General features: G+C 46.1%; 1 protein-coding gene, 1 long non-coding RNA gene and 4 gene segments (V, D, J or C); 1 reads left to right on the forward strand and 5 right to left on the reverse strand.

Annotated features, from left to right (window-relative positions):
- Nucleotides 1-4,973: 4,973 nt before the first annotated feature.
- On the reverse strand, nucleotides 4,974-6,163 carry LOC125148951 (immunoglobulin lambda variable 1-40-like). The segment is given in 2 exon segments: nucleotides 4,974-5,901; nucleotides 6,014-6,163. Coding segments are annotated over 2 exon segments (438 nt in total).
- An 8,380-nt stretch (nucleotides 6,164-14,543) lies between these two features.
- On the reverse strand, nucleotides 14,544-15,192 carry LOC125149391 (probable non-functional immunoglobulin lambda variable 1-50). The segment is given in 2 exon segments: nucleotides 14,544-14,971; nucleotides 15,085-15,192. Coding segments are annotated over 2 exon segments (486 nt in total).
- Nucleotides 15,193-19,306: 4,114 nt separating this feature from the next.
- On the reverse strand, nucleotides 19,307-41,134 carry LOC125148992 (uncharacterized). The gene is made up of 3 exons (XR_007145770.1): nucleotides 41,124-41,134; nucleotides 40,963-40,972; nucleotides 19,307-19,420 (listed from the first exon to the last, which is right to left on the reverse strand). It is a non-coding gene; the product is annotated as an uncharacterized LOC125148992 (long non-coding RNA).
- Nucleotides 23,990-24,682, reverse strand: LOC125148938 (immunoglobulin lambda variable 1-40-like). The segment is given in 2 exon segments: nucleotides 23,990-24,429; nucleotides 24,541-24,682. Coding segments are annotated over 2 exon segments (552 nt in total).
- LOC125148964 (immunoglobulin lambda variable 5-37-like) lies at nucleotides 34,479-34,991 on the reverse strand. The segment is given in 2 exon segments: nucleotides 34,479-34,801; nucleotides 34,923-34,991. Coding segments are annotated over 2 exon segments (318 nt in total).
- Nucleotides 41,135-68,061: 26,927 nt separating the features above from the next.
- LOC125149392 (uncharacterized) overlaps nucleotides 68,062-72,089 on the forward strand; it is an 8,083-nt gene continuing 4,055 nt past the window's right edge. The window contains 3 exon segments of the mRNA XM_047828290.1: nucleotides 68,062-68,212; nucleotides 69,388-69,483; nucleotides 71,018-71,164. Of these exon segments, the coding sequence (XP_047684246.1) occupies nucleotides 68,062-68,212; nucleotides 69,388-69,483; nucleotides 71,018-71,164 (394 nt within the window).

The raw sequence follows: 72,089 nt of genomic DNA on the forward strand, positions 1-72,089 counted from the left end.
ACCCCAGCATCTTTTCTCTTCAGCCCTAAAGGGATCTCCTTGTCTGTGAGGCAGGAGGTGAGGAGAGGACTCAGGACAGGACAGAGAAGTCCCATCCTCCCCTCCCCAAGGGTCTTTTACCCTAGACGCAGGTAGCATGGCAGGTGATTTGTTCATTGTGCGAACTTCTCCAGGTGTGGGATTGACTGTCCCTACCTGAACACCACCTGGGCATTGACTCCATGGGGTTGGAGGATGAAACATGGAGCGAGGGAGTGAGTCAGAGCTGAGGGCTCATGTGGCTCCAGGGGCACAGGGGCTGCAGAGTCACACTGCCGGGGGACACTGCCTGATGAGTGTGCGAGAATTATTAGAGTAGTTCCCTAATCGGTCAGCTCTAGAAGCTTGTCCTCATAGGACCGGTCCCACAGTGCCACCTGCTGGGCTTAGACACCAAATCGTCCAGTCGTTCTGAAACTTCATAGCACTCTTGGAATGATGTCCAGACTTTTGCAATTGGATCTAGAATGCCTTCATTCCCAAATGCAGTAGGATGAAGAGATGCCCTCTGTCTATTTTAGGAATGGTTGCAATTTTTCTGGGTCACCGACGACCTCCGTGTGGTTAAATACATGGTGTATTGATTGCACAGTGCTAACGCTACCAGGTATTACCTGACATTGGAGTTTGCCCTTCCAGGTGCCTGGGGTCAAAACCAGTCTAGTTTCATCTTACACTTAATGAAAGCCTTAAAGTTCTCAGAGTACCAAGATGATTCAAACTCATAATAGTTCTCTTGGACTTGTCCTCTAGTGTAACCTTTGTTGCGGTGGGGGGTTTAGATTCTCCTGATAGATCCCTTCAGCCCACACTGCAAGGACTTTTGATGCCTGTCTTTGCCATGAGGACAGGATGCTGTCAGGGAAATGTGTCTTTTGCTCCTTATTTTTCAGCATTCACGTTTTCCCTTGAAATTTAGCCTGGCAAGTGCTTATATATTTGACACTCTGATATACTTCATATATCAGTTTTGTAATTAAAAATTTTTTTAATATTTATTTATTTTTGAGAGAGAGAGAGAAAGAAAGAGTGGGGGAGAGGCAGAGAGAGAGGGAGACTCAGAATCCAAAGCAGCTTCAGGCTCTGGGCTGTCAACACAGAGCCCAATGTGGGGCTTGAACTCACAGACTGCTAGATCATGACCTAAGTTGCAGTCAGACGCTTAACCGACTGAGTCACCCAGTCACCCCCATTTTGTAATTTTCATCACTATGAGGATAGGTATAAACAGAACATTACTATAAATGGAGGCCTCCTCCCTTCTGAGGGGTTTTTCTATCTCTCCTGGACCGCAAACACTCATGACCTATTACTCTATGTGTAATTCATGGGGGTTGGGTGTCTAAGATCTGGGTCCGCAGAATAGATGTATACCCAACATCTTCCCAACAAAGGAACCAGAAGGAGTGAGCAGTAGATATTGAGGGATTAAACTGGGGGCAGCAAGCTCATGGCACGATGGCACTGAATATCGAGATGGATCTGGACCTTGGTTACACCTTCACCATATTAAGTCACCAATCCACGGTCACAGTGTTCTCTCACGTATTTAATCTTTTTAATATTTTCAGCAATCTTTTGCAGGTTTCAGTTTGCAAGTCTCTTGCTACTTGTTTATTTTGCCTCCTAAAATGATTATTATTCTTTTTGATGCTATCCTACATGGAATTGGTTTTAAATGTCCTTTGGGGCTTCTTGTAGGCATAGAGAAAACCACCCGAGTGTTGTAGGGAATTACTATGTGAACTCCTGTAGGAGTTCTTAGACAGACCCAGGTTTGTCAGGGGTGATGATAGAGTCTGCTCCCCATTTTGGAGCAGTAGGAACAATAATGAAGCAGGAGGGAGTATGAGAGGGGAGTTCTGCGTGCCTGACCATGAAATGAGCGATCTCACAGGGCAAACTCTGAGCATAGGACGGCTTTAAGAACTAAGTGGATCCTGTGCTGCCTCTGTTTCTTATAGGGAAACAGAAAAGCACAAAGATTTTTTTTTCATTTGGGAAATAATAACTCATTTATATATTTCAGAACTTGTATACTTATTTGTGAAACATATATTTCATAAGCACCAGCTAATCTCTGACTGGTACAATGAGGGAGTAACACAAAGGGTCAGGAAGGAGCCGTCTCTGTGTTCCTGCCCCAGTGGTTCCGTCAGGACTGAGAGGAGAGCTCTGCTTCCAGAACTCTGATTCTTCAGGGTTTGGCCCCTGGGAGAGGACACCAGATCTCCCAGCACCCAGCACCTCTCTGCTGGCTGACCAGTTCTCACTCCTTCCTCCAGCCTCCAGCATCTCTCCACACCTCCTCTCTGAGCCCTTATTCCTCTTCTCTTAGGTCAACATCATCTAAAAGAAGCCCTCTAGCTTTGACACCCACCTTGGACTGTTGGATTATTTGAAGGTGGAGACAAAAAACATATTCCACTCCAATTATTCATCTTTTCTTTTATATTTACACAGGGATTGTGCAGTTAATAACCTATAAGTTTCTGATTATAAATTATTCCCTGGTAATTATACTTTTATTTTATCGATTCATTGCTACATTACTGAGGCATTTTTAAATACCCTTTAACAAGTTATAGAAATCATTAAGTATTTGTCCTCTATAGTAAAAGACCAGTAACCATAAAGTGCATGTTTTCAAATACAAGATAGTATTCGACATGTGTGTTAATGTCAAGTGTATATAGGTATCAATAGCATATGACACATACACGGACAAACATTCAAGGATGTTCACCAGAGGGTCATTTATGTTTAGGGCTCATGGGGACCATCTATATGAATCCGTAGGGAAGGAGGTTGCCAAAAACCATCAGTCCTTCCTAGGATGTGTGGGCCTGTCCCACCTCTGGGAATGACAGGTGATGAGAGTGAGGGGAAATGAGTCAATCATGAGATGGGAAGGAGCTCAAAGATTTGGTGGATGCCCTGGAGAGGAGAGAAGGTGAAGCAAGGAAGTGAAGGGGGGGGATTAGGAGAATATCTAAAGCAGAGAGAAAGGACCCCCCCTGCCTGGTTCATTGCAGTTTCCCCACACAGAGCCCCTGCCCCTCCACAGAGGAGTGTCTGAGGAACCTGCAGAATGTGGCGGAATGAATGTCTGAGAGCATAAGGAAGATGGACAGGCACAGAGAACCTGTAGGAAGATTGATCCAGTCACAGCTCAGGCCACTCTCAGGTCAGAGACGCCCCTGTGAGCTGAACAAGCTGTCATCGGTCACTCACCTGTGTCTCCCATTTTGGGAGATTTCCACCTCCTGACTCCTCTCGGGACAACCTACAGCCTCTCTTCCCATCGGAAGAGTCCCGCCCTCACCTGCCCTCCCTGACATTTGGTCACCTGGGCAGGGACCGTAATTGTGCTGACTTTGCAGCTCCTGCTGCTCTGGATTCCAGAGTAGGAGCAGATGGCAGTTCTGGAATCCTGCATGGGGTGGGGCTGGGGGGGGTGGGGAAACCACGTTCTGCAAGTGAGGGCAGGAACTTCTCTCTGAGCTGCACTTGGGTAGCAAGTAGTGTTCTCATATGCATTGTATTTTGCAAATTAACATGGAGCCATACAGAAAATATGACAGTACAGCCTCCTGAGGGCCACCATGGGGACTGAGGACAGGATTTCTCTCCTTCTTTCCCTTCGTTCTTGGGAATGGAGTCATTCATGCAGATATGGGGCATGTCTGGCCCCTGCATCACTCTGGGCTGATGATGGTTCTAGTCAAGGGAAAGGAAGAGATGATCTGGGTTTCCTATGGGCTGAAGGAAGATCAGCACCCGGTTTTTCCATGGGATTAGAGGGGTCACAGTGCAGGAGAATCATACTTGGGGAAGGGGTCGTTGCTCCCAGGCCTATTGAAGCAGGCTCGGGCTCTTCCCATGTGTAAGAGAGGTGGGCATCAGTCTCTGCTCTCTTGTCAGGTCACAGCGCCCCCTGGTGTCCACAAAATCATAACGTGTATTTGAATCTAATTAGTACTTCAAAATCAAGTTTTTAAATGCAGAACAACCCACTTACTAGCTTTTGCATGGAAGTGAATAATACACAAGTATGCAAATGGGAAATGGCATGTGCACAAAAATAAAAAGTGGAAAAATCATACTGTCAACCTCTTTCAATAATAAATTAAAAACATAATTTAAGAAGTAAAAAAATGAACATTCCATTAAAAAATGAATAAACAGACCATTAAAACAGTTCCAATAAAAAATGAATAAAGAGACCAATTTCCTTAGAAAAAAAAGACAATATTATTAGGAAATATTCCATAAAAAGGCATAAGATGTGGTTAACTGCACAAAATACACTAACAACTTTCAGAGCTCATAGTTTCATAGTTTCATTTGTTTGCACTTCTCTCTCTCTCTCTCTATGTACATATATATATATTCTTATAGAAAGAAATACATACACTTGATATATAAAATACTGAAAAAAGGGGGTGCCTGGGTGGCTCACTTTGTTGAGTGCCTGACTTTGGCTGAGGTCATGATCTCAAGGCTTGGCTCTTGACTTTGAGCCCCACATCCCGCTCTGACCTGACAGGTCAGAGCCTGGAGCCTGCTTCAGACTCTGTCTCCCTCTATTTTCCCCTCTCGTGCTCACGCTCTGTCTCTCCCTCTGTCATAAAGTAAAATTAAATTTTGTTTTAAAAGTACAGAAAAAGGAAAATTGTAGAATATTATGAAATATTGATGCAAATGTTCTAAATAAGATATCAATAGTGAGAATCCATTATCAGACTAAAATAGTCATATAAAGTGACTATATGTGATTTATTGCAAATATAGAGTGGGATTCCGTATTAATAAATCTTCTAAGATAAGGCATCATATTAGTAAATAAACAGATGAAAATCCCATGATCTCAGTAGACCTTGAAAGATTCTTTGAAAAATTGAAAGCAAAGTCCTAATAAAAACCACATAAAATGGAAACAGATAGAAACATTTATATTGTGATAGCACATTCCCTCCTAGACATATAGAACTCACTCCCACAACCAGGGAATTAAATAATGGGGTGGTGGAGGGGAGGACATTTCTGCAAGGTGAACAGGCTAATGTGACCTAAACACCATTATAACTCAACATCCTTCTGCAAGTAAGTATTAACAAAGTGAATAACAAATAGCAAGTGAATAACAAAAATCACTGGCTAGATCTCAGCACTGATGGGAATGGACAGGGACTCATTTCAAAAGACCCATGTGTATGAATCAGCCATAGATACTCTGGATTTTGTGACCCTGTTTCTGCCCTAATGTGACATGGTCACTGTCCTCAGGGTGACCTGTTTCTGGCGCCCAGGAATTTGCGCTCAGTTTGAGAAAATCAGAAAATATCTTGCTCCACAGGACAGGCTTCAAGGAGAAATTTAAGAGAATGTGGAAAGATTTGTAGACAAATTCTTTGAGGCGGGTGACAGACCTCAGTTGATATCAAACAAAGAAACAGCTGATGGGGCCAAAATGTCAGGGCTACACAGCAAGTCCCATTTCTGTGGGGACAGCAGGTTTTTGTCTCACTTCCCCATGAGCCTGGAACATTGTGTAATCACTGACAGTTAAGTGAATGGTCTGGCAGTAATAATCTGCCTCGTCCTCAGCCTGGAGCCCAGTGATGGTCAAGGAGCCTGTGCTGCCAGACTTGGAGCCAGAAAATCGATCTGGGACCCCCGAGGGTCGATTGCTATTGCCATAGATGAGGAGTTTAGGGGCCTCTCCTGGGAGCTGTTGGTACCAGTTCACACCATAAATACCGATGCTGTTGGTGCTTCCACTGTAAGAGATGGTGACTGTCTGGTCCAGGGCCCCAGACACAGATGGCGGCTGAGTCAGCATAGACTGGGCCCAGGACCCTGGAAGGAGGAGAGACAAAGAGAGGGTGAAGCTGGGGTCTGGAGAGAAGAGCAGAAATTAAGGCACAAGTGTCCTCCCAGGAATGCTTCCCCTGTCCCCACATCTAATCACCTGTGCAGTGAGCAAGGAGGGTGAGGAGGAGAGGGGACCAGGCCATGGTGGAGGTCATCACCGATCCAGCCTTCTGTGGCCCCACAGCTGAACAGAGCCTCCCCCAACCTGTTCCTTCCCCTTTTCATCCTCTGACAGAGGGAGGGCCCATCTATGCAAATGAGATCCCCAGCTCATAGACACTTCACCGCCTTGGGTCAGGTCCCTCTGTGTAAGGATGTTAGGGTGGTGGTTGGGGAGGGGCTCTGATAGGCTAGGGGGTTGGGCAGGCAGAGGGCACAGGCAGTGTCAGGTGGCAACTCCCAGCTCTGATCATCCCTGACTCCTCAGAAAAAGGCGACATGCGCCTCCTGATGTCCGGGCCTGGACACAGCATATGTGACATGGCGACCAGAGACCATCAGAGAGGGTTCCTGCCTCCTCACTGCTCTGCCCACTGTCCCCTTCCTTCCGGCCAGGCCGGATGTCCCCTATGTGACCTCCCACCACCTCAGGGTGCACTTTGCTCTACTCAGGCTCCACGTAGTGAGTCCGTCCACGGTTCCCTTGGCTGTTGATGGGGCAGGACTGAGGTGGTGACTCTGGCACAACCACACAGATGAGGATCAGGGCCAGAGCAGCGATGGGTCCACATTGACGCATGGCCAGTTCTGTGCAGGAGGCTGATTTCTTCCCTCTTCCCTGGTTCCTCTCTGGGCTCAGAGTTCTCTTTCCCAGAAGCTCCCTCAGCACTGAGGAGACAGGGAGCCCTTTTCTCCAGGATGTGGGTAGATGCCCTCGTATGCCTTCCTAGGGGGGTTACACACTGACCATCTTTTTCACCTGTCACTACTTCCACCTCCATGAAACAACAGTTCTCCACACACTGTGGTTACTGCTTCCCTCCTAGGATCTGTCCCCCAGCACACAGACCCAAGTCTGCAGGAGCCCGAGTGTGGCCCTGACCTCAGAGCATGAAGGGCAAACCTGCAGGAAGCTCCAGGAGGGAAGGAGTGACAGCTGCGGGTGTTCTGACGGGGACCTCGTCACAGACTTTATGTGTCCGTCACCACTTGGACAACTGCTACCTCAAAATGAATGTGGGTGATTTTACACAGAATTCAGCCCCGTAAGAATGATTTAAATCGACTGACATTGTCATTGTGAAGATGTAGGTACATTCACCAGTGTATTTTCACAGGTTCATGCTTATTGCTGAGACAATATGGACTGAAATAGTGCTTGAAAAAATAGATGGCAAAATGATGGAAAGTAAGTGTCATCTAGTTCTCGGTTGAATAGGGGTGTTTCTAAATTATTTGATGTATCGTCATCATCACCATCACCATCATCATCATCATCATCATCAACATGCATTTTATATAGTTGGTCTTGTCCTGCAAGTAGGAGGAGGGCCCAACATGGTGTCCAGGGGAACACCACGAGGAGCCTGTTTGTCTGAACTACAGAGCCGTCTCCGTGATGGAATGACTAAACACAACTTCCAAGATGGACTGAGGAGGGGTCAGACTCATCTCTGAGGTGTGCACAGGTCTGGATTCTCTTCTTTGTGTCCAGTATGTTCAGCATAAATCGTCCATTCACCCACCCATGACTAGAGGAATGAATTTCTATTCCCCAAGGCCAACTTGACCCAGAAGTTTCTGTCAAAGATCCCACATGTGAATCTAGGTGAGGTGGAGATAAGGGACGCTGTGTCCCTGAGGTCACAGGCCCTGCGGCCCTCCCTTGGAACAGATTTTCCAAAAGAGGTCCATCCTGGCTGAGGGGTTACCGGAATGTCTGGGGGAGTGACGACACTGGTGAATGTTTGCTGGGCAGCAGGTTCATTTGAAACACAGTTTTCTTTCCTGTTCCTCTTCTCCAGACCCCATGGGGACGTGCGGTTGTGTTCTGATACGTCCTCATCCATCAGCGTCTTCCTAGGACATCCTGGGCTGTGTCACTTTACAGGCATAGCATGTGTGTTTGTCCTTCTTTTGTTCATGGAGAGATCTTTCCATAGAAGGGTCCCCACTGTAGGTCTCCAGGTAAGTTTATCAACGAAATGAGGCTCAGACACAAGGTCTGTAGACCAATTGGATTTTGTCCAATTTTCCTCATTATCTGAGACACTGTGCGTAAGCATAGCTGCTCCCACTGCTACCTTCTATTACACAGTAAGAGTCAGCCTCGTCCTCAGCCTGGAGCCCAGAGGTGGGCAGAAGCCCTGCATTGGCCGAGGCATCTTTGGATCCAGAGAAGCGGCTGGGGACCCCAGAGCCCTGGTGCTTATTTAAATGTGAGTAGAACCTACGCAGATAGGGAGGGAGGGCTCCCCAGTTTCTGCTGGTACCAGTATATGTGGTAGCTGCCAACACTGAAGCCACTGGTCAGGGTGAGAGCAGGTGAGTCTGGCAGGTGTTTCAGGAAATGCAGACAGGAACGGTGGCTGGGTCACCACAGGCTGGGACAAGGAACCTGCAAACACAGATGCATCAGAATGAAGAGAACAGACAAGCAGCTGTTGCTTAGGGACCTGGGCCAGAGGGATTTGACTCAGGCTGGAGGCCCGCCCACCTTGGGGGACTGGGTCCTGTCCCTACCTGTGCAGTGACAAAGGAACACAAGGAGGACAGGGGTCCAGACCATGGTGACACAGCCCCTCCTTAGACCACATTGCTGGGGCTGGGCTGCCCCGGGTCTCTCTTATCCCCTGTCCACAGGCCTCACGGAGGAGGGGCTGCTCATGCAAAGAGACCCCCAGACCTGGTCTCACAGCACCCCTTGCTGCTCTCTGGGCAAACGACTCATTTTTTCCCATTACTTCCAAAGCTCTCCTTCACCTGCTTCCCCCATGCCTGTTTCCACCACGTGAGAAAAACCCTCCAGGGAGGATTGAGGTGCAGTCCTGGCGCACTTGCCCTGATCAGGGTTCTTCCTTGTGTGGGGCTGTAGCGGGAGGGACAGGCGCAGTCCTGACCGGACAGCCTACGATTCCCTGTGCAGCTGATGACAAGACACAGGGAACAGAGAGCAGAAGGGATCTGCCCCCGCAGGGGGCTCAGATGAGGCGGGCTGACTCTGGGTGATGAGTGTGAACAGGAACTTGCTGAGCGGTCACAAACCTTCACAGAGGAGGACACACAGATTGTGAAAATCTGGGCCCTTCCAGAGCCAGGCAGATAGGACACAGTAAACTCTGCGGAGGCTGCAACAGGTGTGGGGACAGTGCAGGGCAGCGAGTCCAGCGGGACCACTGCGAAGCCATCCTGCGACTTCCTCTCCATGTGCTGGGAGATTTTTAATCATGGCTGCACCTCTGGTCAGTACTGCTCATGAGAGATTTATCTCCAACTTTCGTACAGAATTTCACACAGGGAGGCCTACAAGGGGACATTGGGGGTCAGCTGGAGGAGGATGACAGCAAAGGAAACAAGGAAGGGAGAAATGGTACTTGTCCCCAGGTGGGACACAGGGAGTGGACCTATTGGGCCCCAGGCTTTGGGGGAAGGAGGGATGGTCCAGAGTGTCAGGTGAAGGGAGGGTGATGCCCACAGAGACAGGCATGCCTTGATTGACACAGGTGACGTCAGGTGAGAGAGCAGGTGGAGGGCAGGTGATGGGTCTGTTGTCACTTGTTATATGACGTCCATGGTGTGACATGTGACGAGGTGTGGAAACATCACAGACAACCAGGGATGAGGGACACCTTTCCTTCCCTCTAGGAAGGATGCGGGCATTATATTAACTCCCTGCTTGAGGACTTAGTCTGCATCATCCATCCATCCATCCATTCATTCCTTCATTCACTCACTTACTCATTTTTTAATGTGTTTTATTTTAGAGACAGAGAGCACATGGGAGTGGGGGAGAGGGGCCGAGGGAGGAGAGAATCTTAAGCAGGCTCCATGCTCAGTGAAAACCCAACATGGGGCTCAATCCCACAACCCTGGGATCAGGACCTGAGCCAAAATCAAGAGTCAGATGCTGAACCAACTGAGTCACCCACGCGTCCTATTCCTTCACTCTATAAAAAGATTTACATGGAATGTCCACATGTGTCAGGCAGTGGGAATATAATGGGGTCAAGGACAGGGCCCAGTCACTGGAGCAGAAGGAACCGGGGAAACAAACATGCTGGAGATGGTCCAATGGGTACAGAGAGTTTGAGGACTATTTTATGTTCCAAGAAATGCCAAATGTTAAGAGGTGCGAATCTCCCCAAAAAGTATTCCCTCCCAGCATGCAGCTGGGGGCAGAGGTAGTTGTCTCTGTGCCTGCAGGGACCTGCAGGGGACAAAGACTCTAATGTCCTCAGATACCTTAGCTGTGACTTAATTGTGGTCCAGATGGAAGAGGATGCAGAGGGAGGAGGGCACGGCCCCTGTCCTGGGGATGGCACACAGCAAATGGTGGCGGTGGCCCTGGAGGTGCAGACTTCGGTGACCCCCACCCCAGGAGACCCTGCAGGGAGGACACCAGGTGACTGACAGACCCACTGCCCCTGGGCAGCTCCAGGCAAGCATGAGCTCAGAGGTTTCTGAGCCAGGCCTTACCTGGGGGAGGCAGACTTCTCTAATGTCCCCAGGCCCCAGGACCTTCGTCATCCCTGCTGACATGCTCAAACCTCTGGTCCCAGACACTCCTTACCTGTTCCTTCCTCCCTTGTCTCCTTTCGTGATTTAGACTTAGGCGTGCGGGTTCTTCTTCCCACTCCAGCTCCTTCCCCGGTGATCCGACACCAGCATCCCTGCCTGACAATCATGTTCTTATCTAATCCTTCCCATCACCTGATTGTCGCAGGGCCAAGCTCAGGTCTCTGAGGCTTGTTCCTGTGTGACCAGTGAGAGGGCAGCATGAGGAGGACAGCAGACCAGGTGATGGGGACACTGCTGTCCTGAGATCCAAGCTGGGGCTGGGTGACCAGGCCTCTTTTGTCTTCTCTGGTGGCCTGAAAGGGGAGCACTGCTCACATGAACTTTTTCCTGTTAAACAATCTGCTCCGTCCTGAGCATGAGCTGAAGTCCGAGCTTAGTTCTTAGATAGACTCGAGTCCGAGGGAGAGTCTCAGAGTTTCTCCCATGAGAGGTGCCAAGGAAAAAGCAGCTGCTGGGATCTTCCACAGACCTGAGAGCAGGACGCTCTGCCCAGCCAGAGGGGACACAGCTGCTGAGACCCCGCTGGCCCGCATGGACACCAACGCCCCAACCCTGGCAAATTTGGGGGATTACACAACAGATGGACCCCACTGTCCTGACCTGAGGGAGGCCCACATCACCTCCTATGCCCACTGGTCAAACTGCAGCTCTGGGTAGAAATGATGTTGGGGTCAGTTCAGACAGCCAGTTGAGGACAGCCTGTTAGTCCTCAAACACCCATGCACTTGGGGTGACCCAAGTTCCTGACATACATTGATTGCTTTCTCAGATATAAAATCCTTCCCAAATGAGTAAGTAATTTTTTATTCTACCATAGTGTGACTATTAGGTTTTGAGAAGTTTTTACTTTGCACCATTAAAAAGGCATATCCTGTCACAGAAAATTAAATTATGCTCCAAAGCTGAAGAGGTGAAAAGTGTGGGTAGCTCAGACAACAGTAACACACGAACTCCCCCACCTGTTTCTCTCCTTCACAATCTTCATTGCACACAGACTAGAAGCATCTGGCATGTGCTCTGGATCCAGCTCCTGTCTGTTCAGATGAAGAAATATTCAATATTAATTTGGTCTCTGTAATCAAATTAATAAATGAGACCATGGCTGTTAATGCCATTTGAATAAGAAGTATGTCACAGGGAGCAGTGAGGTCTCAGGGACTCACTGCTGGTTCATACATTTGGGAGGTGGACGCCCTCTCCATCACTACAGGCAGAGAAGAAAGAAGGAAGCACAATCTTCCTTCTTAGCGTGACACTGGGAAATGGACTCACCCTGACACAAGGGGGATGGGGGCACGTGGTCATGAACCGCTGGACACAAGTATGGAACCAGGGAGCCTCCTTTCCTTGGTGGTGTTGACTACTCCCCCCACCATAATTTTCTCCCCTGCCCCTAAGGGCTGAGCCAGTCTGAGCCCATGAGGAGGTTCTGGTTGTAATATCCCATAGATTTAGATCCTTGTGGGATGCCACTATCCATATACAGCATGCAGTGACAGTCAGCTTCATCTTCAGGCTGGGCCCCTGAGATGTGAGGGTGGCTTTGTTCCTAGAGATGGACCTGGAGAAGCCATCATGGGCCCCAAGTGGGTGGGTGGTTGTCTGGTAGAGACAGATCCAGAGCTAAAGGCACAGGTAAGTGTGGCCATCCGTCCTGGAGACCCTGCCAGTGAGAGCTCCTGGGTCACCACAGTCTGAGAATCCACCCTCAAAACCGTCAGGAGAAACCAGTATATTTATGAGAGACAAAAGTCAGTTGAGTTTGAAATCTTTAAGGGCAGAATGACTTTTCTTGGGGCTCCTGACTGGTTCAGTTGGTTAAGCGTCCGACCTTAGCTCAGGTCACACTCTCATGGTTCATGAGTTTGAGCCCCACATCAGGCTCTGCGCTGACAGCTCAGAGCCTGGAACCTGCTTCAGATTCTGTGTCTCCCTCTCTCTGCCCCTCCCTTGTTCATGCTGTCTGTCTCTCTCTCAATAAATAAATAAACATTAAAATATTCTGTAAAACATGAATGACTTCTCTTACACCCTGGAGTGATTCCTAGGAAGTAAACCCTTCTTTAATGACCCTGTGTTTTTCCTGCAATGCACCCCACATTACTGTGGCGACAGACAGGAGATGACGGTATAGGTTCATGAACTGATGAGTCAAAGGGGAGGAGGGATAAGGGGAAGAGTGGAATTTGGGAAAAGAAATGACCCTAGGCCTGGAGATGTAACATGACATTAATGAATAGAGAAAGAACATTCAGGTGGGACACTGACAAAGAGAGTTCCAAGTGTGGGAAAACCAGGAGACTTCATTTGTGACTCTTAATAGTAAGCTTTGTGTCTTTCAGAGGCAGAGTCACAGTGGCATTGGAAACAGGCAGACAGTGATCTGACTCCCTGTGACCAGGACCCTGTGAGGTGGAAACACTCAGCAATGACACAGAGGTGATTGAGGGAGCCTGAGAGCAGGAGCAGCCCCATATGGACTGTGTGGACAAAAGAGTGCTTCCTATACTGGCCCCTGAGTCTGTTCCTCACCCGACAGAGTGAGAGCAAAAGAAAAGGTCTCAGGTGCGTGGTGGTCTAGAAATAGTCACCATTAAGGTTTCTAGAAAACGTTTACCTTCTAAAAACCTCTGGAAATAGGAGGCCATCAGAGTAGGAATATGTTTTCTGCTTTCTACTTCTCATGGGACTATTTGCATTGCAGGTCAGAACCTCATGCCTCTGAGGGTGTGTGGGGCTGGAGTTGATCTGATGCAGGGGCATCAGAATGGTCTGGGGGCTGAGCTGTAGTTTTATGAGACATAGAGACCCTGGCCTGTGTCTCCTGTGCAGATTGTCCATAGTCCATGCTCTGACCTGAACAACACGGAGGATGGAGGAAAGATGCTACAAGTGGCTGGGACTTCTTTGGCGAAGCTTCCATCATTTTCTTCTACCTGGACCCCAACTCTCCCAACTACACGGTTAGTCAGTGAGTCCAGGTCCCACCAGACAGTCACTGTGTTACCCAAAGCAATAGGTGTCCCTTCCTCGGTTGCCATGATGGTGTCAGGGCAGAGGGTGGGGTGGTTTGATCCAGTCATCCTCAAATCTGGGGTTTCTTACCAGTGGGTCCGTAAGGGCCAGTCTCTGTCATCCAGATGTTATGTTGTGTGGACATTACCTGGGACTGCAGACACATTTTCCCCATGTGGGAAGTCAGTGTGTGACACAATACATTTGGCTTATGTGTCCTCTTTCTTGCCCAAGACGGTGTCAGCTCTCTGAGCATGGGGACCCTCCCTGTCATTTCTGTACTGTGATCTGAGCCTCGAGCCCACATAGGTCATGTAGTGAGGGTTCTCTCAATGCCACGCATGTAGAGCATGTGAACGGTTGACTATCCTCAGTCAGGCACAGCTATGTCTGTATCGCTGGTTCTGTCCTGGTGCTTTGATATGGACTGAACTGTGTCCCCGTAGATTCCGATATGGAAACCCACATTGTGACTTCATAGACTTTATAGAAGTGGTGGACACAGCATGGGTGAGCACACGTGGAAATGCCACGTGAGGACCCAGGACGAATGTAACCATTTGCAAGCCAAGGAGAGAGACCTCAGGGGACATCAAACCTGCCCCCACCTTGAACTTGGACATTTAGCCTCCAACACTGTGAGAAAATAAATATCTTTTGATTTGCTCACCCAGTGGGTGGTATTATGTTATGGCAGCCCCAGCAGGCAGGCACAATCCTCAAGGACTCTGTCCCCAGGGCAACCTGTCCCATCATCCAAGAATTTCTGCTCAGGTTGCATAAAACAGAAAATGTGCTCCTACAGGGACAGGGTTTGGTGTCTGAATTGAGAGGACAAGGACACACACTCAAGAGAAAGTTCACTGGTTTGGGTTTCAGACCTCCGTTTTAGGGAAGCAGCTGTGTTGGCAGAAGGTGGGGGCTGCACAAGGAAAGCGCATCAGTGTGGGGACAGCAGGTTTTTGTCTCACTTCCCCACGGGCCTGGAGCTCTGTGTGAGCTCTCAGACTATCATCCCATGCTGAGCAATAATAATCAGCCTCGTCCTCAGCCTGGAGCCCAGTGATGGTCAGGGTGCCTGTGCTGCCAGACTTGGAGCCGGAGAATCGTTCAGGGACCCCCGAGGGTCTGCTATCATCCCAAAGGATTATGGTTTTGGGGGTTGTGCCTGGGAGTTGTTGGTACCAGCTCACAAAATTGTTACTGATGTGGGAGCTGCTTCCAGTGCAGGAGATGGTGACCCTCTGGCCCAAGGAGCCTGACACCGAGGGTGGCTGAGTCAGTACAGACTGGGCCCAGGACCCTGGAAAATGAAGAGATACAAACAGGGTAAAGCAGGGGTCTGGACACAAGAGGGTGGAAACAAGGCCCACGTGTCCCCCCAGAGCCCCTTCGCCTGTCCTCACATCCAATCACCTGTGCAGTGAGTGAAGAGGGTGAGAAGGACAGTAGACCAGGACATGGTGGAGACCATCACCAGTCCTGTCTTCTGTGCCCCCACAGCTGAGCAGACCTCCCCTAATGTCTCCCTTTTTTATCCACTGAGAGAGGGAGGGCCTGTCCATGCAAATGATTCCCCAGCTCTCTAAGCCCTCACTGGACCCGAGTCAGGTGCCTCTGCCTGTGGATGCCAGGGGGTGGGCAGAGGAATGGCTGTGTGGGGCCAGGCTGTGCGGAAGTCACAGTTATGAGTCTCAGCAGAGGGCACAGGCAGTGCAGGTGACAGGTCTCAGGTCTCATCACCCCTGAACCCTCAGAAATGGGCACTGTGAGCCCCCTTGTGTCCAGACTCAGAAACATCATTGTGCAAAATGGTAACCAGAGCCCATAAAAGGAGCTCTTGTCCCCTATTGCTTTGTCCACTGCCCCTTTCCTAGGGCCAGGCCAGGTATCCTTCTGGGTAGCGTCCCATATCCTCAAACCAGACTTTCTGCTCTTTTAAGACTCCTCTAGAAAAGCCAGGCCATGTTTCCCTGTATGTTTCATTGGTCAGGACTGAGGTGCTATTTCTAAAAAATGCCACTTAGATCAGAATCATGTCCGGAGCTGTGACGAGTACCAAAGGACACGTGGCCCCTTCTGTGTAGGATTCTGTGTTATTATCTGCTTCCTCCCTGGTTTCCAGATCTCTCCTGCTCTGAGGTTCCCACAGCCTGAACAGAAGCTCTCCTTCTGTCCTCAGTGCTGTGGGAAGGAACAACTCTGTGTATTCCTAGGGGCACTGTCCACTAAAAATCTATGCCATCTGTCACTATGTCTGCTTATTTGAGACAACAGTTCTCCACACACTGTGGTTAGTAATTCCCTCCCAGGATCTGTCCCCCAGCACACAGACACAAGTCTGCAGGGGTCCTGTGTGTGGCACTGAACCCAGAGCCCAAGGACAAACCTGCAGGAAGTTCCAAGAGGGAAGGAGTGACCGCAGCAGGTGCTCTGACAGGGATCCAATGACACAGTTTATGTATTAGTCACCACTTAGCCAAGTGTGCACTTTAGAAATGGACAACATACACAGACACTTCTCTAACAAAGACATCCAGATGGCCAACAGGCACATGGAAAGATGCTCAACGTCGCTCCTCATCAGGGAAATACAAATCAAAACCACACTGAGATACCACCTCACACCAGTCAGAGTGGCTGAAATGAACCAATCAGGAGATTATAGATGCTGGAGAGGATGTGGAGACATGGGAACCGTCTTGCACTGAGGGTTGCAAACTGGTGCAGCCACTCTGGAAAACAGTGGGGAGGTTCCTCAAAAAATTAAAAATAGATCTACCCTATGACCCAGCAATAGCACTGCTAAGAATTTACCCAAGGGATACAGGAGTGCTGATGCTTAGGGGCACTTGTACCCCAATGTTTATAGCAGCGCTTTCAACAAGGGCCAAATTACAGAAAGAGCCTAAATATCCACCAAGTACTGAATGGATAAAGAAGATGTGGTTTAAGTATACAATGAAATATTACTTGGCAATGAGAAAGAATGAAATCTGGCCATTTGCAGCAATGTGGATGGAACTGGAGGGTATTAGGCAAAGTGAAATAGGTCAGTCAGAAAAAGGCAGATATCATATGTGTTCACTCTTATGTGGATCCTGAGAAACTTAACAGAAGACCATGAGGGAGGAGAAGAAAAAAAAAAGTTTGAGGGAGAGAACTCAAGGGAGAGAGCCAAACCATAAGAGACTCTGAAAAACTGAGAATAAACTGAGGGTTGATGGGGGGGTGGGAGGAAGGTGAGTGTGGGCGATGGGCATTGAGAAGGGCACCTGCTGGGATGAGCCCTGGGTGTTGTATGGAAACCAATTTGACAGAAAATTTCATATTGAAAAAAATACAACAAAATAATTTTAAAAAATAAATGGGTGTATGCTTCTGTGTAAAAAAATTCTCTCAGTGACATTGATTGAAACTCAATGAGAATGTTCTTATGAAAATGCAGATACAATCACTAGGATACTTTTCACAGATCTGTATTTACTACAGAGAAAAAGAGATAGAAATTGTAGGAACAATGTAGAAGGGATGCTTTCTCCTGGAGGTCGAATAGAAGTCGTTAAAGTTTTTCAAAAATCATGTTTTCTTTGTCATTAGTATAGCATGGTGGAATTTTTCTGCAGGTAGGAGAGCCCGACATGATGTCCAGTGAAATCCCATGAGGGACCTATTTCTATGAACTTCAGAACCATCTCTGTGATGCAATTACCAAGCACTGAGGGAGCTTCCAGGAAAGAGCGATTTGGGGTCAGACTTGTCTCTGGGGTGAACACAGCTCTACCTCTGTTCTTTGTGTCCAGCATATTCAGGATAGAAAAAAAGCTCATTCAGACATCCATGAGTAGAAGAATGAATTTCTATTATCTGAGGCCAACTGGGCTGAAAACTTTCTGTCAAAGATTCCATATGTGACTGGTGGAGAGATGGCAATAAGGGGAACTGTGCCCCTGAGGTCACTGTCACTGTGGCTCTTGGGTGGGACAGAAGAATTTTCAGCAGAGATACAGATTGGTGCAGGTGTCACTGGAAAGACTGAAGCAGTGACCCTCGCATGAGATGAGAGCAAGAATCAGATGATGAGGGGATTTCCTGCCAGTCCAATATCTGTGACTTCTCCTCCCTAGAGATGAACTCTAGAGAGTGGAAATTACTGTAAGATTTTACTTCTCTCTGAAATCCTAACATAGAGATGAGGTTCAGACCTGAAGATCCATGGGGAGAGACTGAAGGCCTGAAGGAGGCAGGAGCAGAAGGGAGAAGAGGAACCTGTGTTGGGAGGCGGAGGGGATGAGGTGAGTCTGAAGAAGTTGTGACTCACTTCTTGTCAGATGGTGAAAGAGAAAATTGTGTCTATGACCAAGGTGCTTATTAACATATTGAGTTTAGTGTGTCGTCAGTAACACAAGAGTCACAGTTTCTGGCCTGAGATTTGTGGATGAACATGCCTATCTAGTTCACCTTGTCCAGTTGAGACAATACTACTGTGTGATCTTAGAAACTATATAGGAGTCTCTGTGCCCTGGATCCTGACACAGAGTTTCTGAAATTCTTACCATTTCCTAAGTGACAAGAGCACTAGAAGCGTCTTAGTTCTAATGATGTGACTCTGGGTGGGCTCCTGGATGGCTCCTGGATGGGCCTGGTCCCCAGAAAGACCAAGCCTTGATCAGAGCCTGTGAATATTCACCCCCTCATACTTGAGACAGGGAGGGAAGACTGACAGTGCAGTTAATGTCCAATCACGTCTACCCAAATCCTCAATAAAATCCCAAAGTAAAGTGTTTGAAGAGTTTCTGGTTTGGCAAACACATCCACTCCCAGATCAGATGCACCTCAACTGCACGGGGACCGAAGCTCTGGTGCTTGAGACGCTCCCAGACTTGACACTAGGGGTCTCTTCAGTACTTGTTCACTTGTCCCCTTCATCATATCTTTAATGAGCTGACAAAAGGAGTCAGTGTCTCCCTGAGTTCTGTGAGTTGATCTGGCAACTTAATGGACCTGAGGAGGGAGTCGTGGGAACCTTCGACGTGTAGCCACATTGGACAGAGGGTGCAGGCAATCTACTAGTTTTGTTGGCATCAAAATGGGGAGCAGCCTCCTGGTGCTGAGCCCTTCAACTGTGCATCTGAGACTATCTCCAAGCAGTCAAACTAAGCCTTAAATTCAGTTAAATTGTAGGACACTCACTGTGTGTCCCAAAGAATTTCTAGATGTGGGAAAACAGATACAAAACATATAATTGATGAACATGAGTGTGTGAAGTGAAGTATTCTGTGAGTAGTAAACGAGATATAACTAGAGGGAGAGACAGAGATTTTGGTCGTAAAATAGTTGTTCTTACTAAGTTTCTCCAGACCCGGGGGCATGTGCAGTTGGGCTCCATTCCCTGATTATGTGGGCTCCTGGGACACGTGTGCTGTCTCAGGCAAGAGCATCATCTGTGTGTCTGTCCTCCCTCCTCAAGGACAGCTCTCACCACAGAGGTGTCTCCCCTATAGGAGCCCCCACAGAAGCTTCCCAATAACAGAGGCTCAGACACAAGGTCTGTGGACCCAGGGGTTTTTGTCTCACTTTCTCCATATCTGAGTCACTGTGAGTAGCCAAAGCTGCTCCCACTGCCATGAGCTGTAGCACAGGAAGAGTCAACCTTGTCCTCAGGCTGTGGCCCAGAGATGAGCAGAAGCCCTGCATTGGCCGAGGCATCTTTGGACCCAAAGAAGCGGCTGGGGACCCCAGGGCCCTGGTGCTTATCTGAGTCTGAGTAGAATCTCAGTAGATACCTAGGAAAGGTCCCTAGTTTCTGCTGGTACCAGTATATATGGTAGCCGCCAACACTATAGCCACTGCTCAGGGTGCAGGTGAGTCTGGCTCTTGTTCCCAGAGATGCAGAGAGGAAGGGTGGCTGAGTGAGCACAGGCTGGGACAGGGAACCAGAAAACACACACATCCTTTGCAGATTTGGCTAGAAATGGAAACCAAAATTCAGGATTCTGAGCAGAGGGGGGTGTTGTGGGGAGCACCCTGTGTCCATAAGGCCTGTCCCTACCTGTGCAGTGAAGGAGGAGTAGGAGGAGGAGCAGCGCCCAAGTCATGGTGACAGAATCCTGGTCCCCACACTGGGCTGGGCCACCCCAGGCCTCCTTTTCTCCTCCACCCTCTGCCACAGGAGGGGCTGTGCATGAGGTCCAATGAGGACCTCCAATGAGGTCCATCCAGTGCCTACCCAGCCCCTCCCTCAGCCCTGGTGCTGGAGCTCAGCTCACACCACACACTGCAGAGGATGGGGGTGGAACTCCTGCCCGGGGAGCCCTGGGAGGTAGCACCTGCTGTGACAACACAAAGCCTCCAGGTCTGGTCTCCTTTGAGTGATTGGTCCTCACTGATCAGCTGTGTAGGGACCACAGGGCTGTCCCACAGCGCATCCTGTTAATCTCACATGGAAAAATGAAAAATGAATAAAAAGAACTTGTAAGTGGTACATCTTAGTAAGAATACATTAAATACATAGTTTCTTAGAGGTTACAAAATTGGCTGCCCTAGAAATACATTGACTGAATAGACCAATTTCAATATAAAAATGGAAAATGTTATTACAGAACCACTCCACAGAAATACATTAGGTACAGATGTTTTCACAAGGGACATCTAACAAAACCTCAGAATTTAGATGATTCCAATTTATATGCTTCATATTTTTTCATAATATAACACGGTATTGAATATTTCTTACTTCTTTTAAAAATGTTATAAAACTCATAAATACACTTTCAAAATACTTTTCACAAAAAGGAAAATAGTAGAAGAGTATCATGAAATATTGATAGAAATATTGGGTACAAAATATTGACAAGGAGACCTCAATACCATGTTTACAAATTGATAGTATCATTAAGTGTGATTGATTCCAATGATATGAATTGGGTTACATAATAAGAAAGAGTTTTATATTACACACCATATTATTACATCAAGAGATATGACCATATTGCCCGAATTAGTCTCAAAAGGGCCTTTCACTAGATTTAACACCATATCCTAATAAAACCCACATAAAAATACAAACAGATACATGTATAATATGGTAAAACACACACTCTCGCGCACACGGATGATGTAGTCCTGAGGCTCACATCTTAGTTCTTGCAGTAGTGAGGAGACGATTTCCACAAAGATCAAGAACAGGTAAAGGAGATCTTCACTTCTTTTATTTTCAAATTATTCCTCAATAGCTAGAAAATGTAATTAAAAAGCCAAAATCAATGGTTATTACTTAGCATTGATGGCAAAGGACAAGTGGTCATTCTTGAATATCCAGATGGCCGTCATGGCCTTAGGTAGGCCTGTGTTGCTTGGCTGTGACGGCAGAGATCTCCTCAGTGAGGACTAGTCACTGACTCTGACTAGTGCTGGTGACACTAAGTAACAGAGACAAGATGGGTGGAACAAGGGCAGCAGAGAGAGGTCTTGTCCCACTTGACTGGGTGAAGAGCCCTGTGCAAGGTGTGGGGCAGTGACCCCGGATATCCCGGATCAGGGTGGGAGGATCTCCCACTTGTCCTGGGTAAGGCCTGCCTTCACCTGTGCAGAGAGTGGGGAGGGTGAGTAGTAGAGAAGCCCAGGTTGTGGTAGATACCCAGCTCTATTGTGCAGACTGAGCTCCCCATAGTATATTTATAGCTCCAGAAACTGCCATGGGGGTGGAGTGGCTGCACTCAAGTGAACCCTTTCTGTCTGTCTGTCCAGCTTCCATGCCCAGGGCTTTCACAAGTGGGAGCACACAGAGGAGGCCTTAATGAACTAATACAGCGATAGAGGTGGTCTGGGTGGTGATAATCCCCAGGTCCTGGCAGGTAAGCATCAGCTAGTGAGCACACTGATGCCTGAAACCCTGGAGGCCCTGAATGGTGTCCTTGCTGGCAGGGGACAAACAGGATTGTCCCAGCCTTTCCCACATACCCTCAAACACCAAACCATCCCCCCAAAAAACAAATATTCCAGTGAAGAAATGGGCAAAAGACATGAATAGACACTTTTCCAAAGAGGACATCCCAATGGTTAAAGACACATGAAAAAATTTCTACATCACCCATCATCAAAGAAATACATCAAAGAAATACAAACACAATGAGATACCATCTCTCACCAGTCAGAAGGGCTAACATTAACAACTCAGGCAAAAACAGATATTGCCAAGGATGCGGAGAAAAAGGATCTCACTTGCACTGCTGGTGGGAATGCAAACTGGTTCAGTCACTCTCATAAACAGTATGGAGGTTCCTCAAAAAACTAAAAATGGAACTACCCATGGATGATGGGCATTGAGGAGGGTACTTGTTGGGATGAGCACTGAGTGTTGTATGCAAACCAATTTGACAATAAGTTATATTTTTTAAAAAATTGAGTGGGAAAACAGAAAAAAAACTACTACCCTACTATCCAGAAATTGCACTACTAGGTATTTGTCCAAGGGATACAAGTGTGCTGTTTCAAAGGGGCACAGGCACCCCAATGTTTCTAGCAGCACTATCGACAATAGCCAAAGTATGGAAAGAGTCCAAATGTTCATCGACAGATGAATGGAAAAAGAAGATGTGGTGTGTGTGTGTGTGTGTGTGTGTGTGTATATATATATATATATATATATAATGGAGAATTACTCGGCAATCAAAAGAAAGAAATCTTGCCATTTCAACTACGGGGATGGAACTGGAGGATATTATGCTAAGTGAAATTAGCCAGTCAGAGAAAGAGAAACATCCTATGACTTCACTCATATGAGCAACTTAAGATACAAACCAGATGAACATAAGGGAAGGATAGCAAAAATAATATAAAAACAAAGAGGGAGACAAAACATAAGAGACTCTTACATATAGAGAACAAACTGAGGGTTGCTGGCGGGGTTGTGGGGGGGTTGTGGGCTAAATGGGTAAGAGGCATTAAGGAAGACACTTGGGATGAGCACTGGGTGTTATACATAGGGGATGAATCACTGGAATCTACTCCTGAAACTATTATTGGACTATATGCTAACTAAATTAGATGCAAATAGATGAATAAAGAAATAAATAATACACTAACACAATAAACAAAATACAGTAACGGCCCTCAGAGATCATAGTTGCATTTCTCACATTCACAGACTCTGTGATAATACAGAGTCTCCCACACACAGAGAACTCAGTCCCACACCCAGAAAATTAGGTAATGAGATGGGGGTGGGGAGGACATTTCTACAAGATGAAAGGCTAATGTGACCTAAACACCATTATTATTCAACATCTTTCTGTAAGTAGTAGGCACTGCAAGTGAATAAGAAAATCACTGATTGGTTCTCAGCATTGATGGGAATGGACAGGGATTCATTTCAAAAGGCAAAAAAAAATGTGATTTAGTCATATATACTCTGGGGCTGGTGCTGCAGTGAGAGAAGAAGTCATCCCAAAGAGCCAAAAAAAACAGTTCTTTCTACTGAAGACTAATAAGAGGATTACATAGGCCCGGAAACTTCTAGAAATAGGTAATTGGCCAAGGATGGAGACCCTGGCTTCCTCAGAAGTCAGGTGGGAGCTGAGAACACTGGACCTATGACCCTCAGTCCATGAACTTAGAGACCTTGTGTCTCAACGTGATGGACGAATGAGCTTTCTGTGTCCTTTGAGACCCTTTGTCTAGGAAGGGGCTGCTGTGAGTGACGTTGGGGACAGAAGGGAAGGAGGAGCCCTCACTCCCAGGTGGTGCTGCTGCCTGCACCAGGGCCCATGGTGGCAGCAGCAGGAGCATCAGAAGCAGAAGTCACAGGCTGAACCTGAGCAGCTGATGGGGCCTCACCCTCCCAGCAGATGAGAAAGGGGTTCTGCTTTCAGTTCTCATGAGCCTGGGACTCTGTGTGAGCCCACGATGCTGTCCCAATAGGGGCAGGGACCAGAAGCCTCCTCTTCAGCCCTCAGCCCTCCGCCCTCAGCCCAGGGAAGATCTGGAAGCCAGAGTTGCTAGACATGGAGCCAAAGAGGGAATCAGGATCCACAATGGATCCAACTATCCTAATAGATGAGGATTTAGGGGCAATTAGTGGGAGCTTTTGTTACCAGGACACATAGCGGACACTCCCGATGTGTCCTGACTCAGACAGAGCTGGATTTGTGTTCCTGTTTCTGCTGTGACCTGTCATGGACCCTGTCCTCAGGGCAGTCTGCCCCTGGCACCCAGAAATTTGTGCTCAGTTTGAGAATTCACACAGTATATTGATCTGAAAGACAGGCTTCAAGGAGGAATTGCAAAGAATGTGGAAAGACTTTGTAGACATATGGGTTGTGGAGGGTCTCAGACACTAGTTTGTATGAAACAAAGAAGCACTTGACTTGGCCAAAAGGTCAGGGCTGCACAGGAAGTCCCATTGCTGTGGGAACAGCAGTTTTTGTCTCACTTCCCCACAGGCCTGGAGCACTGTGTCAGCACCTTGAATAATGTCAAGAGACTGGCAGTAATAATCAGCCTCGTCCTCAGCCTGGAGCCCATTGATGGTCAAGGAGGCTGTGTTGCCAGATGTGGAGCCAGAAAATTGATCAGAAACCCCTGAGGGTTGATTGCTATTAACGGAGATGAGATTAGGGGCCTTTCCTGGAAGCTGTTGGTACCAGTTCACACCAACAGTACCGATGTTGTTGGCACTTCCAGCGCAGGAGATGGTGACCGTCTGGCCCAGGCCCCCAGACACTGAGGGCGGCTGAGTCAGCTCAGACTGGGCCCAGGACCCTGGAAGGGGAGAGACAAAGAGAGGGGGATGCTGGGTTCTAGAGACCAGAGGAGAAACCAAGGCCCACGTGTCCTCCCTGGACCACTTCCTCTGTTCCCTCATCTAGTCACCTGTGCAGTAGATGAGGAGGGTGAGGAGAAGAGGGAACCAGGCCATGGTGGAGGTCATCACCGACCCTGCCTTCTGTGGATCCACAGCTGAGCAGATCTCCTCTAATCCTTTCCTTCCCCTTTTCATCCTCTGAGAGAGGGAGGGCCCATCCATGCAAATCAGACCAGCAGCTCTCTGACACTTCACTGACCCTGGGTCAAGTCCCTCTGCCTGAGGATGTCAGGTGGGTTGGACGGGGAGGTGGTCTCTGGGGCCATGCCAGGAGAGGGGAGGTCACAGTTTGGAGTCCTGAGCAGAGGGCACAGGCATTGTCCAGGTGCAGGTCCCAGCTCTAGTCATGGTCGACCCTCAGAAGCAGGTGACGACCACCCCCTGGTGTCCAGGCCCAGACACAGCATATGTGACATGGTGAGCAGATCTCATCAGAGTTCCTGCCTTCCCACTGCTCTGTCTACCATCCCCTTCCTTCGGGACAGGCCAGGTGTCCTCTGTGTGGCCTCCGATCCCCTGAGAACACACTGCGCTCTCCTCTGGCTCCGCATAGTGAGTCTGTCCACAGCGCCCTTGGCTATTATTGACGGGGCAGGACTGACGTGGTGACTCTTGTACAACCACACAGATGAGGTTCAGGGCCACAGAGCGATGGGTCCACATTGACACATGGCCAGTTCTGTGCAGGAGGCCGACTTCTTCCCCCTTCCCTGCCTCCTCTCTGGTCTGAGAGTTTTCCTTTCCCAGAAGCTCCCTCAGCACTGAGGACACAAGGAGACCTTTTGTCCAGGTTGTGGGTAGAAGCCCACATCCGTCGTGTGCATTCCTACAGGGTTCCACACTGAAAATCTTTGTCAGCTGTCACTCTTGCCACCTCACATCACATACTGGGGACGATGGAGGTTGGCTTCACCCTTGGGGAGACCCCTGCAGGAAGCACCCGTTGAGACAATGCACATGTCCTTGCTCAAGTGGGGACTCTGCCACACCTGAAAGGATGCAGCTGCTGAGTTGCCTGTGATCAATGTAGCATTTTTCAGTCTCCAAACAAGCCCTAGTCCATAGGATTTGGAGGCACTTACCTCAATTAAATGGTAAATTGCCAGTTCTTTGCAGAAGATACTCCAGACCTCATGTCCCTCCTCTGGCCTACAATTGAGAATATGTCTATCTCGTGAATGTTTGAAAACTCCTGTGCGTTAAAGCAATGGATTCCAGCTACTGTCCATTAAATTAAGTATTATGTTAATCTTCTATATTTTTAGGTAATTTCCTTGGCTTACTACCTTAAGAAGAAAAGGCAATACAATGAATTTATATTTGATGAAGTCGTGTTTAACAAGTGTCATTTTTTGTTTTTCTTTTTTTGTTTTTTCATGGGTTATCCTGACAGTGTCTTGTCTACACTTTTTTATAGAAACCCTAGATCCTGAATATTTTCTCCTTTTATGTTTACAGCTTTATGTTTACAGTTATTTCTATAATCCTTTTAGTGATTTTTTAATATATATAAAATGAGTTTTATGTATGATTCATTTATCTCTCAGGATATCCAATTGTTCTGTGGCCATTTGTCCTAAAGTCCATCCTTTCTCCTCGGAAAGGCTTCTTCACTTTGTAAAAAAAAAAAATTGTTTATCCTTATTTCTGTGGGTCCATTTCTGGGTTGTATGTTCTGTTATCTTGGCCAATGGGTCTATCCTCTATCCATACCACTCTGACTTGCTAGGACAGGAACTGAATTACACTTTTATCCAATTTGGGAAGAACTGGCATATTTACGATAATGAGTCTTCTAATCCATGAACAGAACATATCTTTCCATTGTTTTAGGTCCACTTTGATTACATTTACCAGCATTGTCCAGATTTTAGCAACTGTGGCCTATACCTGTATTAATAAACATGCCCCTAAACATTTCATGGAGTGGTTTTAAGGGTTTTTTAAAAATTATTTTCACTGGTTTATTGCTAGTATATACACATCTATATGATATTTCTATGATGATCTTTATTCTAAAATGTTTCCAAAATTATTTATTACTCTTTGAATTTATATATTTGCATAATTAATTGTAGCTTCCTTTGTAGTTTTCGTGGAGATCATTCTCTCACCTGGAATTGGGGCAACTGTCTCTTGCTCTTCTTCATCTGTATGCCTCTCATTGTTTGTCTTGCATTATGGTTCTGACGGGCACATCCAGTCCTATGGAACAGCAGTGTTGAGATAGGACATGGTGGCCTTGCTCCCTACCCGTGGTGGGAAAGCTTTCAGTGCTCCATCTCTGTGTGTTCAACGAAGGGAAAGTGTTTTATAGTTCTCTTTACCAAACTGAAGATGTACTCTTTTATCGTTGGTTCTCTGAAAACCTTTATCACTCTCATTCATATATTCATTCTTTCTTTTCCATGAGCACAAATAGGTTTTAAGCTGTGCAGGAAGTAGGAGAATTAAACCTACCTGAGAGTGAGGGAGATGTTTTCATCTGTCTTTCTTTTTTAATTTTTAAAAGTTTATATATATTTGATTGAGAAAAAGACAGAACCCAAGTGGGGGAAGGGCAGAGAGAGAGGGAGACAGAATGGGAAGCAGGCTGGAGGCTCCGAGGTGTCAGCAGAGAGCCCGACATGGCACTTGAACTCGGTAGCCATGAGATCATGACCTGAACCCAAGTCAGATATTTAAGTGATGGAGCCACCCAGGGGCCCCTCATCTGTCATTTAATACTTTGACTTTTATCACGACTGGTTTATTTCTACTTCTACTTTGGTGACAAGGAGACAAGGAAGGAAGCCTCCTAAGAGAGATACCACTCCCTCTTGTCCAATATGAGGGTGGGTGAGAGGACACTTATGACATGGAAAAAATGGCATTTTCTCTCGCCCCTCTCCTGCTGGTTTCTTCACTTCCTTAGACTCCCTATCCCTCCTCACTTTCTTAAAATCCTGGGTCATCATTAGCATGATCACAATCCATCCTACATACCCCTCAAGGTTTAATCCCACCCGCCTTACTAACCACCCACCCCATCAAATCCAAATACTGCTCCCGCTGCAGCTGAGCCCCCAGCTGCCTGGCTGCAGGTGCACATGGCCATGATGACTGACGCTGCTGCTCTTTGGGGCATCCCAAGTCAGACACCCTGTGATCCTTCATTTCTCACATTCCTGTCTGTCGTCCATTGTTAGGGCTGTCCGTATCTACGGTGCACAGTCAGACTTCCTCAGTCTCCTTGAAGTGAGAAAATATCTTCCATCCAGAATCCACACTGGAAAGTAGAAGCTAGAAGATAATTTTCTTGGCATCACCCACTAATTGTGAGCAGGCTCGTGTTTTGTTTCCTTATTGATGACAAAAGATGATGTTCACTGTGGGGGATGAGCTTAGGAGTCCCCTGGGCTTACACCAACGGGTTAATATGACATAAAGAAATACAAAGCCATAGGATGCTCACAACTGAATTTGGGCAAAACAGATTGGCACCCCAAGAGTAGGGGGATGTAAATGCACCCCAGAATAGAAAGGGGTGCAGAACCCCCACAGTAGAGAGGAAGGGGAAAAGGCCTAAAATAAGATCAGGCACAAAGGCTCCCCATACAAAGGTATATGAGGTAAGCAAGATTAGGCGTTCAGGGCAGAAGCACTCTCCAACTTAGTACTATAGCAGAAAAACTGCTTTCACTGGAGGAAAGGACCAAGTTAGGTAAAGAGGTAAATTGAGCTACAGACCTCTACACTGCAGGCAAAGCAGCCCAGAGCAAAGACGGTTAACAAAAGAAAAGGTGCCTTGTTAACCCTGAGGTTGTTCCCCCGTCTGCTTTAGCCCCTAGGCTGGCTCCTTGCTGACAGCAGACAGGTGGACTTGGGAATTGAAATCACAAACCAGGAGATCATGACTTGAGCTGAGGTCAGACGTTTAACTGACTAAACCGCCCAAGGCTGCTTGTTAGCACAGTGTTTTTAAACTAAATACCCTGAGTCATCTGAAAGCAGAACTGAAGGGGTCCCCAGGTGGGAAAACAATCTCTGTATATAAAGAGGAGACAGCTTTCCTGCCCCAAGAGCACTCATTTGAGGCCCCCAGCTATTTTCTGTGGTCTGTGCCCTGCAGGTTCTACTTGCCCAGCACCCATACTGAGCACTTTCCTGGGAGGAAAAGAAAACAGAAATGCAACAAGGTCAGAAGTTCAGGGTTTGAGGAGAACAAAGGGGATGCCAAACTACCAGTCTCCACCAGGCCAGGAAATAGCCTGAGTGCTTCAGAGACAATGACCAGAGGAAAAGTCCCAGTGCAGGAACAAAAGTAAACTTTGACCTAAAGCACATGCTTGAGTTGTTTTTGCAGGATTGAAACCTTGCCCCACAGGGTAATGAGGTTAAAACAGTCACCAGCAGGACCCCCACTGACACCCCTTCTTTTCACAGGAAGTTCATCTATTTCAGAGGCAAACAGCAGAAAGAGCCTGGGAGCCTAGACCAGTTTTATCTCCTTCAATAGCTTCACCAGTGCAGATGGACCAGGGAGTGTCCTCCAGGGACCTCTGCCTCTTTATAACGTTAAGTCTCTGCCCTAGGAGGAGGACAAGCTTCATTAACCTACCACATGATGGGGACACAAGCTCCTGTTCTCCATATTCCTGCACAACCTCATGCCCACTCTTGCATAAGATGACAAAACTCCCTTTTCTGGGTATCCATCCTGACCCCGAACGAAAGGAACCCACTCGCCTCCACTCAGGGAGTCACAGCTTTGATAATTCTTGTCCCTGATCCCCTTATCTGTGGCAAATAAAGTTTCCTTTGTGTGACAGCATCTGCTGAAGCCTCTGCCTGTACCTCACCAAGGAGTGAACTCAAAGTAGCTCCAACACTTCTAAGTAATATATTTCATCCCTTAACTTGGAAACCTGCCTTCTTCTCTCTACTCTCTACCTGTGGTTTTAGTGACATTTAAGTCTATTAATAAGAAATTTCAGAAAATATTGAGTAACAGTTTTCTTAAAATTATCTTTGCTCATTTTCACCCTTTATATCAAAGTAAGTTAGAAAAAAATGAAATAATTTTAAAGGTGTCTGTTGTTAAGAATCCCTGGTGGCCTCGCGCCCAGGCTCACACCACAAATCATGAGCGTCAGTGGAAAGAGAAGTCAGTTCCCGAAAAGGCTGGGGTGACAGAAGGGGAAAGCTAGCCGTGGGTCTGAACCACCATCACTCGAAAAAGCCCCTGAGAGTGAAGACACAGGACAGCAAGTGGAGAGACCCAAGCCCTGACCACAGGACGGGCATCCAGGGCGAGCAATAGTGAAACAGGAGGTCTCAGATGCAGTGCTGTGGGCAGATGGGTGAGAAAGCCAAGTCAGGAAGGACGCTCTGGAAACATCTCACTAAGGAAAAAGAGGGGGAGGAGACATGTACAGTCTGCCGGGCATGAGAGAATGGGAAAAAGAGAAAGGCCACAGAGCCCACACCCCACCACGAGGAAAGAGAAAATGTATGAGACAAAAACTTGAAATATGGACTGTAACACATAATATTATTTTTCATAATAATAAACAACACCGGCTAAATTATTGAACAGAATTTCAGCATGCAGAAATCTACAAAATAAAAAATGACAATGGGGGACAATATTCATTGGAAAATAAACTTTTAAAGAAGAATCTGTGATTACACACCATCATGGAAAATAATTATGTTATTTCGACAGCCTCTATTAAAATTGCAGCCATCTAGATAGATCCACGTGTCCTCGGCACAAGATGAACACGTCTCTAGATGAAAGGATGAAACGTTCCCTGTATTTAAATATGGTGCCCATGATGTTCCTACAACAATGCACACGCTGATGCCACTGAAAGGTGCGCTTCCGGGGGCAAGTGGTCTGTGATTCGGCACCTGTGAAATGTGCACAACAGGAAAATCACTGCAGACAGAAAGGAATTTTTGGCTCCAAAGGGCTGATGCAGGGGGGCCATGGACTCACTGCTCGGGGGTCAGGGGTTTTTCTGCAGGTGATGGAAATGTTGTCAATTTGATCCTGATGATGTTTGCCAAACTCAGGAAACATACTACAGACCACTGAATCGTACCATTTAAATCACTGCACTTTATGCCTGTAAATTATCTTAAGAGATTTGTCTTATTTTTAAAAGAAAACCACACGAGGGGAAGCTACTGTCACTGACTCTTCATAGTTGTTCTGTGCTCAGAGAGTCAGACCCTCAGACCCTCCGGGGTGTCCACGGTCTCCCTGTTTATTTGTCACTGGCAGTGACCATGGGAAACTGGGGCACATTGCTGTATCATTTGCCCACGGGCTTAGAGCACTGTGTCAGTAATGACCAGCCTCGTCCTCAGGCCACAGGCCTGAGATGATAAGAGAGGCCCTGTTCTCGAGAACCCAGCTGGGATCCCGGAGGGCCTAGTGCTTCTGAGCATCTCAGCTTTGGGGACATGGTGGGGAATCTGTGGGTACCAGCCCACCTAATACGACCCAACATTGTTGCTGATTCCAGTGCGAGTGAGGGTGACCTTCTAGCCCACAGACCCTGATAAAGAGGCTTCCTGTGTCAACACAGACAGTGCCCAGGACCCAGCAACAGAGCAGTAGAAACACAGGTCAGCATCAGGTTATTACCCACAGTGTGTTCTCAAAATGGGGGAAACAAGCAACTTAGGGGTCCCCCAGAAGCAATTCTTCCTCTTTCCACAGCCAGTAACCTGAGCAGAGAGCATGGAAGGTAAGGAGGGGAGGCATGCAGGCCAGGGTGGAGACACCCCAGGCTGTGGTCCTGAGCCCTCAAGGGAGAGACCTGCACAAACCTCTCTTATCCTCTCCCTTCCTGGAAGAGAGAGGGGAAGCCTTCATGCAAATCTCTCCCTCCCCTGGGACTGAATGTGGTGACAGCTGAGTGTGGGGTGGGTGGGACTAGGGAAACTCCTCTAGGCACAATTTTGCAGGGGGCACAAGGCAGAGCTCCAGGCCTGGGTGCTCAGCTGGGACCCCTGCCCCCACACACACCCCTCAGGGACAGGCCCACAGCGCCCCCTGCTGTCTCAGTGTCCAGCCGCACCCATGACTGGAAGGGACATCCTGGAGCTGTGAGACACCAGGGCACTAAGGACTTCAGTCAGCCTGGCATACTGTCCACCCACACAGGGCCAGATCTTCTCCTCCCTCAGGGCTTCTTCCTGTGCTGCAGGTGCCACCACACCTCAGTCCTTGCTGCAGACACAGGGCCTCCTCAGCATGAATCACCCTGGGCTCTTCCCACTACTTCGAGACTTGTGTTGTTGGGGCCAAGACTCAATGACCACTCGGGGAGGATGTTTCCGTCCAGTGAGTCAAGATTGGAGGGCATGCACGCCCCTCCACAGCCTTTTTCAGGAGCCCTGAGGGGACAGCCCAGGCTTCTCATCTCACTTCCCATTCTTTTGGGCCAGTCCCCATTACCCACTGCACTGACCTCGATGAGGTAGGTCAACTTATGACGGTGCATGGACATAGATCACATGAGTATATTCTATCTATCTATCATCTATAAAACTTTGCATTTTCTATATTACCTATAACTGGTATGGTATCAGCCCCAAAAGAGACACATACATCAATGCTCCAGATTCAAAAAGCCAGAAATAGGGTGGCTCAGTTGGTTGGGTGTCAGACTCTTGATTTCAGGTCAGGTCATGACCTCAACTTCTATAATTGAGCCCTGAGCCGGGTTCTGAGCTTGCTTGAGATAATCTCTCCCTCTCTCTCTGCTCCTTCCTCTCTCTCTCTCTCTCTCTCTCTCTCTCTCTTAAAATAAATAAATAAAGCTAAAAGTATCCAAATAATATAAATAAAAAGACCAGAAATAAGTGCAAGTTCCCCTTGACAAGCACAGAGAATGTAGACTGAAAATGAGGGCTTTCCTCAGTGTCTGGAGGAGAGCACACATGGATTCTGCAGGGAATTCAGAGAAGAATAAGCATGAATCATACAGCAGATGCCTCATAGGAGGTCCTCAGTTCTCACGGATGTTCCCTGACACATTTGGGGAAAGAAAGCTGGAGTTTCTGGACCCCCTGCAGCGGGCACACGGATCCCCGCGCCATGGGCTGCAGCATGCACCCACATGGTCATTCTGGGGTAAGAAGCACAGCCTAACGAACGCTCCCACCTGGGTCCGGCCACATCTGCAAAGAGCCCCATGGGAGCTGCCCTCTGCCCTCTGCTGCTTCCTGCATTGAAATGGGTTCCTGGGCCCTGGCTCCTCTGCCATTCCAGATTACCCATTCCCCTGTTGGGTGCTCGGGATGATGATGAAAAAGCTCTGGAAATGGATAGTTGTGGTGGTTACAAAACATTGTGAGTATACTCAGTATCTCTGAATTGCACAATACAGAGTGATTAAAATAATAAATCTTGTTGTGTTTATTCTCATCACTATAAATTATCAGTTCAAAATCAAATTATATGTAAGAAGATGTACTTATACAAATATCCTTCTTGTCCTGGTATGTGGTACCCTATTCTAACTCATCGTCATCAGTAAAACTTGACAGTAATTTTTAAAATTATTTTTCTTGTAAATTCCACATATAAATGAGATCATATGGCATTTGTCTTTCTCTGTAGGGCTTATTCCTCCTAGGGTAATATCTGGCAGGTTCGTCCATGTTGTCACAAATGGAAGAACTTCCTTCTGGAAAGACATAGGACTGGACTTCTTTGTGCACAGATAGGGGACCTCCTGCCCTGTCGCCCCACAGCCTCCCTGCTGCTTGGATCACTGATGAGCCCTGATGTCACAGGAGAAGAGAGGAGGACAGAGTCAGGGCCTGGGAGTTCAGGAAACCAGCCACAGGGGTACCCAAAGTCCCTGATGGTGTCAGCTTTGGTATATTCACATCTGCGGGATCTACTTCCCACCTTCCCAAGAGCGGACCCAGCATTTTGTAGCAATGATGGAGCCCCTGCAACTTACCTTCACAAGCACTCCTGAGAGTTTTTCTGACACCTGAAATTTCTCCCCTGGCTAATCACCGTCCCCTGACATCACAATTTCAGGGACAAGTAGCTAGCCTGGTGGCCCAGCCAGCTCTGTGCCTGCTATTTCTTCTCTTCTGAGTCCTCCCTCGGCACCAATCTTATTTAGTACATCCTACCTGGAACACACAGCTGTTCAGCCAGCTCTGAGCACAGGAACCTGGAGGGAAGGGAGCCTCTGCCCCAACCCCTGGAGGAACAGACTCCACATTCTGGAGGACTGTCCACCTGCTGCGATGGTCCAGACTCTGATCAGAAAACTAAGACAGTGGCTCTCTCTGTCCCAAAAATAAATAAATGTTGAAAAAAAAAAAAAATTTAAAAAAAAAAAAAAAAAAAAAAAGGGGCGCCTGGGTGGCGCAGTCGGTTAAGCGTCCGACTTCAGCCAGGTCACGATCTCACGGTCCGTGAGTTCGAGCCCCGCGTCGGGCTCTGGGCTGATGGCTCGGAGCCTGGAGCCTGTTTCCGATTCTGTGTCTCCCTCTCTCTCTGCCCCACCCCCGTTCATGCTCTGTCTCTCTCTGTCCCAAAAATAAATAAATGTTGAAAAAAAAAAAAAAAAATTTAAAAAAAAAAAAAAAAAAAAAAAAAAGAAAACTAAGACAGTGGATGTGCCTTTGTAAAGAGAAAAAGGGCCAGCTCAACACTCTCTGAGTTTTACACTTTAACCACCAGACAAAATGTCGGCATTGTCGTGGGTTTCTTTGTTGCCTGTTTGTTTGTTGGCTTGTTAGTTTTCCTGACAGTAGAAAGAGGTTGAACAGGATGCTGGGAGGAGGAAGTGTATTGTGACCTGGAAGCTACTTCCAAAGACAGTCAGTGTGCATTCAAGTTATTTTCAACTGGAAGAGAGTCAGAGTGCAGGGATCTGAGCAGGGTGAGGTATTTGTCCCACCTCCCCATGAGTTCGTGTCACTCTGACCAGCACTACTGTGCCCGATTGCACAGTAATAGTCAGCCTCGTCCTCAGGCTGCAGAGATGAGCAGAAGCCCTGCATTGGCTGAGGCATCTTTGGACCCAGAGAAGTGGCTGGGGATGCCAGGGCCCTGGTGCTTATCTGAGTCTGAGTAGTAGTACAGGAGATACCGGGGAGGGTTCCTTGGCTTCTGTTGGTACCAGTATATGTTATAGCTTCCAACATTGATGTCCCTGCTCAGGGTGCAGGTGAGTCTGGCTGTTGCTCCCAGAGATGCAGAGAGGGAGGCTGGCTGAGTCACGACAGGCTGGGACAGGGAACCTGCAAACACAGACACAGCAGAGGGAAGACAAGGGACAGGGTACATGAGATTAGGGAGCTGAGCCACAGGGATTTGACTCTGGCTGCGGGCCCACCCTGGTGCCCTGGATCCTATCCCTACCTGTGCAGTGACAGAGGAGCACGAGGAGGATGGGGATCCAGGCCATGGTGACACACAGAGACGCCCTTCTTAGGCCACAGAACTGGGGCTGGACTGCCCCTGGCCTGTCTTATCCCCTGTCCACAGGGTCACAGAGGAGGGGCTGCTCATGCAAATGGGACCCACCCCTGCCTCTTCTCCATGTGTACACACAGGGTCTGTGGCCCTTGGACGCGGAGACTTCCTGATGCACTGGGTTCCCCTGGGTGGGCCTGGAGGCAGCAGCTGTGGGGACCACACACAGCCCCAGGTCCAGGGACTCCTCCAGGTCCTGACCGGACACACCTGCCCTGGCCCCACTGGACGCAAGGGGCCCAGTCCATGCTTTCTGTCAGTGGAGGACTGCCCAGCTGGATGCCCCTGTCCTGCAGAAAGCCCCAGACACAGTGTCACAGTGCCCCCTGCTGGTCTCTAGGTGAACCTCTCCTTTCCTACCTCTGGCTTCCCTGATGCCTGTGTTTCCATAACCTGAGAATGACCCTCCTGGGAAAGAGAAAGGTCCTGCTGTGCTGTCACTGATCAGGTTTCCCCTGTGAACTGAGGGGGGGGGGGGGGGGGGGGACATTTCTAGCAGGAAGGACACATGCAGTCCTGACCAAATGGAGCCTGTGAATCTTGATATTGGCTCAGGTCATGATCTCGCAGTCCTGGGATCCAGACCCAAATCGGACTCTGCACTGAGTGTGGAGCTGCCTGGGATTCTCTTTCTTCCTCCCTCTCTCTCTCTCTCTCTCTCTGTCTCTGCAACCCCCTCTCAGAAATAAATAAATAGGGGCTCCTGGCTGGCTCAGTGGGTTAAGTGTCTGACTTCGGCTCAGATTATGACCTCACTATTCCTGAGTTGGAGCCCTACCTAGGGCTCTGTGCTGACAACTCAAAGCCTAGAGACTGCTTCAGATTCTGTGTCTCCCACTCTCTGCCTCTTCCTCACTCTGTCTCCCAAAAATGAATAAACGCTTAAAAAATTTGTAATAAAAAAATGAAAATAAATGAACAAACTTTAAACATCTAAATGTAGAAGAGAAGGTTGTACTAGGATTTTGGAAAAGGAATCCGGAATGGAATTTGATACGTGGTTAGTACTGGTTAAAATTCAGAACATTCAGGGGCGCCTGGGTGGCGCAGTCGGTTAGGCGTCCGACTTCAGCCAGGTCACGATCTCGCGGTCCGTGAGTTCCAGCCCCGCGTCGGGCTCTGGGCTGATGGCTCAGAGCCTGGAGCCTGTTTCCGATTCTGTGTCTCCCTCTCTCTCTGCCCCTTCCCCATTCATGCTCTGTCTCTCTCTGTCCCCCAAAAAATAAATAAACGTTGAAAAAAAAATTAAAAAAAAAATTCAGAACATTCAAGTGAATAAGTGAATTTTAATGTCAAGATACATGGATGTAAAATTAAAATTGTTTTCACTTGTTTAAAAGGACTAAACGGTCTTGAACTCTCGGTCTGCTATTACTAAAAAAATGATAAACAAACAATTTTGTTCACTTTTGACATTATCTGCCTAGAAAATAAGCACTGTGTTTTGCCAAAATATTTCCTATGCTTATCAGGACTTTGGTTCATTGAACAAAAGTTGTGTTTGTTTTTGTCTATTTTACAATTTGTATTAAATGATGCATCTGAAATAATGTCATTTAACAGAAAAATTGCCAGAATATAAAGAGCTCTCACATTCCCTTGACCAGATTGCCCAATTAATGTGCTTCCACATTTGCTCTCCCCCCCCCGACCATCACATTACACACACTTGCACTCGTACATTCATTATCCTTTAGCAATATCATAATTTAAACTCAGGAACTGCTTTATAATTTGATACAATCTTTAACCATCATTTTTGTTTGTTTCCATAGAAGTGCCTCCTAATACCTGATTTCTTGAAGCACAGGCCTTACTTGGAGAATGCACTCACATCACCCCCTCCTGAAATGAGTTTAACTAAACTGGCCTGTTGTCGGGGAAGGTTCAAAAAACGAGCAATCTACCAGCCCACCTTTAACATGTGCAATCTCAGGGAAGTTTCAGAGGAGGGAGGAAACTGGCCAGGAATAGGCTGCCCCAACATGGGTTTTGCCCCAAGATGGGTCATTTTGGCACGAGCATTATTTCAGGTTAAAAGCAAATAAAACTCAGCATATTTAGGAAAAGTTCTATACCTTCCCCCAAACTGCCCACTTGTATCAGGAAGAGAGCTATCAACTGGTGTCCCTCTTTACCTAAGACATGTGTCTCAACAGTAGGGGGGGTTGCCTAAGTGGCTCATTTAGTTCAGTGGCCTACTCTTGATTCCAGATAAAGTCATGATCTTCCGTTCATGAGTTTGAGCCCCACACTGGGCTTGGCACTGACAGTGTGGAGCCTGCTTGAGATTCTCTCTCTCCCCCTCTTTCTCTGACTTCTCCTTCTCTCTCTCTCTCTTAAAATAAATAAACAAGCTTTTAAAAGTTAATATAAATAAATAGATAATAGACGATAGACAGATGATACATAGATAGATGAGATAGATATATGATAGATAGATAAATAGATACATGAGATAGATGGATAGATAGATATATGATAGATGATAGATAGACAAGATAGATAAGATAGATAGAGATGAGATAGATGATAGATAGATGAGAAACATGATAGATAGAGATAGGGAGATAGATATAGATAGATAGATAGATAGATAGATGATAGATTATACATGATAGATAGATAGATAGATAGATAGATAGATAAGACAGATAGAGAGGAGCAACCTTTGTTTTCCAGACATCTCCTCTGGCCTTCCTGCGAAAAATGGTCTTTCTCCTCTTTGGACCTGAGACCCCTACCTCCTTTATTCATGGGTCATGTTGCCTGTCTTTTGAATCTTCCATGTCTTTGTGGATTCCCTTTATGTAGGCTATTAAATTTCATTTTCTCCAGCTAATTTGCCAAATATAAATTTGATTCATATTCCAGCTAGAAGGACCCTGAAGAACTCAGGAAATACTCTCCCCCCCACCAACAACAGGCCCACATGAAGTTTCATGAAGGGTCAGACAAGAGTAAGCAAATATGTGAATTCCTAGGACTCCTGATGTACAGTTCCCTATGTCAGGGGCTGATCCTATTTCCTGGAAACATGAAGTAGAAGTCCTCCTGCATCAGAGATAGGTTCCCACACTGTTCCAGCTGATGGGGCCCCCTCTCCACACAGTTCCCAAGCCCCCTACCAGGTTCCCCTCCTTCAAATCCCTATCCTCAGTCCCTGCTTCCTCCAAGTCATGAGGACCCTGACTTTCGTCCTCACTCAATCCCTTGTCCAGAACTCCTAGTCTGACTGGGACAGACTCCACAGTCCCTGCTGGGTCACAGCTTCATGCTCCCCTCCTGTCCCTTCATCATCTATGCAGAACTAGGATGTCATTACCAAACATCAGATTCTGGGGTTCCCTGTTCACCCCTCCAATGTTCCAGCTCCACTGCACCAACCTCACCCCTCCTCATGCTGCTGGGCCATAGCTTTCCTTGAAGACATGTTTAACTTCTGTGTCCTCTCTCTTCCCCCAGACACTGTCAGCTCCCTGAGCATGGGGACCCTTCCTGTCATGTCCAGATGTGTCCCACATCCTAGACTCATGTGTAACATATATTAGGTGTTCAGTAGGTGGTGTGGATGCACAATATCTGGACAGTACTCTACCCTCAGTCAGACACAGGTGGACTCTGTGTCTCTGGTCTTTCCTGACCTGTCACATACTCTGTCCTCAGGGCAGCCTGTGCCTGGCACCCTGGAATTTCTCTTTAATATGAGAAAATCCTACAATGTTTTCCTGCCAAGAATAAGTTTGGGGGGGCTGAATTTAAGAGAATGTGGGTGATTTTGTAGCCAAAGATTCCTGAGAATGGTCTCAAATTACAGTTTATCTTTTTTATTTATTTTTGTGATTTTGGCTTTATTGAATTTTTTAAATTTGTTTCATTTAAATTTTAGGTAGTTAAGATACAATGCAATATTGGTTTCAGGAGTAGAATTCATTGATTCATCACTTACATACAACACCCAGTGCTCATCACAAGTGCCCTCCTTAATACCCATCACCCATCTAGCCCATCTCCTATCTACTTCCCACTGTCAGCTCCTACTTTGTTCTCTATCATTGAGAGGTTTGTTTCCCTCTCTTCTCTTCAACCCCTTCCCCATATGTCCATCTGTTTTGTTTCTTAAATTCCAGATACGAATGAAATCATGCAGTATTTTTCTTTCCCTGATTAACTTACTTCACTCAGCATGAAACATTCTAGCTCCATCCATGTCATTGCAAATGACAAGATTTCATTTTTCTGATAGATGAGTAATATTCCTTTGCAGATACAGACCACGTCTTTATCCATTAATCAGGTGATGGACACTTGAGCTCTCTCTGTAGTTTGGCTATTAAAAAAGCTACTATAACATTGGGGTGCATGTACCCCCTTGAAACTATACTTATGTATCTTTTGGGTAAAGAACTAATAGTACAATTGCTGGATCATAGGGTATTTCTATTTTTAGTTTCTTGAGGAACATCTGTACTCTTCTCTAGAGTGACTACACCAGCTTGCATTCCCACCAACAATGCAAGAGGGTTCCCCTTTCTCTGCATCCTTGACAACACCTGTTGTTCCTTGTGTTGTTAATTGTAGCCATTCTGACAGGTGTGAGGTGCATTCTCATCGTGGTTTTCATTTTTATTTCCCTGAGGATGAGTGATGTTGCGTATCTGTTAGCCATTTGGATGACTTCTTTGTAAAAGTGTCTATTCGTGTCTTCTGCCCATTTCTTATATGGGTTATTTGTTTTAGGGGTGTTGAGGTTGAAAAGTTCTTTATGGATTTTGGATATTAACCTATTATCAGATATGTTTTTTGCATATACCTTCTCCCATTCTGTAGGCTGCCTTTTCATTTTGTTCATTGTTTCCTTTGCTGTGCAGAAGCATTTTGTCTTGATGAAGTCCCAGTAATTAATGTTTGCATGTGCTTTCTTGCCTTCAGCAATGTGTCTCATAAGAAGTTTCCCCAGCCAAGGTCAAAGAGTTTACACCTGTGTTCTCCTCTAGGATTTTGATGATTTCCTATCTTCCTGTCTAGTCTTCTGTACATTTTGGATTTATTGTTGTGTATGGTGCAAGAAAGAGGTCCAGTTTCATTCTTCTGCATGTTGCCATTCAGTTTTGCTGGACCCCTGACCTGAGGAGGAGGGGTCTGATGGGGACACAGTGAACAGCCTCTACCTGGTCCCCTCCTCACGCTCCCCTCTGGCTCCTTGATCATCTATGCAGCACTGAGACATCATCACAACACGTCAGATTCGGGGGTTTCCTGTCAATCCCTCCAATGTTCCAGGTCCACCTCACTGCCTCACCCTTGTTCACTCTCCAGAAACATCTTATTTGTGTTGCTATTCATGCTTGTTTCTCCTCTTTCTCTCCCAGGACATTTTCAGCAACATGAGGACATAGATTGTCCCTAGCGCACTCACGCTGTACTTAAGCCCAAGGGTCATGCCTGGCACATACCTGGTGTTCACCAGAGGGTGTGGAGGGACTGATCTCTGTACAGTCATCTATCCTGATCAGGAACACATGGAATCTGCCTGCGTCTGACCCAATGGGGACTCAATTCCCAGGACAGCCTGACCCCAGGTGCACAGTAATCCTGCCCAATGGAAGAAAATCAGACAATGTTTTGCAGAGTAGGGCTGGGTTTAATGGCACAATTTGGGAGAACAAGGACACTTTTTCTAGAAAAAATTCCCTAGCCTTGCTCTAAGACTCCACTTTTAGAAGAAACGAACAAAGAAGCAGCTGTGTTGGCCAAGGGGTGTGAGCTGCACAGGAAGTCCCATTGCTGAGGGGACAGCAGGTTTGGATCTCACTTCCCCACAGGCCTGGAGCAGTGTGTGAGCTTTGAGACTGTGGTCCCACACTGAGCAGTAATAATCAGCCTCATCCTCAGCCTGGAGGCTAGAAATGCTCAGGGAGGCCACATTCCCTGACCTGGAGCCTGTGAATCTGGACGGGACCCCCGCAGGCCGAGCACTGCTACCATAGATGAGAACTTTGGGGACACTGCCTGGGAGCTGCTGGTACCAACACACACCTCCAGCCCCAACGTTGCTGCTGCTTCCCGTGCAGGAGATGGTAACACTCTTATTCACAGGCTTGGACACTTCAGATGGCTGAGTCACCACCGACTGGGTCCAGGACCCTGCAAGTCAGAAGAGAGACACGGGGTGAGAGAGAGGTCAGTGGACAGGGCCCATACATGGTTCCACAGTCCTTTCATCTCCAGCCCTGATCCCAGCCTCCAGCCACCTGTGCAGTGAGCCAGCAGTGTGAGCAAGAGAGGAGCCCAGGCCATGGTGGAGACCCCTGCTCAGCAGTGTGTCCTCAATGTCCCTCAGCCGGGCTCCCAGAGTCTCTCTTATTGCCTCCAGCAGCCCAAGGGGAGGGAGAGACCCTTCATGCAAACCAGCCCCCTCCCCCTGGCTGGCCAGCCCCAGCCTGAACCCTGAACCTGACCCTTGTCTGGAAATCTCACCCCAGGAGGGGATAGAGCGAAAGCTGTAGGGCCTGACCTGGGGCTCCCCAAGGGCCTGAGAGCACCCACATGCTAAGCCACAGTGAGAACCAGAGCCAGGTGGCTCCCAGCTGGGATCACAGCACACAAGGCTCAGAGACAGGTCACAGCGCCCCCTGCTGCCCAAGACCCAGACATCCCCATATATTTGGTCTTGCCCACTGAATACTTAAAAACATCAATAGACTTTATGATTTATTGTCGCAGAAGAATTTAGTGGAAATTACAGATTTCCCAAATACACCCCCCTCTACCACCTTGTCTTTCCCATCATGCAACTCTAGCATGAGTGTGGTCACTTGTTATAAACCATGAACCAACACTGACAAGTCATTGTCACCCAAAGTCTATACTTTACAACAGCAAAGCTCACTCTTGACGTTGTTCATTCAATAGGTTCAAGAGCTATACACTGATATATGTCCATTTTAGAATCACACAGAACACTTCCACTGCCACAAAAAAACCTCTGTGCGCCAGCTGTCCATCCCTCCCTATGCTCAAACCCTTGCCACCACTATTCTTTTATTGTCTAAATAGATTTGTCTTTTTGGAGAATGTTACATGCTTGGAGTCACACAGCATGCAGCCATTACACGTTGGCTGCTTTCATTTAGCAACGTGCAACAAAATGTCCTCTGTGTCTTTTTATGCCTTGGTGCCTCATATCTTTGTAGCTCTGATCAATATTCTATCATTGGGATTTACTTACCTATCACTTCCTGAAAGGCATTTCGGTTGGCTGCTGCCAGGTGTGGGCAGTTATGCATAAAGCCACTGTCAACATACTTGTGCAGGGGTTTTTTGTACATATTGTTTTTAACTCCTCTAGGTAAATGCAAAGACGCATGATCCCTGGATTTTAAAGCAAGACAATGTTCCAGGGTTTTGTTTGTTTGTTTTTTGGTTTTTTGAGGGCTTAAAAAAAAATTTTTTTTTAATTTACATCCAAGTTAGTTAGCAACAATCATGATTTTGGGAGTAGAATCCAGTGATTCACCCCTACATATAACAGGCTGTGCTCATCCCAACAAATGTCTTCTTAATGCCTGTTGCCCATTTAGCCCATCCCCCCTCCCACAATCCCTCCAGCAACCCTCTGTTTGTTCTCTATATTTAAGAGCCTCTTATGTTTTGTCCCCTCCCTGTTTTTATGTTATGTTTTCTTTCCTTCCCTTGTGTTCAGCTGTTTTGTATCTTAAATTCCACATATGAGTGAAGTCATATTATATTGGTCTTTCTCTGACTAATTTTGCTTAGCATACTACCCTCCAGTTCCATCCACGTTTATTGCAAATGGCAAGAATTCAGAGAATGTTCAGTTTTAAAAGAAATTTCCAAAACTTTTCCAAAGTAGCCGTACCATCCTGAATTCCCCTCACTAATGAAATAGAGTTCCATTGCTCCATATCCTGGCCAGACGTTGGTGTCATCTGTGGTTTTGATTTTGGCCATTCTAATGGCTATGTAACAGTATGTCATTGCTGTGTTATTGTGCAGTTTCTTATTGACATGATGTTGACCAGCTTTTCTCAAGCTTATTTATATCACATGAATATCACCTTTGTTGAGATAATTTGCAGTTTTTAAATTGACATTGTTTTTTACTATTGAGAAGTCTTATCTTTTAAATTAAAAAAAAATAGTTCTCTCCTTAAATCACCTTCCGTTTGCAGTAGAAAGGATATGTATAAAGAAGTCTATGTCCCAAATTTCCTCATTATTTCAATCCTTTGTTAGATGCAAATATATGTCATATGTATTTTGTGACTTTCCTGAAATAAGAAGAGATGTATCCAAACGGAGTCTTTACTCCCCATCACGGATGGTGAACATCCTTCTCCTTGTACCTAAGGGCTCTCAAAACACCCTGAACAGAGCTTTAGGGTAGATGGAGGAGCCATTCTCCAGCCTACATTCTTGTAAGTATCAGACTCTCCTCGTCCCCATCACTTTCTGAGCAGCAGTCACTGAAATGGAGATGTCCACAGAGATGATGGGGGGCCCTCACAGGGTCACCAGCTGCTCAAGAGGACAAATGAATAAAGGTGAAGAGGGAGAACTTTTGTTGTAATACAGCGGCAAGTTCATCCCCTTCCATGGTGAGTCTGGAACTGGGAAGGCCTTTTAGATTCTGAGAGGGATCAGAGGGAAAAATCATGGAACCTCGCATCAGTCCGCCATTGCATGCAGGCTTCCTTTGCAAAAGTTAGTGACCTTGACTAATCCCATTCAACAGGTTTCCTTCTAGTTCTGTCGATTTTTTTCTTCACTCCACAGAAGCTTTTTATTTTGATGTAGTCCCAATAGTGTATTTCTTCTTTTATTTCCCTTGCCTGAGGAGATAACCCCAGAATAATGTTGCTACAGCCAATGTCAGAGAGATAACTGCCTGTTCTCTCTAGAATTCTTATGTTTTCAGGTCTCACATTTAGGTCTTTAATCCACTTTGAGTTCATTTTTGTGTATGGTGGAAGAAAGTGGTCTGGTTTCGTTCTTTTACATGTAGCTGTCCAGTTTTCCCAGCACCATTTGTTGACAAGACTGTCTTTTTCCCATTCCGTATTCTTGCCTCCTTTGTCAAACGTTGATTGGTCATATACTCTTGGGCTTATTTCTGGGCTTTCTATTCTGTTTCCTTTTTTTTTTTTTTTTTGTCTGTTTTTGTGCCATTACCATATGGTTTCGATTACTACAGTTTTCTAATATAAATGGAAATCTGGAATGGTGATACCTCCAGTTTTGGTTTTCTTTTTCAAGACTGTTTCACTATTTGGGAACTTTTGTGGTTCCATATAAATTTTAGGACTGTTTGTTCTAGTTCTGTGAAAAATGCTGTTGTCATTTTGATAGGAATTGCCTTAAATCTGTAGATTGATTTGGGTAGTATAAACATTTTAACAATATTTGTTCTTCCAATCCATGACAGGGATGTTTGTTCATTTCTTGTGTCATCTTCAATTTCTTTCATCAATCCTTCATAGTTTTCATAGTAAAAGTCTTTCACCCCTTCGGTTAAGTTTATTCTTGGGTATCTTATTATTCTTGACTCAATTGTCAATGAGATTGATTTCCTAATTTCTCTCTCTGTGGCTTCATTATCAGTGTATAGAAATGCAACAGAGTTCTGTACATTGATTTTATAACCTGTGACTTTACTGAATTTATTTATTGGTTCTGGTAGTTTTTTGTTGGAATCTTTAGAATTATATATATATATATATATATATATATATAGTACCATGTCCTTTGCAGTATGATATAGTTCCTTACCAATTTGGATACTTTTAATTTCTTTTTGCTTTCTGATTGCTGTGGCTAAGACTTCCAGTACTAGGTTGAATAAAAGTGGCGAGAGTAGACATCCTTGTCTTGTTCCTGACCTTAGGGGAAAACTCTCAACTTTTCTCCACTATGATTACTGTGGGTTTTTTATATATGGCCTTTATTATGTTGTGTCATGTTCCCTCTAAACCTACATTGTTGAGGATTTTTATCATGGATGGATATTCTACTTTACCAAATTGTTTTTTCTGCATCTATTGAAATCATCGAATGTATTTTATCTTTTCTCTTATTGATGTGAAGTATCATATTGATGGATTTTTCAAATTTAAATCGCCCTTGCATCCCATAAATAAATCCCATTGGATCATGTTAAATGATTTTCTTAATGTATTGTTGGATGAATTTGCTAGTATTTTGTGGAGGTATTGGCATATGTCCATCAGAGATATTGGCCTGTAGTTCTCTTTTCCTGTGGTGTCTTTATCTGGTTTTGATATCAAGGTAATGCTGGCCTGATAGAATTAATTTGGAAGTTTTCCTTCCTCTTCTATTTTGGAATAGTTTGAGAAGAATAAGTATTAACTCTTCTTTAAACATGTGATAGAATTTGCCTATGAAGCCTTTTGGTTCTGGATGTTACTGGGAGTTTGTTGACTACTGATTCCATTTCATTGTTTTAATATATTACTTCTTTTTTAATATTTGTTTATTTTTGAGAGAGAGAGAGAGACAGACTGCAAGTGGGGGAGGAACACAGAGAGAAGGAGACAATTGATCTAGAGATCAAATTGGGAAGCACTCACATCTTGAAAATAGTGACTCTTCCTATCCACAGACATGGAACATTTCTCAATGTATGTAGTTCTTCTTTGATTTGGCTCATCAGAATTTTCTGGTTTTTCTTACATAGATCTTGTATGTATTTTGCTCAATTTATACCTAAGCATTTCCATTTTTGGAGTGCTAATGTAAGTGAAATTGTGTTTTTATTTCAAATTCCACTCATTCAATGATAGTTTATAGGAAAGCACTTGAATCTTACATTATCGTTGTCCCACAACTTTGCTGTAATCTCTTATTAGTTCTAAGATTTTCTTTATTCTTTCTTTCTTTCTTTCTTTCTTTCTTGATGGTAATTCTATTCAATTTTCTTCATAGATATTTATGTCATCTAAGAATAGTACTGTTTTAGTTTTCCCTTCTCAATCTGTATATCTTTAAATGAATGCTTTCTAATGGATGTTGGTGCTTTGTAATACTTAAGAAGAAAAAGGAAAGTGGGGTGCTTGGATGGCTCAGTCAGTTAAGCATCCAACTCTTGATTTTGGCTCAGGTCATGATCTCTCAGTTTGTGAGATCAAGCCCAGTGTTGGGCTCTCTGCGGACATCGTGAATCCTGCTTGTGATTCTCTCTCTCCTTCTCTCTCTGCCCCTCCCACGTGTACTCTCTCTCTCTCTCTCTCAAAATAAATAAACTTTAAAAAAAAAGAGGAAAAGGAAGAATTTGGTAATAATTGAAATATCTGAATGGCACAATATCAGTTTCTGTAAGTCATTATAAAGTATAGAAATAAATGACATATTTCTTACAAATAAGCCAAATCATGACAATTTGAACACTAATGCATTCAGTGTATATTTCATAGTGAGGAAACTGAGAAGTCTCAGTCATCAGCCTGGATCCCTGACTTCTGAAGGGAGCCCTGAGCCAACCCTAAAGAAGGGAGCCCCTGGCCCAGGGAAGAACTATCTCTGGGTTGTGCATTTCATCTCTGAAGCACCAGACTGATGCAAACTGCTCACTGGGGGTAAGGTATCATTTCAGTGGGTCCATGACTTCATATTCCTCTCCCGCAGTGTGTCAGTGCCATATTTCTGGAAGCTCACAAGCTCTCTCTCTGATCAGGGCCTCTAACATAGGACTCAGTGTGTCTTCCTATCTGCTCTCCCACACCCTCTGTTCTCATCAACAAGAGGTTTCAGTTGCCCAGTCTCAGCCCGGATCCTCTCTGGGGTCAGGGTGAATGCTTCCCTATATAACGTGGATTCTACATGTACCTATCAGCTGTGTTCATTGGATGCTGTTCCTGTTGATTTGGGTTTTATTGTTTTCATAGAATCAGAAAATGAGTTTACACTACATTCCCATGCCCAGCTGTCTCTAGCATCTGTAATTTATAACATATGCATTATGTAAAATGTATATGTGATACATACCATATCAAAATATATATGATATCATACATATAAAAAGTATATATGAAATATATAACATTTATAATGTATATATGATATACAGATATTATTTAATTTATATAATATATATAAATTGCAACATGTAACATGTGTACATATATTATGTAACAGAATATTAATAAATACAATCCAGTATTTCATGTTATATATGCTATGAATTAAATTACAATATATCAATAAACCCTACAATAGTATAGCAGATGGCACATATGTAATATATATTTATATATAAAATCATTATATGTAATGATTTTATGGTAAACATATATCACATTCATTTATAATAAATACAACTTCTATTCCGTCTTTATTTAATGAAATCCAGATGGTGTGGGTGGCAGCATCAGCACAATCTGACTCAGGAGACTGGAAGGAAAGCTGCAGGGCTACAAGACGATTAAAAGTCTCACGATAGTTCATTTCACTCTTTGATATGGTTAATATAGTTGTAGTCTAGTTTTGCTATTTTACTCAGTATGAAGACTGACATAAAAAGAACATTACTATAAATGGAGCTCTCACCTTTCTGAGAGGTTGTTCCTCCTCTCCTGCACTGAAAACTCTCATGACCTATTACACTAAATACATTGGGCACTAACCAAGATTTTTTGGTAAAAGCTCCATGGAATATGTTGTGGTTGGGTGTCTAAGATTTAGTTCCAAAGAACTGGCATTTATCCCAACATTATGGGATTAAACTGGGGGCAGTGAGCACATGGCTGGATGGCACTGAATGTGTACGTGGACTTGAGAGCTATTGATTGTACCTTCACAATATTAAGTCATCCAGTCAATCCATGGAGTGGCATCTGTTCTCTTCTTTAAATCTTCCTTAATTTTTTTCAGCAATGTTTTGTTGTAGTTTTCAATTTACAAACTTTTTGCCTACTTGGTTAAGTTCACTCCCAAATGCTTTGTTCTCTTTTTATGTGGCGGGTAGGGCTCAGTCCATTGAGAGTCTGGCTCTTGGTTTGGCTCAGGTTGTGCTCTCACGGTTTGTGAGTTTGAGCCCCACATCAGGCTCTTCGCTGGAAGTCCGGAGCCTGCTTGAGATTTTCTCTCTCCCTCTCTTCCTGCCCCTCCCCCACTCTCAAAGTAAGTAAATAAAAACTTAAAAAAATAAATTTTGTTCTTTTCGATGCTGTCTTAATGGAATTGTTTTCTCAATATCCTTCTGGCTTCTTCACTGTTGGCATAGAGAAAACCACCTGATGATTGCAGGGAATCACTATGTGAACTCCTGTAGGAGATACTAGATAGATTCAGGCTAGGGTTGATGATAGAGCCTGTTTCCATATTTTGGAGGAGTAGGAACAAGTAATGAAGCAGGAGGGAGTATGAGAGGGAAGCTCTGCCTCCATGACCATGAAATGAGCGATCTCACAGGGTAGACTCTGAGCACAGGATGGGCTTAAGAACTAAGGAACCCGTGCTGCCTCCACTTTTTATGGGAGAAACAGAAAAGTATAAAGCTTTTTTTTTTTAGTTGGAGAAAGAATTCATTTATATGTTCCAGAACGTATGTAATTATTCATGAAACACATATTTTAAAAGCACCAAGTATTCTCTGATGGGTGCAGGTGAGGGAGTAGTATAAAGGGTCAGGAAGGAGCCGTCTCTGTGTTCCTGACTCAGTGGTTCTGCCAGGACTGAGAAGAAGGCTCTCCAGCTCCCTGCTTCCTCAGGGTTGGCCCCGGGGAGAGGACACCAGACCCTCTGCTCACACAGCCCCTCTCTGCTAGTTGACCAGTTCTCACTCCCTCTTCCACCCTCCAGCATTTCCCTGAACTCTTCACTGAACCCCAATTCCTCCTTCTTAAAGAAGGTCAATGACACCAAAAGAGAATCCCTGAAGCTTTGACATCTACCTCGGTCTGTTGGATTATTGGAAGTTGGACACAAAAGAAATGTACCCCCCTCCACTGATTTATGCCATCTTTCAAATTTACACCTGAATTGTGCAGATATTAACCTGTAAGTTTCTGACTATAAATTACTCCTCAATATATATTTTTTTTATTTTGTTGCTTCCTATGCTCCATTACTGAAACATTTTCAATTACGTTTGTACAATTTACAGTAACTTGGGTATTTATCTTCCTTAGTAAGAGCAAGAGATTTAAAAACTGTACAATTTTCAAATGTAGGAAGGTGCTTGAAATGTTTGTTACCATCTAAAATAACACATGGTAAAGGCATCAGTAGGATGTGACATGTGCACAGACAAAAGTTCAAGGATGTTGACCAGAGGATAATTCATATTGAGGGGTATTGGAACCACCTAAGTGAAACCTTAGGGGAGAAAGTTGCCAAGGGCCATCAGTCCTCTCCCATATGTGTGTCTGGCCCACCTCTGAGTTTCCCATGTGACGAAGGAACTGAATGAGGAAGCTTGGGAAGACACATGAACCTTAAACAGAACATTGGCTCCCTTAGGATAATGCATTTTTTTTCTATGGTGTAGTTGTTTATTTCCATACATCTATTCCATATATGTGTCCCTTCTCTGTTTCTGGTCTTGGACAAAGGCAGTTAGGAGAAGCAGACAGTGAAAACAGAAATAAGGAGCAGATTATCAGGAGGCACATAGAGAAATGTGGTCCAGGGAAGGGCTCTACCTGTGGCAGGTGAATAAAAAGGGAAGATTCTTTTGCAGAATCCCCAGTGAGGGTGGGATTTTTTCCCTGTCCTCTGAGAATGACAAGTGTAATAACGTGGGGAGGAATAAATTACCCTGATGGGGAGGAGCTCAAATGTCTGAAGGTGCCCTGGAGAGGAGAGAAGGTGAAACAAGGAAGAGCAGGGGGAGAGAGGAGAATCTGAGGCAGAGAAAAAGGCCCCCATCTTCCCAGTTCATTGTGGGTTCCCCACTCAAAACCCCTCTCCACAGACGATTTCTCTAAGGAACCTGAAGAATGTGGTGGAATGAATGGCTGAGGGTGTGAGGATGCTGGATGGACACAGAAAACCCGTCGGAAGAGTGATCCAGTCATAGCTCAGGCCATTCTCAGCTCGGAGAAGCCCCAGTGAGCTCAGGCACTGTCATCTGTCACCCACATTGTGTGCTCCAGTTTGGGGAAATGCACCTCTTACCTCCTCTCAGAATACCCCTCAGACCTTCTTCCCATCAGAAGAGCCCTGCCCCCCATGGGATCCCTGGTATTTGGTCATCTGGCCAGGGGCCTTAATAGTGCTGACATTTCTACTGCTGTGACTTCTGCCTTCAGAGTAAGAGCAGGTGGCAGTTCTGTAATCCCGCGTGGAGTGAGGTGTCATCTCCTGCAGGTGAAGGCAGGGACTCCTCTCCGAGCTGTACTTGGGCAGCAGGCAGTAATCTGACATAGATTGTGCGGTGCAAATTAACATAGGACCGCATAGGAAACATGACAGCACAGCTTTGTGAGGGCGAATGGGGATACTGAGTCTTGCTCCCTCCTCCCCCTCAATCTTGAGAATAGAGTTATTCATGAAAATACAGTGCTGTCACTCCCCATGTACAGCCCCCACATCACTCTGGGCTGGGTGATGCTTCTAGTCACAGGGTGAGAGAAGACATGATCTCAACTCCGTGTGGACTGAGGGAGGACATTTATCATCCAGTTTCTCCATGGCGTTAGAGGGGTCACAGTGTAGGAGAGTCACACATGGGTGGGGGGGGCATGCTTGCCTGTACTGGAGCAGTCTCGGGTTTTCCCACGTGGGAGGGGGGGTGGGCATCAGTGTCCACTCTGCTGTCAAGCCACAGCGCCCTCTGGTGGCCAGAGCATCACAACATGTATGGAGACAACAGCTGGCCCTCTAAGCGGTGACCCGCTTCTGATAGCTTTTCCTACATCTCCAGTAGGAAGACTGGGTGTTGGAACCAGTGATTCCCCAGGTCTTCTCTCTGTGGGGTCCCCATAGCCTAGAGGAATTCCTAGTTGTCCTGCCTCATCTCTCACCTTACTCCTGCCACGTCTCCAGATGTATCAGTGGTCCCTACTCTTACTAGGTCGTGGTTTTCACTCTCCATTGGGGGATTCTGCATGCTTGTCTCACAAATTCATGAATTATATTTTTGTTAAATATTCAAAAAATTATTATATTTTGGGTTTGTAGGACATTTAGTACAGAATTCCTGATTAACACTTCTTAACTATAATTGGCCACGCAGAATCATTTTGGTGAATAAATCTGTGCCAGCTAAAAGTCCAAATTATCTCATGTTGTTACCCTGTTGTGATTTTATGTCCTGAACATGATAACTGTTGCCACGTAGAGATGAAAAGTCTCTACTATCCTATTAGCAATATGGCAGAAATTCTCTAAGTGACATCTGCATGTGGGGCACCAATAGCTGGTGTTATCACATGATGCTGGCTTTTGTCACAAGCAAGTAAGACCTAGTGACAGCCCAGGCAGCACAAGCAGAGGGATTTGCCTCCCCTTCGCACTGACCTGGAGCTCAATGTGTGAGGTAATGCTGTCAACCCGTATCTGAGAGTATTGGCCATTTCCAGGTCCAACATGAAGACCACAATTTAGCAAATATCCCGAGTTCATCAAGGCATCTTTGGTCCTTCAGAAACACTTAGGATCCAAGAACCCTCTGGTTACTTGAGACTGAGTAGAATCTCAGAAGTTGTTGGGAAAGTGCCCTTTCAGTGACAACAAAAGAACATTGTTTGTCATGAACTTTGGAAAATCTCTGCAAGTTCCACTCAAATTCACTATAAATCTAAAACTTCTCTTAAAATTAAAGTCTATTCAATAAAAAAGAGAGTAAGAGCTCTGTGAAAAACATATAGCAAAGAAAAAAAAGAGGAACAATTTAAATTTCTAGCAGGCATGAGGAAATGCAAAAGACAAATAAGAAACCAACTTCCCATCATAATAAATGAAACAGTACAACAAAGAGACCATTGGAACACCTGGGTGTCTTAGTCACTTAAGTATCTGACTCTCAGATACTGAGAGATGATCTCAGTTCAGGTCTTGATCTCAGGATTGTGAGTTCAAGCCCCACACTGGGCTCTGTGCTGAGTGTGATGCTTACTTAAAAAAGGCGGGGGGGGGGGGTCATAGAAGAACTGTATCTAATTGGCACATCAAAATCTTGTTTGTAAATGACAGAGTAGTTCAAGCAATTATAAACTTTTGAATGAAAATGGATAATGTATATACATACAAAATAAGAAATGACAAAATGAAAAAAGAATCTTACTGTTAACACCTATTAATAATAGATAAAAAGGAAAATTTCCTAGCAATATAAAAAAAATTCTACCAGAAAGCAATGGATAATCAGATCAATTTCTGAGGGAAAAAAATGAAACATTATTGTGGAGCTATTCTACAAAATTACATAAGCTCCAGTTAGTTTCACAGAAAAAACAAACAGGCCTTCTGAGATCAGGTGATTCCATTTCTTGGCTTCATAGTATATATTTTTTCAAAACATTGAAAAGCTAGGAAAATGAAATTTGGTAGAAAGCATGTATAATAGTAAAAGCTACACTTGATAAATAAAATACAAAGAAAATTACAGACTAATATTATGAAATATTGATGTAAATATTCTAAATTAAATACCAACAAAGAGATTCCAGTATTATGTTAATATATGGATATACCAGGGTCATATGTGATTTATTCCAGATATACAGTTGGGTTCAATATTGATAGATCTTTTAATAGAGACATTATGTTAATAGATGAGTAGATACAATTTTATTTCCTCAGTAGAATTTGGAGGAGACTTTACCAATATAAAATGAATCTCTTATTTAAAAAAACACATAAATAGAAACAGTCAAATACATTTGCAGTATGGTGACACATTCTTTCCCACACACATGTAGTTACTGTCACAGCCAGCACCTTAGCTAATGGGGTGCAGGGCAAGAATATTCCACAAGATCAGAAACAGGCAAATGTGACCTTTAACTCCATTATTACTCAGCCTCCTTCTGCAAGTATTAGACCATGCAATTAGACAAGAAAAGTCACTTGCTAAATGGATCTTAGCATTGATGGGAGTGGACATGTAGTCCTTCCAAAAGAATCAAAGATACAATTCAGTAATAGATACTCCAGGGCTGGTGCAGCAGTGGCAGAAGAAATCTCCCCAAGGAGCACAAACAACATTGAGAACTAAAGAGAGGATGCCGCAGCTCTGGAATCTTCTAGAGGTAGGTAAATGACCAAGGACTGAGATGCAGGATTCCTCAGCATTAGGGTGGGAATTGAGCACAGTTGGACCTGCCACCCAGAATCCATGAACTTCAGTGCAAAGAGATTCTGTCTCCCAACCTTATGGGAGAGATGGCATTTCTGTGTCCTTTGAGATCTTTTGTCTAGGAAGGGGCTGCTGTGAGTGACTTTGGGAACAGAAAGGAAGGAGAAGCCTTCACTCCCAGGTGATGCCCCCAGAGGGACCTGGGCCCATGGTGGCAGCAACAGGAGCAGCAGAAGCAGAAGCCTTAAGATGAGGCCGAGCAGCTGGTGGGGCCTCTGCCTCCCAGCAGATGACAAAGGGGTTTGACCTTAGTTCCCATGAGCCTGGGGCTCTGTGTGAGCCCTGAGATGCTGTCACAAGATGGTCAGTAAGGAGCAGCCTCGTCCTCAGTTCTCAACCCAGTGATGGTCACGGAGCCAGAGTCGCTAAACATGGAGCCAGAGGACAGATCAGGGTCTTCAGAGGGTCTAATCATCACAATAGATGAAGATTTGGGGTCCCCTTCATGGGAGCTGTTAGTATCAGGACACATACAGTACACTGTGGGTGTGTCCTGACCCAGATATGGCTGGATTCTGTGTCCCTGGTTCTTCTCTGACTCACCATGGACTCTGTCCCTTGGGCAGCCTTCCACTGACACCCAGGTATTTCAGCTGGATTTGAGAAGAATCACACGATCTACTGCTGCCAGAGACAGACTTAGGGGGCAGAATTTATAAAAAGTGATAAGATTTTGTGAATAAAGTACCCTGAGATGGCTCTTAGACCACAGTTCAGGCAAAACAAATGAAGGGAACAGTTGAGTCAGCTGAAGATTTGGGGCTGCTCACAGGAAGTCCATCGCTGTCGGGACAACAGGATTTTGTCTCACTTCCCCACAGGCCTGCAGCATTGTGTAATGACTCCGTCATCAAAGTATTGGCAGTAATAATCAGCCTCATCTTCAGGCTGGAGCCCAGTGATAGTCAGAGAGTGGGAGTTGCCAGACTTGGAGCCAGAAAATCGACTGGGGACCCCAGAAGGACGATTGTTGTTACCATAGATGAGAAGTTTGGGGGCCACTCTTGGGAGTTGCTGGTACCAGTGTATAAATTCACCACCCCAAAAACTGGAGTCGCTGACAGTGCATGAAATAGTGACGGTCTGCCCCAGAGCCCCAGACACCAAGGGAGGCTGAGTCAGCACAGACTGGGCCCAGGATCCTGAAATGGGGAGAGACACAGAGAACATGATGCCAGGGTCTAGAGGCAAGAGGAGGATGTGGGGCCCCACCTGTCCTCCCAGAACCCCTTCCCCTGTGCCCATATCCAGTCACCTGTGCAGTGAGTGAGGAGGGTGAAGAGGAGAGGGGACCAGGCCATGGTGGACACCATCACTGATCCTGCCTTCTGTGGCTCCCAGCTGAACAGAACTCCGCTAATCTGTCCCTTCTTCGTCCTCTGAGATAGGGAGGGCCCATCCATGCAAATGATACCCCAGCTCTCTGGACCCTCACTGGTCCTGGGTCCCTCTGTCTGAAGGTGTCACGGAGGTGGGCAGGGGAGGGACTGTGTGGGGCCAGAGGGTGGAGAGGTTACAGCTGTGAGTCTTGAGAAAGACACAGGCAGTGCCAGGTCGTAAGTCCTAGCTCTGATCACCTTTGGCACCTCAGAAACATGCCCTGGTTGCCCCCTGTGTCCAGGCTCAGACACACCATTATGTGATGTGGTAACCAGAGCCAGACACAGTTCCTGCCTTCCCTCTGTCCACTGTCTCATACCTTAGGGCCAGTCCATGTGTCTCTTACACAAACTCTTCTTAGATCAGGATCAACTGCAGAAAAGTGATGGGTCCCCATGGACACATGACCCTTTCTGTACAAGATGCTATGTCTTTCCTCTTATGTGATTACTTCCAGGTTTCCAGAGCCCTCCTTCCTCTGAGATTCCCACAGCACTGTGGAGATCAGGAGCTCTTCTTTTCAGGTTGTTAGTAGAAGCCTTCATGTGCATTCCTAGAGGGGTTACACCCTGACAATCTTTGTTGTTTCTCAGTATTTCCATCAGGTTGAAACAGTTCTCCACACACTGTGGGCAGGAATCCCTCCTAGGATCTGTTCTCCCAACACACAGACACAGTCTGCAGGAGCCCTGCCAGGTGAGGCTGTGTGTGGCACTGACCTCAGTGCCAAAGGATCCACTGTCTGAAAATTCCAGGTGAGATGGAGTGAAAGTAGCAGATACTCTGACAGAATGTATGTGTTAGTGATCACTTAGCCAACCGTGCATATCAAATATGTGTATATTATTTTTATAGAATTTAACTCAAAATTGATTTAATCTCAATGTTCATATCATTGTGAATATGCAGGTACAGTCACTAATACACTTTTCCCACACCTGTGTATACAGCAGAAAGAACATGAATGGAAATTGTGACAAATAACATGGGTGGGACCACAATGGAAAGAATGTCTTCTTTTCTTGTTCCAGTAGGAATTCATGTACTTTTACTAAAATGGCTTGATTTCTTCTTATTTATTTATTTATTTATTTATTCTTTTTACTTATAAGTTTTGGATCCAGGGTCTGTTCCTCCAGGAAGGAAAGCCCACCACTTTGCCCAATGAAACCCCCTGAGGGGCCTGTTCCTGAGGACTTCACAGCCATCTCAGCGATGGAATTACCAAACCCAGAGCTTCCAGGATGGAGGGATTTGGGGTCAGACTCTTCTCTGGGGTAGGCAGAGCCCTAGTCCCTGTGCCTTGTGACCAGCATGTTCAGGATAGAGCAATTGTCCATTCAGCCATCCATGAGTAGCGGAATGAATTCCTGTTACCCAAGGTCATCTGCACCAGACATTTCTGTCAAAGGTCCCACATGTGAGTGGAGGAGAGGTGAAGGTAAGGGGGACTGTGTCCCTGAGGTCACAGGCACTGTGACCCTGGGTTGGAACTGAAGACTTTTCCCAGATGTCCAGCCTGACAGGAGGTGTCACTGGGGAGACTGAGTGAGTGACAACCAGCCCTGACAGCACAGGGAGGTTGCATCTCGTGCCCCAGTGGGCCTTGACCTCCATGGGAACAGCACTGGGTCTGCTGTCCCAGAATCAGTGTACTGATCAGCTTCAGGCACTGACTGGAGTCCAGAAACTCCACCTGGGATTCCTGAACATCAGCCTTGTCCCAGGAGAGCAGATGTTCAGAACACGTCCTGGTCGCCCTGTGACAGAACCCCAGTTACACTCGATGTCACCAGTTGTTTCCTGCTGATGCAGATTCTGCCTTTTGGAATTTGTGACACTGAGGACAGCTGAGTGAGCACAGGCCGACCCTTACTTGTGGAGGAACAGACAAGCCTAGAACCTGCAGAGTCCAGAACGGTATTCACTCAGAGAGAGGAGAGTGTGTGTGTGTGTGTGTGTGTCCCAAATGAGGCTAGGAGGCCCCCTGTCCCTCATATGGCATGTAAACACCCTGAGGAATGGTTCTCTGGAAAATCTACCCATGAAGCTGATTCTCTTTAATAACACCCAGGGTCCTGGATCCTGAACCTAAAGGTAAGCATGTTAAGATTTTTACGGCGAAAAGAATTATGTAGGCCAGGAAAACTCATTTGAGAACAGACCTGTTAATTCACTGAATCAGAAGTCCAGGTCTTGTTGAGTTGGGGGGGTTTTATGACAGACACAAGAGCGACAGCTCCGGGATCTTCAGGTGTCAGGAAGCATAGGGCAGGGTTCAGCACCTCCTTCCTGCCACCACAGCACAGCCAGCACCACAGTTCCCTGTGTCCCCAGGTGAGAACAGGGAATGAGAAGAACACAGTGCTGACATGTCTTGTGAAAACAAAACCACTACAACCTGGAACTTTATGTGCTGTAGAAAAAATGTTTCTGCACTGCATCTACTATACAGAGAATTCTTAGAAATCAGTATCTGGAGCATAAAAAAAACAATGACATATCTTAAAATATGCAGGTGATCCTTTGTCTGTGTATTCCTCCAAGGCCCCCCATGGGAGGGGCATCCGTTAATTCTGAAGTGGGTAAAAATCAATAAGTTCCATGTGCAAATACCTGAAAGTTAATTGAACATATCCTTTTTAGAAAAATGTAATAACTTTACTTTCATATTAAGAAGAATGACAAGGCATGTTGGGAACAAAAAAATGGAGCCTGAGAGTGAGAGCAGGAAGGAGAATGTGAGGGGTTTCATGCAGCTCTATTTTCTGCTCATTCTCCTCCCTAGAGATGGACATTGGAGACTGCAAACTGCAGCAAGATCAATTCCAGTTTTCTCTAAATCCTCATGTGGATAGTGGATACGGAGGTCAGACCTGAAGAGCCAGAGGGAGAGATTGAAGCCTGAGGGACTCGGGGCAGAGGGGAGAAAAGGAGGGAGTGTGTGGGGGGTGTGGTCAGAGAGAGTGTATGATCTGGTCCAAGATTACATGTAGCTTGTTCAGAGAGAGGGGACTGTGTCTATGACCAGAGTCATTGTCAATCAGCTGTGGGTACATCAGTACTGACACAAGGTTACACTTTATGGAATAAGATGATGGAACTGATGTGTGGATGAATGTTTGATGGGTGGCATGTTTAGTTTCAGACTCAGTATTTACTCCTGTTCATCTTCTCCAGACCCCAGGGGCATGTGCAGTTGAACTCTGATAGGTCATCTGTCCCTGTCTTCCTGGGATGCCCTGTGCTGTCTCACGTTACATTCAAACATGCATGTCTCTCTTTCCCCAGTTTAATAACAGATCTTTCTGCAGAACAGTGCCCCCCAAATGTGTCTCCACATAAATTTCTCACTGAAAAGAGACTCAGAGATAAGGTCTGTGGGACCAAGGCCTTTTGTCTCACTTCCTCATCTGCTTGTGTCACTGTGAGAAGCATAATTATGTCCAAACAGTAATAGTCAGTCTTGCCCTCAGGTTGCAGCCCAGAGATGCCCTGCATTGGCCAAGGCATCTCTGGATCCAGAGAAGCAGCTGGGGACCCCAGAGCCCTGGTGCTTATTTGAGTCTGAGTAGTAGTACAGGAGATACTGAGGAAGGCTCCCCGGCTTCTGTTGGTACCAATTTATGTAGTAGCTGCCGACATTGAATCCACTGCTCAGAGTGCAGGTAAGTCTGACAGTTGCCCCCAGAGATGCAGAGAGGGAAGGAGGCTGGGTCAGCACAGGCTGGGACAGGGAAACTGCAAACACAGACACTTATGGATGATGGATCAGAGACCAGGATAAAGTTTCCCAGGCTCTGATCCAGAGGGACTAATTTATTCGAGAAGTCTTCCCTGGGTCCCAGAGAACTGTCCCTACCTGTGCAGTGAGACAGGAGCAGAAGGAAGATAGGAATCTAAGCCATAGTGATGCAGCCCCAGGTCCCCACAGTGGTCTAGGCTGCCCCAGGCCTCTTTTTCTCCTCCGCCCTCTGTCACAGGAAGGGCTGTCCATGCAAATGAGTTCTATCCAGTGACTGCCCAGCCCCTCCCTGACCCCTGGTCCTGGAGCTCAGCTTACACCACACATTCAGGAAGATGGAGGTTGGCTTCAGCCCTAAGGAGAGCCCTGGGGGGAACACCTGCTGAGACAACATAAAGGTCCCTGCTCAGGGGACTGTGCCAGGCCAGAGGGGACACAGCTGCTGAGTCCCCATCAGGAAGCCCTGGGAAGCTCCTTTGACTGAGTGGTCCTCATTGAGCAGCTGAGTAGGGACCACAGAGAAGTCCCACAACACACCTTTCTGGTATTAAGTGGAAAAATGAAAATATCCTAAGAGAACTCCTATTGAAAAGAGATATAATACATAATTTCCTAAGAAGATTAAAAAATGGCTCTACTAGAAATAAATGGAGTAAACAGATCAATTTTAAAATGAAAGTGGAAAATGTTATTATCAACCACTTCCCCTGAAGGCAGAAGATTTGGACATTTTCACAGGAAACATCTAACAAAACTTCAGAACAGATGGTTCCACTTTATTTACTTCATATTTTTCCATAATATCTAGAAGGATGGATTATTTCTTAGTTGTTTAAAAAAGGCTGTAACACTGGAATACTACTTGGCAATGAGAAAGAATGAAATCTGGCCTTTTGTAGCAACATGGATGGAACTGGAGAGTGTTATGTTAAGTGAAATAAGTCAGGCAGAGAAAGACAGATACCATATGTTTTCACTCATATGTGGATCCCGCAAAACTCAACAGAAGACCGGGGGGGAGGAGAAGGGGGGAAAAAGTTACAGGGAGGGAAGGAGGCAAACTATAAGAGACTCTTAAATACGGAGAATAAACTGAGGGTTGATGGGGAGTGGGGGGGGAGGGGAAAATGGGTGATGGGCATTGAGGAGGGCACCTGTTGGGATGAGCACTGGGTGTTGTATGGAAACCAATTTGACAATAAATTTCATATTAAAAAAATAAATTAAATAAATAAATAAATAAAAAGGCTGTAACAAAAATAAACAAAAGAGCTATAACAGTGATAAATCCACTTTCCAAATAAATTTCATGAAATGGAAAATTACAGACCAATAACATTAAATATTGTTATAAATATTATAAATAAAATATTAAAAGATATTGTCATTGTAATAGGTCAACTTATAAGATATCAGAAAGCTTATTGTATATAAGTTTGGCTTAAACTCACCTTTCATGAATAATTGAGATAAAAGGCTTATGTAGTTCCCTTATTAGGGTTATCAGAAATTACTAACCGCCCTATCTCACTTCTGTGACCTCGCCTGCTTGCTAAATAGATAACTTAGGATGCAAAACGCTCCCCCACCCCTTCTACCAAGATCTGGCCCAGGCAAGACCAACATGTAAAAAGTCATTGAGAGGCTAAGAGAAAAGTTACCAGGTGTACTCACAACTGCAAAGAAAAATCTTTCCCTTCCCCTGCCGTTCCTGAAACCAGCCAGGGCGTGCCCGGTGGTAGTCTGACATAAAGGCGGAACCAATCAAGTTCTGCTGAATGGTTTGAAATAAAGGCGGGAACCAATCAAGTTCTGCTGAGCGTTTGAATTTAAATGTCAGCCTATAACAACTCTGTAACCTCAAAAAAAATCCCTAACTTGTTTGTGCCTGTCTATAAAAGAAGCTGTAAGATATTTGCTTGGGGCCTCTTGCGTCACCGGCGACGAGTGCGCGGAGGACCGGGTTTGAACCTGCAATAAACAACCCTTGCCGCTTGGCTTTGTCTCTGGACTCTGGTGGTTTGTTTTCGGGGGGTCTCTCGAATCGGGGCATATCATCATGTACTCGCTGCCCCACTGCATCTTAGGTGTCTAACTATGATTGGTCATTTTAAACCCTCTTAGGGTAAAGACCTTTAAATTGATAGGTTCCTGCCAAAACTAATGTCTGTGTGTCACAGTATAATTGGCTACCATGAAATGTTGTAAATTGTAATTGGTTAATTCTAAATAATGACATATTCTGACTTGCTAAAATCCCTATAAGCTCACTGATACCTTTGTTCGGGGCCATTCTCTGCACTTTTCTCCTTAAGATCAGGAGATCAGGTTTGGCCCAGACGTGAATAAAATCTTGCCTCACTTCTATTCAGCATCTGGTGGTTTTTTTCGACATCACCCTGTTTCAGTCATACAATAATAATAAATTGACACACCATTACCAGTGTGACTAATTCCAAAGGTATAAGTCAGGTTCCATATTGAGAAATATTTTAATATTCCACACCATATTATTATATCAAAAGATATGCTCTATTGTCCCAACTGATCTTGAAAGAGCCCTTGAGAAAATTTAACACTAAATCTTAATAAAAACCACAGAAAAATTCAAACAGATACATTTATAATGTGGTAATACACACTCTGTGTCTCATACTTGTGATGTAGTCCTGAGGTCAGCATCTGAGTTCATGGAGTAGTGAACAGGATCATTCCCACAAAGTTCAGGAAGAGGCAAAGGTGATAATTACTTCTGTTATCATTCAACATTACTCTACAAGTATTAGAAAATGCAATTAAAAGAAGTAAAATCAATGGTCACGAGTTATCTTTAAGGGGAAACAACAAGTGGTCATACTTAAGATCCAAATGGATATTGTAGCCTCAGATAGGTCAGTCAGGGAGGAAGTTAATGCAGAGATCTCCCCAATGAGTGATTAATCATTAAATGTGCCTAGTACTGGTGACACTTAGTGACAGAGGCATGACAAGTGGAACAAGGGCAGCAGAGAAGAGGTCTTGGCCCACTTGCCCTGGGGTGAAGAGTACTATGGAAGGTGTGAAGAGGGGCCCCCAGATCCAAAGTGATCATCTATCTCCCACTCAGGCTGCATCTAAGTGATGTCAATCATCACATTTATGGGGCTTCTGTCTCACATTTCTGAGACTTCCAGGGAAAAAATTGTGGACCTTTGTCGGTGTAACTAGTACACTGAGACATGGGTTGTGAGTCTTGTGCCACTGCATCTGTTTCTTGATGCATTGAGGAGACTCAGGATCTCCTTCTCCCAAAATCTGGCAAAGAATCACTACATAACAGACTGAAGGAGAAATTCCAGGACATTATGGAGACTCCACAGAGCTCAGTCTCCTGAGGTTCCATTGTGGGGATTCTGCCTACAAGCTCTTATTCTCTGGGTAGACTTTCCTAAGATCCCACTTTCTCCTTGGAAATGCATTCTGCCTTGTCTGTCAACTCCAGTACTACAAGACCCCTGAGAGAAAAGGGACTAGACAGCCCACGTTTGAAACAATATAGTAAGGGAGCCCAACCCCGGAGCTCACAGGGCAATGGGGGATCCCAGGTGAGGGCAAGTCTTACAACAGTGAGGACACAGTTTGCTCAACACCCCTCCAGGCAGCTCAGTGATTTATTAGCTGTCTGCCTAGCACCCTACAGCTCTGCAGGCCCCTGTGTATGAAAGGGCGGGCCTACGCCGGCGGACTCCATCTTGTTCTGTGTCCTTCACCTTGACCACACCTCCTCCCCTGAGTAACCCCCCCCCCCACCTGCCTAACAGGACTCGGACCCTTCCCCAGCCAATCGGCTGAGGCCATAGCCATTACCTCACCAACTGCCCCTAGGCCCCAATAAAACCTTTGTCCTTTTGAAACTCGCTTTCTCTCCCCGGTATCTCACCGCTGGGTTGGTGCAGGTAGGAGATTGAGCTCGAGCTAGCTCGAATAAAGTCTCTTTTGCTTTTGCATCGGACTCGGCTCCCTAGTGGTCTTTGGGGATCACGAATTCTGGGCATAACATGTACTTTGTTCCTCAGCTGGCCACAGTGCACACATACTCCAGCCACTATGATACCTCTCAGCACACCAAACACAGTGATCTTTCTGACAGTAGTTATACTCATGTTATAACCCAAGAGATTGAGAAAGGGCCATTCTAGGTCCATTATTGGAGCAGTGACATTCTCATACATGAGATCTTCTCTCAGTGGAAAACTATGACTTATTTCAAAACATAATCTCTGTCAACTATCCCTAGAGCTCCAGCCATATCTTCTGCAGTCACACATTGCACGTGGTACATGGAAGAGCAGTAAGGGGTGCCACGGGGACACACAGATGGGGATACTGCTCATGTGTACCCATGTACACTTGTTAATTCTGCAGGTCCAGCAATTTTTCCTTACGTTACCATTTCTTATTATTGTGGATAGTCCATGTGACTGTCAGGTGGACAGTCCTTGTCTCTTCCAGACCTTGTCTCTTCATGCTCCCAGTGACATGGTGCTCTGTGAGGTCTCCATAGTGCTGGGTGAGAATGGAGGAAGCTCAGACTTGTGTGTCATTTCCCCACTGGCCTGAAGCCAGTGTAAGCTTTGAGGCTCGAAGACAAGGTCTGTGGGATCAAGAGTTTTTGTCTCACTTCCTCATTGTCTGAGACACTGTGAGTAACGGTAGCTGCTCCCACTGTCACGAGCTGCAGCACAGTAATAGTCTCGTCCTCAGGCTGCAGCCCAGAGATGAGCAGAATTCCTGCATTGGCCGAGGCATCTTTGGATCCAGTGAATTGGCTGGGGACCCCAGAGCCCTGGTATTTATTTGAGTCTGAGAAGAACTACAGGAGATACCAGGGAGGGCTCCCTGGCTTCTGCTGGAACCAAGTTATAGAATAGCTGCCAACACTGAAGCCACTGCTCAGGGTGCACATGAGTCTGGCTGATGATCCCAGGTTTGCAGACATGGAGGGTGGCTGAGTCATTACAAGCTGGGTCAGGGAACCTGCAGACACAGACACTCATGGGTGATGGTGTGAGAAACAGTGGAAATTTCCACACAACTTGTGGACTGCTCACACAAGCTAGAAGGCTTCCCTGTGTCCCCAAAGCCTGTCTCCACCTGTGCCCTGACAGAGGAGCAAGAGGAGGACTGGAGTCCAGGCCATGGACACCCAGCCTATGGTCTCCACAGTGGGTTGAGCTGCCCCAGGCCTCCTTTTCTCCTCCACTTTCTGCCACAGAAGGGGCTGTGCATGCAAATAAGTTCCATCCGGTGACTGCCCAGCCCCTCCCTGAGCCCTTGTGCTAAAGCTCAGCCCACGTCACACACTGAGGGAGATGGGGTTGGCTTCACTACTGGGCAGAGCTCTGGGAGGAAGCACCTGCTGAGACAACACACGGGTCCCTGCCCAGGAGAGTCTGTCAGGACAGGGAGGACACAGCTATGGGAGCAGAGTGCCCAACACACAGGCCTGGGCTCCTGTGAGTGAATCATCCTCAGTAAGCAGTTGACTGGGGACCACAGGGCCATACCACAGTGCCCCCTGCTGGTTGCAGAGTACACACCTCACCAAGGCCTTAAATCCTGAGAGCCCAACCTGGTTTCTGTAACTAATCAAGTTCCTGTCTATTCATACATCTGTGGTCTGATTCTAGATATGTTGATTTCAGTACACTGTATCCGATTATTTTAGTGTCTCACTCCCGGGAGGAACTCCCATCTTTGGGAGGTCCAAGAATTTTCATCCATGTCAACTTAAGGTGTTTTCACTCCAGAGAAAATAGTGCAAACATTGTATCACTTCATCGGTATGTGATTTAGGTTATACATTCATTGTTAGTTTCCCATGTATTATGTATTAAAATAAGAGTTTTTACCCACTGTCACATAAATTGCATTGTGTTTCAGTCCTCCATTTCAGTGCAAAATAAATAGTTGCACTAATTGGTATTGTTGACAGAAGCATCATGTGATGAGGGAGCATAAGGCAAGCTGATAGGCTGTAAACACCTCCCCCCAACACCTTCCCCCACCCCAGGTGGGATATGTGTGATATTCCTCAGGCACTCCTTGATGCCCAAGAACAAAGGAAAGGGGAAAAGCCAAAGGTTAACTGATAAGAGCTCATAGTCCTGCAAGATCTAAGTCTCTATCACTCCTTCATAGTAATGTGGGAAACAAAGGCAGAAGGAAATGGCAGATAGAACTAAATTTCCTTATAACCTGCAGCCCATAGACAAATACTTGAGGCCGGCAGAGTAAAAAGTTTCTGCAGGAACTAATGCTTTGCTAGAGGGAAGACAACCTTAGCCCTACAATAGCTAGGCCTCTAGTATCCTGTGAGTCTTCTTTAGCATATGAAAATCTCACTAAAAACTTCCCTTGGACTTGACCTCCCCTGTGGCAGGATTCTCGCACAGAGAGTCTTACGAGGCTTTTCTTTCCAGGAAGCAGCTTTATTCCTGCCGGCACCACTCAGTTGGGTTTGTACCCAAAGAACTGAGCCCCGACCGCCACATGGCCACATGGCGTAGTTTCTTTACTTATTTTTTACTTCTTTGTCTCCCATATATGGTAACACACAAACATGCGGTCTGATTAAGTGGTCTCATGTTATAAGGTCATGAGGGATGTTGTCATGTAAGGGGATAGCCAGGTTGCTTTGAAGGTTTTTTTTTTTTTCCTTTCCTTAGGGAGGAGACCCTACCACACCCCAACCCCACAATATATAACCAATCTCTCCTCATGGTTCCCAGGCAGCTCTTTCTGCCTACGGGTCCTGTCCCTGTGCTTCAATAAAAGATGTCTTTTGCACCAAAGATGTCTTCAAGAATTCTTTCTGTTATGCCCAGAATTCGTGATCCCCAAAGACCACTAGGGAGCCGAGTCCGATGCAAAAGCAAAGAGCCTTTATTCGAGCTAGCTCGAGCTCAATCCCCTACCTGCACCAACCCAGCGGTGAGATACCAGGGAAAGAGAGCGAGTTTCAAAAGGACAAAGGTTTTATTGGGGCCTGGGGGCAGTTGGTGAGGTAATGGCTATGGCCTCAGCCGATTGGCTGGGGAGGGGTCCCGGGGAAGGGTCCGGCAGGTGAGGGAGGGTTTACTCAAGGGGAGGAGGTGTGGTCAAGGTGAAGGACACAGAACAAGATGGAGTCGGCTGGCGTAGGCCCGCCCTTTCATTTCATGGTTGTCAGCTCCGGATGCCACGAAACCCACTATCACCCCAAAGACCTCATCGTCATGTATGTCATTTTGCAGTTGCCGTGTTCACAGCATGTTATACTATGAAAAAAAATAAGTGCATGGAGGGAATAAAATCTCAGACATTTATTTTCTGGCTTCTTTCTTCCACTTCTCCATGTGAAGAACATACTCATGTGTCAACAGTGAATTCACGCACCGTAATTCTTCAATAGATTTGCCAGTATGGGATCTTTTCAAGGAATTTTAGTTGAGGAGGTAAATATTAGAATTTCTTGATCATATGATAAGTTTTACTTAATTCAACATTCTGTAGACAAATGACAATCTTACTGGTACTTAGTTAACTGAAACACTAGCAGATATTCATACGGCTGACCTATACGCTGCAGTTTATTTGCTCATGGATCTTCATTTCTGTGCTCAGAAGGTTCTCCATGATCCAGATGTTCCCTGTTTTTTCACTCCATAGCTGGAGGCTAATCATTGTCATAGACTCTGGGCCTGGAGTTCTCTCTTGTCCAACAAGAGAGCAGACACAGGATTGAAATGCAAGAGAAGCTAATGTCAGGGAGGAGACCAGAGTCCTGAGAAAGGGTCCTTGCTCCATTTTTATTAAGATCATAAGGCTTACAAGTGTGATGGACGTGCACAAACAGACAATGAAACTGTAAACATTAGCTCATGGGTGTGAGGGAAAGGGGGTTTCAAAAATAAGTGGTGTTCTGCGTTTGGGTCAATACAAAACAAGTCCTGGCACCAGGCAGATGGCAGGCATGAGGAGTTACCTGTGCTTACCTAAACTTGCCTAGGGGACAAGAAAGACAGAGCATGCTACCTCAGGGTCAACAAGGCAATTTCCATTTGCTAATCAGTTCTGCTCTGGGCAACTTTGCTCTGCTGCTAAAGTCCTGTTTTCCTGTTTTTGTCCTTCCTTCCTGTGAAAGCCCCTTTCTGCTATTGTACTAAATTGGAGGGTGTTTCCACCCTGAATACTTAGTCTTGTTTACTTAATGTTTGGATTCTTTCATCCTGAGATTTCCTATTCCTATATCTTTGTCCTACACTGGGGGCCTTTGCCCTATTTACCTAATCTTGGATGTGTTCGTCCTGTGGCTTTCTATTTCTTTATGCCTTGTTAATCCATCAGTGCAAACTCAGGGAATTCCTAAACTAATTCCTCACAAATCATGTCCTTTTCTTCTTTCCTGCATGAACCCATGGAATCCAGTCCATGGTACCATCACCTTCCCAAAGGATGAAGTTTATGATTTTCTTTTGTCCTCTATCCAAATATCAAGTGCCTAGTCCACATCTCCTCTCCAATCATAAAAAGGTCCACATGCAGAAATTACCTTTGCCTCAGATCTACTCCTCTTCGTGGAATTCTTATTAAGGTGAATTCACACATTCATTCAGCAAACCAGTTTTGAAGTTTTCTTTGGTGCCAGGCTGTTTTGAGCTTTGTAGATACAGTAACACACACCCACATGTGTGCACACACACACAACAAAATTCAAGTGTTGGACACACAGTGAAGTCAGTCACAGAGAAATGTCTCCATGCAGGTGATGACATGCAACCAGTGAACACCCTGGGAATCTGGACCCCACTGCTGGCTGCTGAGGGCCCCTCACCTCCCATAGGACACCAACCCTTAACTTCCCCATGTTCTGTCCACAGCCTGCCCTTGGTCTTCACACCTTCCTGCCCCATTCCAAGTGCCCAAGTTCAGACGCCACCCTCGCAGGAGCTTCCCAGGTTTGATATGAAACTAGTCCCTGTTCTCAGAGAGCAGGAAAAGTCCAAAGCAAGAGTCAGGACACTCTAGAATAGTAGGTGGAAGTTTTAATAAGCAAAGGGGACTTACCATACATGGCTTGCCTTGGGTGGCAGCATGACAAATGGATTCTCACATCCTCCCACTACATCTTAAGTTTATGAAGAGGGCTTTACTGGGCTCAGGAAGGTATACATCACATCAACACCACATTACTATCTCAAAGCTACATCCTTGAAACAGACTCTGGGAGCAGCAAAGGCACGTACCCACATTCCACAGACAAGGGAAGGGGTGAGGAGACTCAAAGGGCTTGGGTCCAGCTCCTGGGTCAATCTGTGATTACAAATTCTTTATGACATTCCACAGCACCTGGCCATGCAGAGTTCCTCCTGTTCCTGTCCATGATTTTCTCATTTTAAATTCTTATTAGGAACTTTTATTAGGACTTAAGTTGGGAGACAGGTGATAAGCTGTTTGAGGAGATGGGACAGAGGTAGGGACTGGGAAGTATTGGTCCCTGAGGAGACAGTGACCACTCCTTTCACATGACATGTGATAGCATGGAGAAGGGTGAGGAGGACCCAGGCCATGGTGGAAACACAAGCTCTAAGTTCTTCAGGCCCAAAATCAAGGCTGGGCTCCCAGGCCTCTGTCCCTTCAGCGCAGTGCAGAGCAGGGCTTGCCCCTATGTGCACATCTGCTCCCTGCAAGGTTGGTATTTAACCAGGATGGAATTGCAGACTGAGAGAACAGTTCTCATGGGTTTCACAGATTGTGTTTCCTCTCACGGGCAGTAACTTCATCCCTTGGGACACACAGGGCCTCCCCAGGTCCCTGCGTCACAGTCTGTTGGTGTAGCTTAAGTGCATGTCTTCAAAAGTCCTCATGCCCCAATTTGATTTCTCAGGTTTCCCCATAGGACTCCTGCACCTCTACTGTCCTGCCATGAAACGCAGACACTGAGTCCATTATCCTGGAGCCTGTCCCAGGACCTGTCTCAGCTCTCATCTTCCATGGCAGAATCCTTCAACTCTCATTCAGCACACATGGGTCTTCCTAAGACCAGTCCCCATCCTTGTCTCTGGAGTGAGAGGAGAAGGACTGACTTATTTCACTTAGCATAATACCCTCCAGTTCCATCCACATTGCTGCAAGTAGCCAGATTTCATTCTTTCTCATTGCCAAGTAGTATTCCATTGTATATATAAACCACATCTTTATCCATTCATCAGTTGATGGACATTTAGGCTCTTTCCATAATTTGACTATTGTTGCAAGTGCTGCTATAAACATTGGGGTACATGTGCTGAAAAGAACAGCTTTAAATCCAAATGACAGCCCTGCCTTAGTTTAAAGCCAAGTTTTCTTTTCTGCTTATTATGGATCTTTGATAAAAAAAAAAAATACAAATGCTGAGAAGTCTGTTTTGCTTGCTGTTTGCTACGAGCATTGTGAAACCTTTCCTGAATGTAACTCGCTATAATAGAGTAAGTTGTAAAACTTCTTAAATATAGTAAGTAATTGTACATGAACTAACCGGCATTTCTCGCTTCTGTAAACCTGCTTGCTTAACACATTCCTCCCCTTCCCCCTTCCCCCTTTTTCTCCCACCACAAGTAACGGACAAAGCCTTCCCGCCAAAGGACAAAGGACGCCCAATCAGAGAACAACAAATGTCCTTACTTTAAAATCAACTAATCAGGCCCCTCATGATTTGAAACCTCCCCTGTGCTATTTGTCTCTGTCCCTAAAAACGCTGTACCAACCCTGATCGAGGCCTCTTAGCGTCACCGGCAACGAGTACACGGAGGTCCAGGTTCGAACCTGCAATAAACGACACTTGCCGCTTGGCTTTGACTTATGACTCTGGTGGTCTTTTGTGGGAGGTTTTGGAACTTCAGGCATTACATTTGGAGGTTCCACCGAGACCTCCCCCGAGCCCACCAGACTTCTGGTCAACGGGTCGTATCTGATTCCGATCGGTAAGTAAGATGGCTCTAACGTACTTCCTTTTCTCTCTGATCTGTGTCTCTGAAGAACCGGTTCTGTCTGGAAGCTGGTGTGACCCTGGCGGACGCGCTATAGGGCACCTGGCCGGGGTCAGTTGGAGACATCCACTGACATCTGGGGGCCTTCTTGGCCCATCTGGGGGCCTTCTTGGCCCATCAGGGGAACTTCTTGGTCCATAGGGGGGCCTTTTTGGCCCATCAGGATTCTTTTCTGTGGGCTGCTTATGCCCAACGCACGTGCGAACTAAATACTTTCATTTTCTCTATAAACTTCCAGAGTGCTAAGAAATATCTCTAGGCGTCTAAAAGAAAAACCATCTAGGCATGCCAATTGTTACCCGTATTTTAATATGATGTGTGTCTGTGTGTTAAATTGACTAGAATGAATGTTGGGAGTCAGGGCCACGCGCCTGACTTACCCTATGTGTAATCCCACAGCATAAACTACGGGATTCGAGTGGGCTCTAACCCGATTTCCGCGGTGATCCTCATACGGCTTAAGGCGGTCAAAATTTATTTTGATCCAAGCAGGGGGTTTATACCTGCCCGCCCATGCTAAGAGGCACCTAAGTTCCCGCGAGGGACAAGGACGGGCGAGTACACGAGTGCTTCTATGTCAGTCTAAATGTATTGTCACCCCTGGGCCCTTGTAATAACCGCCATCCTAGCCGTAACCGTTTCTATCGGGTTGGCCGAAACAGCACCAGAAAGTTGGAACCGCTGCGAAAGATTCTTGTTGGTTCTTGTTTTTCTTTCATGGGTCAGATGCTTCATTGGAATTAAGTGTTTTCTAGGCTGATCAGAATTAATTATTCCATCCTTTGTTCCTCTCTCCTCCTTCCTCAGCTCCCTGCGGCTTTCCCTCCTACCCCTCCGCCCGGGGCCCAGCCAGGCCGCCAGGGGTCTCACCCTCGGAAGTCGCCTGCGCGAACTCCTCCACCGCTAATTTCAGCCGCTTCAGGGACCCTTCCGTGCCGCCCCCTGGCCAGCGGCACCCCCCCCCCCCCCCGCATCCGTGCTGCCCGCGCCCCCTTCTCTTCTCCTCTTCCTCAGAATCATAACATGGGCCAAACGCAGAACACCCCTCTCTCCCTCCTCACCAATTTCAAAGATGTAAGAGCTAGAGGACACAGCTTAAGCCTAGACATTCGCAAAAGAAAGTTGATCACCTATTGCCGCTCTGAATGGCCCACCTTTGGGGTCAATTGGCCTACAGAGGGAACCTTCTGCCTCCCTGTGGTCCTTAAAGTAAAATCAAGAATTTTCCTACCAGGAAAAGGTCACCCGGATCAGATTCCCTATATTCTGGTATGGCAAGATTTAGTGGAAAATCCACCTCCTTGGATGGCCTCTTTCTTGACAGCAGGGTCATGCCAAATCCTAGCGGCTAAACCTATCAACCCACCCAAGCCACTAACTCCAACTGCATCCCCTGTCCTCCCCGACAGCCAAGATTTACTTTCTCTCGACCCTCCCCCTTACCAGATTCCTCCCCTTATTCCGCAAGCTGCCCCCATCCCTGCTCCCGACCCCATTCCCCCTGCGCCGGCAGAGCCTCCCGTAGCCCAGCCAATGGAAGAACTAGAAAATAGGGAGGCTCAACCCGCGCCCATGCCTAATGGGGGCGAAATCCAAGGGCCAGCTGGACGTACCCGTAGGCGGGCCCCACATGAGCCAGGACTCCGCCTTCCTGGCTCCACCGTAGCTCTACCCTTACGGGAAATAGGGCCTCCCGATGATACGGGGAACCCCCAGCTTCAATACTGGCCCTTCTCCACCAGTGACCTATATAACTGGAAAACCCAGAATGCCCGATTTTCTGATAATCCTAAAGATTTAATAGCTCTCCTGGACAGCGTTATGTTCACCCACCAACCCACCTGGGATGATTGTCAGCAACTCCTCTGAATCCTGTTCACCACCGAGGAGAAAGAATTCAATTGGAAGCAAGAAAGCTGGTGCCTGGAGATGATGGCCAACCCACTGCTAACCTTGATCTCATTAATGCAGCTTTTCCCTTGACCTGACCCCCACAGGATGGCTGGGACTACAACACGGCAGAAGGTAGGGGACTGCTGCGCATTTATCGCCAGACTCTAATGGCGGGTCTCCGGGCTGCTGCACGCAAGCCCACTAATTTGGCAAAAGTGTATTCAGTAATACAAGGTAAGACAGAGAGGCCTGCCACTTATTTAGAAAGATTAATGGAAACCTTCAGACAGTATACCCCCATGAACCCCGAGGCCCCCGAAAATCAAGCTGCTGTTGTAATGGCCTTTGTAAATCAGGCAGCCACTGATATTAAAAAGAAACTCCAGAAACTAGAGGACCTGGAGGGAAAACAGATTCAGGACTTACTCCACATTGCCCAGCGTGTCTATAATAATAGAGAAACTCCAGAGGACAGGCAACTTAAAGCTACCGAGAAAATGACCAAAGTCCTGGCTGCTGTTGTCCAAAAGCCCCTGGATAAACAAAAGCCCCTAGATAAGGACCAGTGTGCCTATTGCAAAGAAAAAGGCCATTGGGCCTGAGAATGCCCTAAAAAGAAAAAGCCACGTCATGATCAAAAACCGTGG

Source organism: Prionailurus viverrinus, chromosome D3, assembly GCF_022837055.1.
Source record: "Prionailurus viverrinus isolate Anna chromosome D3, UM_Priviv_1.0, whole genome shotgun sequence".
NCBI classification, from domain to species: domain Eukaryota; kingdom Metazoa; phylum Chordata; class Mammalia; order Carnivora; family Felidae; genus Prionailurus; species Prionailurus viverrinus.